This window comes from Jaculus jaculus, chromosome 5, assembly GCF_020740685.1.
Source record: "Jaculus jaculus isolate mJacJac1 chromosome 5, mJacJac1.mat.Y.cur, whole genome shotgun sequence".
In the NCBI taxonomy this organism is placed as follows: Eukaryota; Metazoa; Chordata; class Mammalia; order Rodentia; family Dipodidae; genus Jaculus; species Jaculus jaculus.
The window spans coordinates 29,198,000-29,270,088 of record NC_059106.1 but is presented as its reverse complement, the minus strand read 5'-3'; the positions used below and the strand labels follow the sequence as shown (position 1 = coordinate 29,270,088).

The window sequence follows — 72,089 nt, the reverse complement described above, 5'->3', positions numbered from 1 at the left end:
GGTTTGGTTCAGATGTCCCCATAAACTTAGGTGTTTTGAATGGTAGGTCCCCAGCTGATGGCAATTTGGGAATTAAAGCCTCCTGGAGGCCTGGAGGCCTGGAGACAATGTATTGTTGGGGACAGGTATATGGGTGTTGTAGCCAGCTTCCTCTTGCCAGTCCTTGGCACACTGTCCTGCTGATGTTGTCCACCTGATGTTGGCCAGGTGGTGACACCCAGCCTCTGTTCATGCTATTGTTTTCCCTGCCATCATGGAGCGTCTGCTCGAGTCTGTAAACCAAAATAAGCTTTTTTCCCCCAAAAGCATGGTTGGGTGTTTTCTGCCAGCAATGTGAACCTGACTGCAACAGGTGGACAATATAACTTCTAGTATGAGGGTGAAGACCTGTGCACCTTTGAAAGGTTGCCAAGAGAGCTCTAGAGTCCCAGGGCTGGAGATAATGCAGTCTGCTAGTCACTGGCCACAGAAGCAGGAAATGTGCCTAGCTGAGATGGAAGGGAGGAAGGAAGAAGTAAAGAGGAAAGAAAGAAGGAAAGAGAAAGAGAATATGAGACAGAGAGAAAGAGAAAAAGAGAGAGAAGGAAAGAGAACTCTTCCTTGTTTTAACATTCTGTTTGGTCCCCCAGATGGTGCTACCCACATTGAGGGCAGGTATTTCCCAGTCACTTTGTTGACTTACCTCCTGATTTTTCTCATAAACACCTTCAAAGACACACCTCAGAAGTGTGTTTCATCCATTCTCTAGCAATCCCTCAAGCTAGTCAAATTGACACCTGTAATTAATTGTCATTAATGCTCAGTACACGATGGAATGAGATCATAGCTCACCTCTAATGCACTGTATAACCTTAGACAATTCTTTGGTCCATTCCTCTGAGTTTTCTACTTGCTCAGCATGGCTGTACAAGATTTTTATGCCTCTCAGTGGCTGGAGCTTCTGATCTTGTCCATCTCAACAGCCACCTTGTGTAGATTCCAATCACCCGTAGCCTTACTGAGCAGGACAGTTGGGCAGAGGTCTGGAATCATTATATGAATAGTTTATTCTTTTTGTTTGAGTTTAAAGTCTACACTCTCGAGGGTGGATCACAAAATACTTTGGATATTGCAGTAGTGCCAATTTTGGGAGAGTCTTACCCAATTTTTCATTTTTTCTCATTGATTTTTTTTGAGAATATTTGAAAAAGTACTTGGTACAAGAAAAGTGTTAGATAACAATTGATTTGTAACCAGCTAGTATGTACCAAAGAGTCCTATTTTGGGAGTTTAGCCCTCTGCTAAGTGTATGGAGCAAAGGGTGTGATGGTTGATATGGATCTAGAATTGTCTAGGAGATGAAAGCTCTGGGAATACCTGTGAGGGGATTTCTAGGCTATGTTAACTGAAGTTAGAAGACTCAACCTAACTGTGGTGGCACCATTTTACGGGCTGCAGAGGGAGAAGTTGCCCCTGGACTGACTAAAAAGAAGAGAGCGGAACACCAGCATTCACCCCTGATTCCTGACCATGGATACAGCGCGGGCAGCTGCCTCATGTTCCTGTCGCTATGATTTCCCTGCCGTGATGGATGGTACCCCTGAAGTTGCTTTTTCTTAAAAACATATTTATTTTCAAGCAGAGAAAAAGAGGGAAAGAGATAAAAAAGATATGCTAGGGTGTCTAGAAACTGCAAAGAACTCTAGGTGCATGTGCTACTTTATGCATCTGGCTCTAGGTAGGTGCAGAGAAATCAAGCCCAGGTTGTTAGGCTTTGTAGGCAAGCTTCTTAACTGCTGAGCCATTACAGTATTTTGTCATGTATGGGGTAGGGACCCATGAGGCTTCACCCCTACCTCAGGAGCTACCAGCAATTCATGGTTTCTGGGGTGAGAGGAAATATTTTCTTTTTTTTTAAAATTATTTATTTATTTATTTGAGAGTGACAGACACAGAGAGAAAACCAGATAGAGGGAGAGAGAGAGAGAATGGGCACGCCAGGGCTTCCAGCCTCTGCAAACGAACTCCAGACGCGTGCGCCCTCTTGTGCATCTGGCTAACGTGGGACCTGGGGAACCGAGCCTCGAACCGGGGTCCTTAGGCTTCACAGGCAAGCACTTAACCATCTCTCCAGCCCGGAAATATTTTCTTTAATGGTATAGTTAAAGGTAAATTGTCCATGCTATGATAAATAACCCCTCTCCTATGAACATGCTATCAACCCTAATTAAACTCAGTGTGTCTTTAAAAAAAGACATGCAAGTAATGGGACTAGTTGGGACTATAGGATTCAGTGGGAACGGGAGGGGGACAAGAGAAGGTAATGAGGAATGGATGTAACCAAAAATACATACATGTCTGAAATCAAAACTTAATTAAGAATAATCTTTACCTTAATGCATCATAATGTGATATAGACACAATACTTAGAGAGATGTGTATATGCACATGTTTACATGTACATAAAAGGCAAATTTGAATCTTTTGATTAGCGATGCAGCTGCACATATTTTCCTGCTAGAACCATTTTTCAATAGCATGTGATTAATAGTGGCTAGAATAAACAAGTTAGAGAACTTCCTTCAACCTCCCTAGGGGGTAATTGCAGCTAGCTGCCAAGAATTCTAATTCAACTCATCTGCTTCAAATCTCTAGCCATTTTTATTTTGAAAATTAAACATGTCAGATAGGAATAAGCCCCCTTCATATAAACAATACAAAACTCTCTCTGACAGCAATGGAAAAATACTTATGACACAAGGCTCTATCTCTTTTAAGCACCTTGCATCCCATGGCATTGGCATATTCTGGGGTTTCATGAAAAAGGAAGGGGCGGTCGTTACTATCCATTCTCAGACCTACAAAGAAGATTGCCTCTTGTATTCTTCAAGCCATAAAAGTCAACTGTAAGACACTGTTGCAGTCTGGTTCACATTGCTGGCAGAAATCACCCAACCAAGAACATCTTGTGGGGAAACAAAGGGTTTATTTTAGCTTATAGACTCTAGGGGAAGCTCTAGGATGGCAGGGGAAAATGATGTCGTGAGCAGAGGGTGGACATTACCTTCTGGCCAACATTAAGTGGACAATAGCAACAGGAAAGTGTGCCAACCACTAGCAAGGGAAAACTGGCTATAATACCCATAACCCCTCCCCCAACAATACACTGACCAGGATGCTTTAATTCCCAAATCTCCAACAGCTGGGAACCTAGCATTCAGAACACTTAAGTTTATGGGGGACACCTGAATCAAACCACCAGACACCAAAAGGTTCCTTTTAATTGCAAGTCCATCTCTGTGCACAGTATTGCATGGGTGCTGAATATTTCAAAGATGAGATGCTCACTATATTATAGGTGGCAGCATCACTCAGGAACAGGGAGTGTACTGATGGTAGTACGTAAGTGTGCTGTATCACACAGGTGCTCAATAATGCTCAGGTAAAGGAAGTACCCTGGGACCAGTATTGCTCAGGTTCAAGAAGTGTCCTGGTACCCATCTTGGCCACATACAGGGAGTGCCTTGGAGCCAGTATCACACAGGTGTAGGAAGTGCCCTGGACCAGTTATTGCTCAGGTGCTGGAAGTGCCCAGAAGTCAGTATTTCTCAGGTGCTTAGCACTGTACAGGTACCCATTATCTCACGTGTGTCTGGTATAGAATTGAGGTTAGCATAGCAGAAATGTGGGTATTGTGTAGGTGTATATGAAGCCTTTTCTCTGTAGAATCTCCAGACCCCTTTCTTCCTCTTACAGCAAATCCAAAAGAGTAGATATCAGTTCCCCATTGGTCCCTTTTATGATATTTAACACCCTCTTGTGTATTTGCCTGGTTTCAGTACAGCTTTTTTCCCTTTTTTTTAGTTCATGTACTGGCCTAGCATTCTGACATGAGAAGGGAGACAGAGCTGAGACTCCACACAGCAATCACTTGTATTCTCTTCCCTCCTGAGTCTGTCTGCTTCTGCACGACACAGCCATGCCTCATCACCGCTCTGCTCACCCACCTCCAGATTCTTGTGCTGCAAGTTGTTCTGGACAGGGAAGTAAGCAATGTATGTGGCAAGGAGGTTGGTGACAACTGACCCTGAAGAAGGAAACTTGAGCTGTGGAATTTTTGCCTTTCTCAGTTTTGAAAATTTGGGTGGAATGGCCTTCCCTTGGCATCTCCGTGTCATTTTTGGCAGGCCTGATATAGCTCTCTTGAATCCTTTGCTTCAATCTTCCCTTTGGGAGTCTAGTCTAGTGTGCTTTTCCCCAGAGAAGCCACTGGTGCATCTGGATGATCCTGAAGAATTTGGTTCATTTCATAAAGATTTCAGTTATAGAGATTGATAGACAGTCTTCCTTTATTGTTCATCTGTTCTCTTTCCTTGAGACAGATTCTCTCACTGAACCTGGAGCTATATATATCTATAGGTTGTACTCTTTTATTTATTTTTTAATATTTATTTGAAAGATACACACACACACATATATATATGGAGAGAGAGAGAGAGAGAGAGAGAGAGAGAGAGAGAGAGAGAGAAAGAGAGAAAGAATGGGATTGCCAGTGCCTCCAGCCATTGTAAGCTAACTCCAGATGCATGTGTCACATTGTGCATTCGGCTTAGGTGGGCTTTGGGGAATCAAACTTGGGTTCTTTGGCTTTGCAGGCAAGCACTTTAACCACTAAGCCATCTCTCCAGTCCCATACTCTTTTATCCCCTTGTCTCTGCTCCCATTATCCTGGGAGGCCTTCCTCAGTGGGGTTATGGTATTTATTATTCACTGTGGTATCATGAAGGCCTTAGTCAGTCCTTATGGGGTAGAGGGAGGAGAGGGGGCCCATGTCTCAGGGTATTCCAACCCACTCTGTGGTCATACAATCTTTCTGTTCCTTCATCCACAATGTTCCTGGAGCTATGGAAGGTCTGTGGACAGTCTGATTTAGTGCTGAGTTCTTTGTAGCCTCTGGATTTCTGCTTTGATGGTTTGTGATTGATCACCATGTCTGTCACCATCACCCTGAAGTTGGATGTCAGGCAGCAGTAACAGCATTATTCATGTCACCACTTCCTCTGCAATTTTACCGGGCCCCTGGCAGATGTGGTAACATTGACACATCCCATAGTGGGCAATTGGCTGTTGCTATCTTCTTGTCTTATTAGTGGATCTTGGTTCTCCATTTTCTCTGTCATCTGTGAGATTAAACAGATTCCCCAACTAAGAGTGAGAGTGGCTTGGGCTAAAGGGAGTATAGAAAGAGTTATTTGAAATATTTTTTTGGTGTGAAAACCCACTCTTCTTCTCTCTGAAGTGTATATGTATCCTGACCATAGGATTCGGACTTGGTTTCCAGTACAAGATATGAGTTCTCTTCTGTTGAGAGGGCCTCATGTCCAATCAGAGAACGGTTGGCTACACACACAGGCTGTGTGCCAATATTGCACAAGTGTGCACTCCTTGTCTGGCTGGTTGATATTGTAGTGTGCAGGGTCCTGTGCACACTCATGCTGTTGGGGATTGTTGTCCTCTGGAGGCTCCTATCAGGTTTTCCAACACGATGAGGGCTAGCCAGCAGGGAGAGACCCCTGTGTTTTTCATTAGATTGGCTGACTAGCAAGCCCCAGACATCCTCTTGTGTATATTTGCCACAGCATTGATACCATAGGCATGAACTATCATGCCTAGTTTTTAATATTAATATTTTGATATTTAATTTTTTAAAATATTGATGCTATCCTCATGCCTGCATTGAAAGCACTGCTCCCCACTGAACAATCTCACCATTCCCTTCAGCATATACCTTCTAATTCACTTTTAACATTGGCTGCCAAAGTGACTTGCAAATCTGCCCATGACTCACCCCTCCACAGTGCTTTGATGCCCCTAGAATGATGTTCAAAACTCACAGCCTGGAGAGGCAGCTCCTGGTAGCGTGGTTCTCGACAACCTCTCTGCAAGCCCCATACTTGGTCACTTCCATGTATGCCTCATGTCCTAGGGAGAATAGCTCAATTACAGTTTCCAGCTGCAGCTCCACTTCTTTGCATTTGTGTCCCCTCCCACTTGGGTAATTTCTACAAACCAGATGGGCCCTCCAAGAATCTTCCTCTCTGGCTATTAGCACATCATCTTCTGTGGTGATTGTTCTCTGGAGCCAACCTGCCTGCCATACGGTGTCAGCTCAAGCTATGATTGTGGAATGAATGAAGGGGCTTCACTGCATAGAAAGTGAAGTCGGGGGTTTGCAATCTTTTGGTCATAACATTACCACTGTCATATTACAGGAAAAGTCTGGGCTGGGGGGGGTGGCTCAGTGGGGAATGCGCGTTACATGACAGCATGAGGATCCCTGTTCTGATCTGTAATATCCACGTGTAAATCAGACATGGCAGTGCACACCTGTATTCCAGCAGCAGGGATATAGGAATCTGGGGTGTCTTTGAGAGCATAAGAGGTTTCTTCCTTCATGGGTGGATTCTAGAAGAACACTGGTCACACCAAGTTCTCAAGAGTCATTTGCCTTCTGGATTCTTATCTTTATAATTTTTAAGAATTGAAATTGGCACACCAGAGGGTAAAGTTTAGAGGAATTTTATTATGGGGAGAGCTTAGAGCTTAGCAGCAAGAGAGATCAGGGAAGGATCAAGTGCAGAGCTCATGCTCAAGAAGAAGGCAGGTAGGGGTTCAAAGAAAATGGGGAAATAACACTCTGAGACCGAGGCTGGGGTCTCTTATGGAAGTGGGGACTAAACTGCTCAGTCTAGCCATGACACCAGGCATCTGGGGTCAGGTGAAAAAACAATTATTTCCAGAATCTTGATCTTCCAGGAAGGGCCATGTTGGCTGGTGATTATCTCTCCTAAGAAAAGAGAACTCCTCTAGGTAGGCGAGAAGAGATAAGACAAAGCCAGACCCTTCTGATGTTTTCCATTCCAGCAAAGTGGCACGACCTATATTCTCTCCCCACAAGCCCAGACATTCCTTGCTTCTACTATTAGGGGCCTGTTATCCCTAAACTGCCTCACTAGGAAGGCAGGGGCAGGTGGATCCTAGGGCTTGCTGGAAAGCTTTGTGTAGCCAAATTGGTGAGTCAGGCTCAGTGAGAAACTGTCTCAAAAATAAGGTGGAGAGCAACTGAGGAAGAAGACACCCCAAATCTGCCTTTGACATTTGCACATACACATGGAAATGCGCACGCGCGCACGCACACACACACACACACACACAGAGACACACACACACAGAGAGAGAGAGAGAGAGAGAGAGAGAGGGACCTCTGAACTAAACGGTTCTCCTGTGGACGAGGGCACTGATGACCATGGACATCAGCAGGCAGCAGGATCTTGAGAGGGTTGCTATAAAAATCTTTTGTTTAGCACTTAACCTGGAGAGAAAAGAATAATTTTAACCAATCAAAAAATAAAAGTTGGCCCAAATATTCAGTTCAAAGCTGAAGATCGGGAGCTCTGCATATGTTAAGTATAAACCCTTCTTTAAATGGTGGTAAGAGACATCTCTCTGTCACAAGGTGATGTCTGGAACAGGGGCTGGCAGATCCTTCTCGACATTATTGGTAGGCTCTGGATTTATGTATACACCAGGGGCCGACTTTCTCCCAGCTGTGTGATTCTCTGTGTTCCTGTGAAAGGAAGGCAATCCAAACAACCAAAGTGGCAGCTATCTCCTGCATACATTACGAAGAGAATAGATACCATGTTCTACTTTATCCTGTATGGCTTAAAAGCAGATATTTTGATTCTCTGTTGGGAAGGTTGGGATACTTTAAAGGACTACAAGCCCAGTGACTTATGGCACTGTAGGGCTTATTGTATGCACTCTGGTGTTCACTCACAGCTATTAGACCCTCACCAGGTATCAGGCACTGTATAAGGCAATGCCTACTTTGTTGCAAAGCAATTCTTCATGGGTCTCTTATATATTTATACATATATTTTACATCTGGTAAGTGAGACAAATAGTGTCCCTAGTTCTGGACTGTCATTGTGTGAGTGTGCTATGGACACATGTATATGCATTTGTGTATATATGTGTGTGTGTGTGTGTGTGTGTGTGATACATGTGGAGGCTGGTGGAAAACCCTAGGTATTATCTTCAGAACATCACCCACCTCTTTTTGAGACAGAATCTTTTATTGGCCTGGAGCTCACTTAAGAGGCTAAGGCTGGTCAGCCAGAGAGCCCCAGGGATCTACCTGCCAGTCTTCATCTTGCCAGCACTGGTATTGCAGGTGCATGCCACCATGTCTAGCATTTTTATGCGGGTACTGGGGAACTGAACTCATGTCCTTAAGTTTACAAGGGAAAAACATTACCTACTGAGCCACCTCCTGAGTCCTGGACTATCATTTTATTTTAGTTTTTACTTTTAGAGTGAGAGAGAGAGAGGAAGAGAGAGAGAGAGAGAGAAAGAGAGAGAGAGGGAATTGGTATGCCAGGGCCGCAGCCACAACAATCAAACTCCAGATGCTTGTGCCACCTAGTGGGCATGTGCAACCTCATGCTTGCCTCACCTTTGTGTGTCTGGCTTACCTGGGATATGGAAAGTTGAACATGGGTCCTTAGGCTTCACAGGCAAATGCCTTAACAGCTAAGCCATCTCTCCAGCCCTGCATTACCTTTTATATGAAGCAGTCACACATTTGCATATCAAGCATATTTGTGCAGAAAGCAGAGGAAGTGCCTCCTCTCAGCAAAGGACAAGCATGCTTCCATCCTGTTGCACAGAGGGTTCTAGATTTCTCAGTTCCAGATTTCTTTGCTGCAGATCAACCCATTATGGGGGCAAGCATTGTCTGGGTCAGTCCACACCAGCCACATGGAACTTAGGGACCTTGGATGCAAATATGCTGATGTTCTACTCTTTCCTGAGTTGAGAGTCACTCCACTGTCTCTGACCAAGGAGACTCTGTCTTCTATCAATATCCATGCAACTGTCACTGGCTGGCTTGCTTATCTGAAAGCAGATAAAATCTCAGACTGTTCACAATTCTTGATACATGTACCTTTATGAAAATAAATGTGCACATCACCTTCAGGTTCCAACACTTTGAGTTTCATATTGCTGGTGAGAAGCCCAGAGTGTGGTGGAATTGGTCAGAGCCTCAGGTGAGACTTTTGTCTAATTCTGGAGATTCCAGAGCTATTCTCCTGCTGTAGCATCATGTTGGCATGTTCAGCTGTAAATTTTTAAATGACTGTAGTTCTATTCGTGGCATTGGGCCAGTTGAAATCTTTTTGGCCCTAAGGCAACCCTGCTGCTATAATGATAAAATGTTCAGGCAAGGAATAGAAAATAACTGAGCAGCATAAATAAGATAAAACTGTCAGGAGTTCCTTCCATTGAAACAAGAAGCAAACATTCTTCTCTAGTATTTACGTAGTGATTGGCTCCCAGCCCTGACCTACTGCCCCTATCTTCTGAGAAGGTGAAGCTCACACCCCACCAGGCAGGATAGGCTGAGTCATGTGGAATCTAGACTCAACAATGGGGTCGTGGGAGCAGCTGAGCTCCTGGGCGGGGATGTCTCCAGCTCTGGGAGTAGGGTGTGAGCCATGCTCAGTCTTCACAAGCTCTTTTTTATGAGGGGGGTGGGGGAGAGAGAAAAAAATTGGCATGCCAGAGCATCTAGCCACTGCAATTGAACTTTCATTGGCCTGGAGATCCCTCTCATGCCACCTTGTTCACATGCATCACCTTGTGCATCTGGCTCACATGGGATCTGAGGAGTTGAACCTGGGACCTTAGGCTTCACAGGCAAGTGCCTTAACAGTTAAACCATCTCTCCAAACCTACAAGCCCTTTTATAAATAAATCAGTTAAGGTGTGTGTATGTGTGGAGGTCAGAGGACAACCTCTGCTGTCCATCTCAGGGAAGCTGCCCACCTCTTTCAAGGCAAAGTCTCTTATTGAACCTGGAGCCCACCAATGGGGGTAGGCTGGCCAGTGAGCTCTTGCCAGTGTATGCTGCCATGCTCAGATGGTTTTTAAAACTTGGGTTCTAGGGATTAAACTCAGGCCCTCATGGTGGAAAGGCAAGCACTGTAGTGATGGAGCCATCTTCCCCGCCCACCCACTTTGTGAATTTCCACCATCCACTTTCATCTTGTGTTGTTTGATCATTGCCTTGTCTTTATGGTAGAAACTGGCCTGTTCCCTTCAGTGGCACCTGCTTGCCATGTGATAAACTCCAAATTTCCTAGCTTGGGGCCCTTCTTGGTCCAGTTTTCACCTACTGTTCAGCTGACCCCTACCCCTTTCTCTGTGAGGCCTTAAAGTCCCTCCCTCTTCCCAGGAGCAGCTGACCCCTCCCTCCTCAGTTTTCATTTATCTGCAACACTTTCAGCACTGGTAACACTTTAGGACTGTGTATATTTGCATACATTTGCATGCTTATTTTGTCTTCTAAGTCTCAGATCCCTGAAGGCAGGAACTATTATCTTCATCTGTAATCCCCACACTTACATGGCTACCTAGTAAATGTTTGTGGATGCTCCTTTTACCATTCTCCAAACATGCACAATCTATGAGTTTGAAATTTCTTCACTCAATACAGATGGCCCCTGACTTTGACTCAGGAGTTTTTGCCTTTGTGGCGGTGTGAAAATGTACTCCTATAATCACACTGCTTTTCACTGTCAATACAACACTTAATAAATTACACAAGATGGTCAGTACTTTATGATAATTTGGGCTTTGGGTTAAATGAATTTGCCCAGTCCTACAAAACCATTTTGGGTGGCAGTACTGGGAATTCAACCTAGGGCTTCACTCATGCTAGGCAATCATTCTATCATTAGACTATGCACCCAGCCATTTTGTCCAACTCTAATGGGCAAAATACATCTGTTCTGAGGACCCGTAAGATCAGGTAGGCTGAACTGTGTTTGAAGCTAAGCATATAAAATGCATTTTGTACTTAATGGTCTTTTAATTTTATGATAGGTTTACAGGGACAAGCATGGGTAGGTCAAGGAGCAGCTGTGCTCTGTGGGATAACCATGTGTCTAGGAAGAGCAAGTCATCTAAGAAGGGCTGGCATAACTGCTTTATCATGATGTCATCTAGTGGATCATTTTCCTGTGTGTGTGTGTGTGTGTGTTGTGCACATATATGTGTGTGAAGGAGAGGCTGACATTGGATGTTTTCTTCAAGTTCTCTCCATTGTTTTTTTGAGACAAGGTTTTTAACTGAACTTGAACCTCACAGATTTAGTTAGAGTAGCTGGCCAGCAAACCCCAGGGATCCGCCTGTCTCTGACTCCCCAGTGTTGGGATTATAGGTGTGTGTCACCACGCTTCTTATGTGGGTGCTGGGAATCCAAACTCAGGCCCTCAGAAAGCACTTTACCCAGTGAGCTATCTCCCAAGCCCATTTTCCTTCCCTAATCATGGCCTGGGGTATCCTCCTGGGATCTTGAGGCATGAACGAGAGTAGTTAGACAATACAGCGTTCTGTCTTTGCTTTACTGTCTTCGAAGGTCAGGCCTGCCAGCCCATGTGAGGGCCTTCACCCTCCCAAAGAGGTGTCTGGCTCCAGGGCCGCTCTCAACGGGGGTGGGAATGGTGTCATGAGGCAGATGCAAGACAGCAGAGACCAAGAGCCCTGGTGCTGCTGCTCTGTCTTCTGCGGGGCTCTGGTTGGTCACCCTCAACCTGCCAAAGGAAGGAACATTAGGCAGGCCTGAGTACTGATGTTCTCTTTCCCATTTGGAACAGCCTCCAACAGCACTTAACCTTCTGAGCCTCGCCCTCTGCGGATATCAGGGGTTGAAGGAATGCTCACCTGCCAGGGTTCCCATGAAGGTTTAATGCCCTCTTGTGCAAAAGGTTTCCTCCAGTGCGTTCAAAGTCTCTCTGCATCCAGCCTCCCACCCTACCCCACCCCCGCCTTTCTATCTTCCAGCTCCGCTTTGTGCTTCTGCCACCGCGCCTTCCTCGTCATGAAATTTCCCCTTAAAGCTGTAAGCTGAAAATCAACTCTTTGCTTCCTTAAGTTAGTCCTGGTCAGGAACTTGTTTACAACAATGAGAAAATAACTTTTATGGGGGATATTAGTCATTTGCCCACCTCTGTGTGTGTGTGTGTATGTGTGTGTGTGTGTGTGTGTGTGTGTGTCTGTGTGTGTGCACTCTATTACTTTACTCTTTGCTGTGACTAAATATGTGACAAAAAGTCGTGAACCTTTTTTTTTTTTACTTACATTTCTAGGGGATACTGTCCAACATGGTCTGAAAGACACAGTCGAAGCAGCAAGAGGCAGCTGGTCACATTGCATATACCATCAGGGAGCAGTGAGAGTGAACATAAGGTGGGACCAGGCTATATAACCTCAGGGTCTGCTCCTAGTGACCAACTTCCTCCAGCAAGGCTGAACCTCCTAAAAGTCACACAACTTTCCTTTACAGTGCCACCAGCTAAAGATCAAGCATTCAACAACACATGAGCCTGTGGAGGACATTTTGCATTTGAAGCACACCATGTACATTACATCAGTTCACTTTACTCTTTGGCATGCCTTCTGGCTTCACTAGAAAACTCCCTCCTTCGTGGCATTTGGACTGGTCTGCCTCTAATGACCCTGTATCACCATTACTGCTGCTGGGCCTAATTTAGACTGGGATGTTTTACTTGTTTTCCAGCCAATAGGCAGTCAAGAAGATGAAAATGAGAAGGGCGGGTGAAAGATAGTTATCTAGTTGGCAAGCCACTTCTCAGAGACTGCAGGCATCACAGATGACTCCTGAGACATATAAGGGAGGCTAGAGCTTCTTGGAGGCCCAGAGGACTCTGGGATCAGCCTCTCACCATGGAGTTTTTCCAAAGCAGACCAGTCTGTGTGAGGCTCAGGTGTCCCCTCTGTGCCCACAGAACTACCTTCAATGCTGATATCCTTGACAAGGCCCCAAGCCAGAGTCCTCTCCAAAGCCAGCAGTGATGGGAGTTATGGAAATATGCTCAGTTGGTAAAGTGCTTGTCTTGTAGGCACAAGGACCTGAGTTCCCCAGAACCTACTTTTAAAAGCTGGGCATGGTGAGCTGGGTGTGGTGGTGCACACTTTTAATCCCAGTACTCTGGAGGCAGAGGTAGGAGGATTATTATGAGTTCAAAGCCACCCTGAGACTACATAGTGAATTCCAGGTCAGCTTGGGCTAGAGTGAAATCCTACCTTAAAAAAACAAAACAAAACAAAACAAAACAGCAAAAAAGCTGGGCATGGTGGAACTTGCTTGTACTCCCAGGGCTGGGGAGGTGGAGACAGGCAGATACCTGCAGCAAATTGGTCAGCCAGCCTATTCTACTTGATGAGTTTCAGGCTGAGGACAGACTCTATGTCCAAAGAAGTGGACATTGTTTCTGAGAAAAGCTATCTTAGGTCAACTGTTCTTCATACACATGTACATGCACGTATACACACACACACACACACACACACACAGGAAGTGATGTCAGTACAGGAAGAAATCTTAGAAGTAATTGAATGCTTCCTAAACATGTTCCCAGGATCACTTTATCCATGAGTGAATTTGTCAGAGGATTCTGTGAAGATCTGAAGTCTCTTTTAAGCCGACTGGCAAATGTTATCTTTTCTGATCCCCACTCAAGAGCCTCAGCCTACCTATGACTTCTAGATGCCATGAAGCCTTATCCTGTTCTATTTTATTTTAATTTTTTTGAGGCAAGCCCAACAGACTGGCCTTTTTTCATGAGAGAGGAAAAGATGGAGGGAGGAAAGTAAAAAGGAAGGGAGAAAGAGAGAGGAAGAGAATTAGCATGCCAAGGCCTACAGCCATTGTAATTGAATATGTGTGCCACCTTGTACACCTGTGCAACATTCTTCAGGTGTCACTTTGTGTGACTGGCTTATGTGTGACCTGGGAGCCAAACATGAGTCCTTGGGCTTTGCAGGCAAGTGCCCTAACCGTGAAACCATCTCTTCAGCCCCCTTTAAAAAAATATTTTATCATTATTTATTTATTTGACAGAGAAAGAGGGAGAGAGAGAGAGAAAGAGGAAGAAAGAATGGACATACCCAGGTCTTCAGCCACTGCAAACAAACTCCAGATGCATGTGCCCCCTTGTGCATCCGGCTACTGTGGATCCTGGGGAATCAAACCTGGGTTCTTTGGCTTTGCAGGCAAAATGCCTTAACTGCTAAGCCATCCTTCCAGCCCCTTACCCTGTTTTTAATGCTGCTTAATTATACAAATTTCTTAATTTATTTGCACACGGAATGCCTTGTTTGCTGGCATTTTCTCTAGTTATTTTACTAGGCTATGGTTCTGTACTGTGCTCTGGGGAGTAGGCAAATTCAGTAGCCACCTTCACCACGGCTGTTTTCTGTTTCAATTATCTATAGTAAACTGTTATCCTATAACAACACATGAGAGATTCCAGAAACAAACAATTCATAGTTTTAAGAAACCTTTATTGCTGTTTATGGTTATAATGATACTATTTTACTTTGAGCTATTGCTGTTCATTTCTCCCTGTGCTTCATGTATGCATTAGACTTCAGCACAGGCATGGGCGTCTAGGAAGAGCAGAGCGCACTGGACTGGCACTGCCTCTGGTGTCGAGCGTCGGCGGGGGTTAGGAATGGGCCCTTCTTAAGTAACGGGTAGTGAATGCAGCCAGCTTTTCTCTTCATAGATGACAAGGTGGAGGGACAAGAAGAGGGGTGTCCAAGGAACAGTATCACATCTGACCAACCTCTTGCCATCATCAGTTCTCTGCTTCTCTCCCCACAGCATCCCTGAGGGCTTCCTTTGTCAGGTGACTGTTTATGACTTAACCTACCATGGAGCCTCATGGGGGACATTTTTGCTGACTCCAAGGTAAAGACATTGCATTGCAGTTGAGAGGCTCCTGAGAGGACCCTGAACCCAGGGTGTAGTCATTAAACTCAGAGCTGCTGGTCTCTCAGTGATGTCGAGCTGGTGGGAATTGTAAGACTCTCCTGGAAGAGGATGGTTACTGTGCTCGTTTCCCCTCTGTTATTCATTCTATTTTTATTTATTTATTTTTAAATTTTTTTGTTTTTATTTATTTATTTGAGAGTGACAGGCAGAGAAAGAGAGAAAGAGAGAGAGAGAGAGAGAGAGAGGGAAAAGAATGGGTGTACCAGGGCCTCCAGCCACTGAAAGCTAACTCCAGACATGTGTGCCCCCTTGTGCATCTGGCTAATGTGGGTCCTGGGGAATCAAGTCCCTAGGTTTCACAGGCAAGCACTTAACCACTAAGCCATCTCTCCAGCCCTCTATTTTATTTATTTATTTATTTGACAGAGAAAGAGGGAGAGAGAGAGTGGGGGGGGGGGAGAGGGAGAGAGAAGGTGAGCCAGGGCCTCCAGCCACTGCAAACGAACTCCAAATGCATGTACCCCCTTGTGCATCTGGCTAACATGGGTCCTGGGGAATTGAACCTGGGTCTTTTGGCTTTGCAGGTAAACACCTTAACTGCTAAGCCATCCCTCCTGCCCCATTTTATTTTATTTTATTATTATTATTTTTAATTTAATTTTTATTAACATTTTCCATGATTATAAAAAAAAAATCCCATGGTAATACCCTCCCTCCCATTTTATTTTTTAATTGTTTTTTTTCTGTGTGTGTATGTTCATGTGTGGGTGGGTACATGCATGTTTGTGTGTGGAGCGCAGAGGAAAAATAACTTGGGGTGTCAACCCCAGGAATGCTGTCCATGTTGTGAGACAAGGTCTCTCACTGACCTGAAGCTCACCTATTTGACTAGCCTAGGTAGCCAGTGAGCTTCAATAAGCCTCCAGTTTCCACCTTCTCAGTGCTGAGATTAGAGGTGCTTGACACCATGGCTGGCACTTTACATGGGTTCTGGGGATTGAACTCAGGTCCTCATGCTCATGAGGCAAGCACTTTACCATGGAGCCACCTCCCCAGATCCCTATTATTCATTATAAATTAGTTACTTCCCAGGAGGTTTTCAGAAGCTACATGAGGAACACTGTGTGTGCCACTGGACCACAGTGAGGGTTGAGTGTCTGACACCTCTGTTCTTGTCCTCGGTGCTGTGAGTTAGAAAGCACAGGTACCACTGTCAGTGTCATTTCCACTTGAAGGATGCCAATATGTGGTCCAGAGAGCTCAAGGGTCCCAAGAACGAGGAGCCGGAACCCAAAATTAGGGTTGGGGCTCTGTAGTCTATGTTGTAACCACAGGTTGTCACTGTCACTGGGCCTACACACAGATGGGGTTCACTCATAACTGCTTAGAAAGTCAACCTTACCTCTATTACTTTGATTCAGAAAATCAATGCTTTAGTCAGTTCTCTGACCACTGGGGCAATGTGTGTGCAGAGGTACATTTCTTCCTTATGTATGTTTCATGCAGATGGTACCAGTGTGGGGAAAGAATGCGGTTCAGTCCCAGCCTTAGGCACACAGATTCTGCCAGATGACACAAAATTGCACTGCAGAAAAGTCAGCACTGGGTGGCATTTACTGTTCCCTAGACAATTGTGGTAGTGCCATTTGTCACGGAATGCTCAGTTACATTTCAAATTTATTTTTAATCATTCTGAGCTGGATCGATGGGAGACAAAGGTGACTTTTAGCTCTGGCACCTGTTGTTCCCCCCAAATGTCAAGGATTGACATTTGATGCCGTTACCCCCAGTCATTTGTCTTACTTCCTTTCATACCCACTCCCAGGCCCACCCACCCCTCTTACACGGGACTTTCACGTTGGTTCATTGACACCTGCATTGTCCAGGGAGACCTGTGCCCAGGTGTTCTCTCTTCCTGGCAGAACCAAGGCTTTCTTCTCAGTGGCCATTAAGTCCCTGCAGCTGGGAGGAGCCACCTGTACACGTTGAGACCTCCTGTCTGCATCTTCTCCCTGGCAGGCACCCAGCACACTGCGTTCTTGGGAGGACTGGTGCCTCTTAAGGGTTTCCTCAGTGCTGGGGACAGTGGTAGATGTGAGCTCACTATTTCTCCTAAAGTCAGAGGCGGCTTGCAGGAGGGTGAGGCGTGTTGTCCATCAGATAAAGTATTCCTTCCTGCTGTCACCAGCATCCTGGAGGGCGGGGTCGCTCTGTAGGGCCGCATCTGCACTCTCAGCAAACTCCGTGCCCTTGGCCTCGTTGGTGTGGTAGGTACCCTTGTGCCGGTACAGGTAGCGGAGCATGATGAGGAGGAGACATACGAGGATCAGGGCCACCACGGCGATCACTGCTGCACGAAGGAAGCAGGGCATAGGTCAATCTGGGGTCTTGGGACCTGAGGCAATGGGTGGCACCTACACAGGTCATGCCAGGAAAGACACGCTGCTATAAATGACACCAAGACCAGACAGGTTGGCTCCTTTCTGGCCTGTCGTGTTTCTCCCGGTCTGGATGTACTCCCTGCTTCTGCGTGCTTATCTCGCCTCTGTTCTCTCCTTCTCCTCTCTGCATCCCAGCTAGAACAGCCTCCCCTCGGGAGGTGCTCCTGTCTTCAGAAGAAGAAGATTCACAAGGATTATTTCACATGACCAGTTTTAGTACATGTGCGGGTTCAAAATTGGGGAGTTCCTGGAATGCAGAAAATTTCGTTTCTTTACACAATCCTAATTTATGGATTTCTGTGTCCAAACTAGGAAAGTCCTAGAAAACTGGGAAGAATTGGTTATTCTCCACATACTCCAGCAGGAGGATAAGGCCAGGGCTATAAGCTATGCTTGGGAAAGGGTGGCGGGGGAGAGGGATACAGTTTGGAGAGCTGCCTCTCCCCCAGCTGACATCAGCTCTTGGGAGCTGGAGAACTCCCAGGTGTGGCAGGAGAATGCGGACTTGGCCAAGCAGAGGATACAATGCTCAGGCCAATGTCAAGGGTGTGTTGGGACTCAGGATTCAGGGAAGTGAGGCAGGAGGTAGGACAGCAGAGGTCAAGTCATTCAACAGTGCCTGTGAAGGAGAAACTTAGAAGGGTTCAAGGGCAGCAGTCCTATAGGGGGTATTTCAAGTTTGGGTATTTGTTTTAAGTTGCAGAATAAGCCTGTCTCTTTACTTGGAATACAGGTTTATTGTAGAGGCTGTTGGGAAATACAGGGGAAGCTAAATTGTTCCCAAATCCTATTTTTATAGATGAATTTCCTAAATGTCCTACTGTCCTCTGGGAGATACTTGTGTCTGTTAATAACACACACACACACACGCACACACACATTTGGTTTTTCAAGGTAGGGTCTTGCTGTAGCTTAGGCTGACCTGGAATTCACTATGTAGTCTCAGGCTGGCCCTAACTCACAGTGAGCCTCCTACCTCCAGCTTTTCAGTGCTGGGATTAAAGGTGTGCATCACCACACCCTGCTTTTAATAATATTGTCTGAGAAAAAAAAAATCAAGGGCTTGAGTGAGCAGAATGAGGGTTAGTGAAATTGAACAGAGTAAGAGACATCTCCCAAATGGGGAGCCATCTGCCTAGGGTCCAACAGGAAGCAAGGGAAAATCAAATTTCTTTTAGGATGGAGATGTGAGGCTGAGAAGGGACTAGTATGAGATTAGAGAAACACTGAGGTCCTGGCAAGATTGGGTCAGTCCATCTATCCATTCACCACCACCCCAAATCTGTTCTATACAAGTAGTTCTCTTTCTAGCCTGAGTTCTTGGGTCTGGAGAAGAGGTGCATCTGGACAGGTGTTCCCTTATCTTCACTCCCCACCTATTCCACCAGACACCATGCAGGACATGTCCAGGACTGGACTATTTCCTCTCACCCTAAATAGCCCCTTTGAGTGATTAGCAAGATAACTCAGTCAGTAAAGTGCTTGCCTCTGAAGCATGATGACCTGAGTTTGATTCCCAATATCCATGTAAAATGCCAGGTCTCATGAGGTGTGCTTTTAATACCAGGGCCAGGGCTTGCTGGTCCACTAGTCTAGCCTAATTACTGAGCTCCAGGCCAATGAAAGTCCCTGTCTCAAAGGAGGTAGATGGTGCTCCTGAGGATGCCACCTCAAATGTCTTCTGGTCTCCACATGCTTGAGCATTCATGTACACACACACACACACACACACACACACACACACACACACACACATCATGATAAAAACAAGCCATCCTCTTAGGGAGGGAATCACCAGGCAAGGCTACCCCTCCCTTCACCTGGAGCCTCACTCTGGTTCTGTCCCGGACCTTTCCTAGCTGCTAGTAGGTATCAGCTCACCTGCAATGATGGCAATGTCCTTAATGTTGTTGGATGTCCCTGGGTCAGGCTCTGTGGACAAAAGAGAAGACACTGTGATGAGAAAGGTTCCCTATACTCAGCGACAACTCTGCTAGCCTGCAGGCTCTATACATCTGGAAGCAGCTCTGTGAGTGGCCCAGACAGACAGAAAAGGTACAGCACATATAGAAGGTACCAACCCAGCTCTTCCTGACCACTGAACCATGCTAGAGAATGCCCAGTAAATCCTAGTGCACCCGCGAACCACATAAGCTCACTGGCTGCACCCCAGCATAGAGCTCCATTCCCATACCTGCTAGGTGTTCAACAGGTATCTGGGGTTGAGGCATGCACACTGTGTTTTACACACACCATGGTAGGCGTTTTGTTCATGTCAGGTATGAATTTGTTATTTTCTTGCTGCTGTCACCTTGTGTGGCATTCAGAGCTACCCTATGAGGTGTTTGGCATCACCAGCCTATTTCACAGGTAGGAATGCACAGGCTCAGAGATGTGACATGTCTGTGATCAAACAGCTTATCTGGTGATGGTGAGAATTCACGATCACTTTTACATCTGGGGTGTGCTTTAGTGGTCTCTTTTTCTCTCTTGTTTCTCAGTCCCTCCCTGAGCAAAAGGACTCCGATTTTTGCATTAGCCTCCCTGCCGTGCTATCCATGTTACTGAAGATAATTACTGGGCAGGTTTTTCTACAGCTTGAGGTCTGGCCAGAAGGAATCTCTCTTAGTGGTACTTCCAGCTGCTGCACAGTCTCCTCTCCTCTGGGAGACAGGGGAGAAGAAGGATTTGTTAGACCATGGAAATAGCAGCATTAACACAGAAATGCCATGTTCCTATTACCAGAATAGTTCATGTTAAATCATGGAAGGATGTTCCACTCCAGCCATTTCTGCTCAGATAATCACCACAATTATAGCACGATGAGGCTGTTCTCCCAGGGCAGCTGCCACATACCTCTGCCTGATAAGATATTGGCCAGGGAGGGCAGTGAGTGGGGTTTACAGTCCCTAGGCAGCAGGAGAGACAAGTTAGTGAGGAGGGGTCTGCCTTGAAACCCAGTGTGTATATGTGTGTATGTGTGTGTGTGTGGGAAAAAACTCAGGCATCAACACCCAGGGGCAGTGCAGGAGATACTGGAGCTAGGTAGGGATGAGGACTCCACATTCACTTTCAAGCAGTTATACAGTCAGACCCGAAGCACAAAGCAGGAAATCCAAGGAGGTGCCGGACTCTGATCCAGCCTGGACAAGGGCAGCCTGTCATTGAATATGGAGCTCACAGTAGATGCTGGATAAATATCCACCCAAGGCAAGAATAAATATGTGGACGTATGAGTGAATAGATCTAGCAGCTGGAGATCTGTGTCATTTATAAGGAATAAAGGGGCTGGAAAGATGGCTCAGCTGTTAAGAGACTTGCCTGCAAAGCCTAATGACCTGGACCCTAGTATTCACATAAAATCAGATGCACAAAGTGGCGCATACATTTGGAATTTGTTTGAAGCAGGTGGAGGCCATGGCATGCCCATCCTCATTCTCTCTCTCTTCCCCCTCTCTTTCTCTGCTTGCAAATAAATAATTAAAAAATATAAAGAATACAAATTTATTCAGCTCATGATTTTAGAGGCTCTGAAGTCCAAGAACACAGTGCTGGCACCTGGTGATGGCCTTCTTGCTGCATCATAAAACACCTCGGCATCACATGGCAAGACAGTATGCTAGAGAGCTCCATCTTCTAGCCAGTCCCTCAATAACTGACTAAGTCACTGATTCATGAGTGGATTAATCCATTCTTGAGGGCTCTGCTCTCATGATCCAAGCACCTCTTAAAGATCCTGCCACTCAATCACTATGAACATTTGGGTCTGGGGAGTACCTTTCCGACACAGGAAACTTAGTGGGGAAACATTCAAACCACAGTGGCTAGGAAGCTCCATTCCCCCTTGCACGGCCCTTTTCCCAAGCTCCTGGTCCATCCTACACTTCTGCCTTAGGGATTGTGAGAGAGTTCCCACTTCTTCTTTCTCACTTTCCACCTGGTCCAGAAAGGGAGGAAATTTTCAGCCACAGGGATGAGGATATGAGATGTGAGTTCCTTAGAGCTGGTAGTGAGCAGGCATCAATACAAGAATATTCACATGTCCTTGGAGGAGGACAATCTAGGCTTAAAATTAAGAAGGGGAATGAAGGTTTGTCATGGAAGTCCTTGGGTAGTTGTAGTGATGACACAATGACACACCCTGACGACAACAAAACTATTCTAGCTAGCCGGCTTGCCCTAGGTTTCCCCTCAACTCCACCTCCCAAGGGGTGGGATTATAATCCCATTTGGCCTTTGCCTGGGTGCTGGAGATTTAAATGTCAGTCCTCACACTTGTAGTAAATGTTTTGTCCAGTGAGTCATCTTCCCAGCCCTCAAACCCATGTTCTCTGATATTCTCCAGGAAGGCTTCCTAGAAGACATGATCCCAACCCAGCCTGCTGAAATGGTGGTGGCAATCCTGGCAGAGGAAGGCAGGAAGGGGGATGGGGCAGAGAGGGGCTTGGAAGGAAGGTCTGCAGGTTTGGGAGTGAAGAGAAGCTTCTGGGTGGGGCAGGAGGGAGTTTCTCAATGAGGATGTCTGGCCACTGTGGCAGAGGCTGTCTCCAAGCAGCTGGAAGATGCGTGCTTTGGGGTTTGCTTCACTCACTCACTCACTCACTTACTCACTCACTCACTCGCTCACTCACACTCACCCAAGACCAGTCTTCCAACCTGTGCAGGATGTACAGATGCACTCATGTGGACTCCAGGGCACATTTCACTGGTTTAGCCACATTCTAGTTAGAACATGCCTGGCAGCCCCCAGATCAAAATGATGGCCCTAAATACCTCATAAATCACCTTATAAACAATAATCCCAATACCAGGACTTCCCAAATGCTGAACAAGGTAGTGAAACTATCCTGACTGCCCCACGACAAATGACCCTATCACACAGTCCTCTTCTGACCAGGATCCTGTCTTCCCTGCTGCTACTGCTCAGAAGTACGGAATAGCTTTGCAGGCTGCCCACCATCCATAAAACATCCCCACAAAGCAAGGGGCTCCCGTGAGCCTGCAAAGCCAGGTGGCCAGGAAGACAGTCTTCTCAGTCCTGGGGAAGACAGTCTTGCGTCAGCACAGTGTGGAGGAGGCAGACCGAAGGCTCCAAAGGCCACTTCTGAAAGGGCGTCCTTTCGTGTGTACTCCCTGGAGTCTTGTTGGGGAATTTTCACACATCTAGGCATTTGCTTCAGGATGTGCTCCCAGGAGGAAAATGTGCAATCAGGGCCAAGATGCCATAGCTCACTACTCAGGTGATGGCCTTCTAACCTTTCTCTGCTATTATCTCTGTATCCTTTCAAGAAAGACTTTCACCAGAGCCTCATGTATGTATGTGTATGTGCTTGTGTATGTGTGTGTATATGTATGCATGAGTGTGCCCAGGTGTGTGGAAGCCAAAGGACAATCTTGAGTATCATTCCTCAGGTGACATTCACTTTTACTAAGATATGGTTTCTAACTGACCTGGAACTCACCTGATAGGCTAGACTGGTTGGCCAATGAGATCAGGGGTGCTCCTCTATTGCTACCTCCTCGGCACTAGGGATCACAAGTGAACTCCAGTGTTTTTTTTTTTTTTTTTTTTTTTTTTATGAGGTAGGGTCTCTCTTTGGTCCAGGCTGACCTGGAATTAACTGTGTAGTCTCAGGGTGGCCTCAAACTCATGGAAATCACCTACCTCTGCCTTCCGAGTGCTGGGATTAAAGGCGTGTGCCACCACGCCCAGCTGCTTTTTTTTTTTTTTTTTTAATGTGGATTCTGTGAATCAAACACAGGTTCTCATTCTTGAATGGAATGCATTTTACCTGAGCTCTCTCTCCAGACCCAGAACCTCATTTAAAAAAAAATGTAAATACTTTATTTATTTGACAAAGAAAGAGAGAGAGGGAGAGAGAGAGAAAATGAATGGCATGCCAGGGCCTCCAGCCATTGCAAATAAACTCTAGACACGTGTGCCCCCTTGTGCATCTGGCTAATGTAGCTTCTGGGGAATTGAACCTGGGTCCTTTGGCTTTGCAGGCAAGTGCCTTAATCGCTAAACCATCCCTCCAGTCCCAGAACCTCATTTTTATACCATAGTCAAATCTGTTCATCTGAGATGCAGGATCTAACTAAGAACAGGAAGACTTTGTGGCCATTCTGGTGACAGTACAAAATGGGATAATCTCTCCTAAATTCAGGGCAGCAGGGAAGAAGCAAGTGTGGATTGGGAAAGATGAAGCCAAGGCTGTCATGTGTGCATTGGGGTTCTCCTTCACGGAGGAGACTGTACTAACTGTGGACTGCGTGGAAAAGGCAGTGTATTAAGAAGGTGGTGGTGAAGGACTGGGGAAACAGCTCAGTGGGAAAAGTATTTGCTGTGTAGGACTGACAACCTGAGCTCGTGTCCCCAGACCCATCTAAAACCAGGCAGCTAGTATGAACATCTGTAACCCCATCATGTCTACAGAGAAGTGAGGTGGAGGAGGGAGTGCTTTGAAGCTTGCAGGACAGCCACCCTATGAACAAGAGACCCTGACTCAAAACAAAGTGGGAGTGAAGACTGACACTTGAGATTGCCTTATGAGTTACGCATGCACGTGTGCAAAGGAAGGCAGAGAACATTCTTCTGCAGTCATGGTGTGCAGTGAAGAGGAAGCCATTGCATTTCCCAGACCTCCCTCACCTAACAGTTGTTGTCTAGCCTAGGATTTTTAGGAAAATCAAATTCAAAAGAAGCAGGAGGGAAGGGAAGAAGAGATTCCAGTTCAGCTTTCACGTCAGGCTTTCAGGGAGGATTATGGGAGTGGAAACCTGCTGTGAGGGTTAGATCAACATCTGGCTGTTTGGGCTTGGTGGGAAAAGGGTGGCTGGTATCATCAGACAAGTGAATAGAGAAAGGGACTTGAGACAACGTCAAGGCCACCAAGCAGGTGCTTGGTGTACTTGTTCTTATTATGAAGAGGGGAAAAAAATCTACCCATGGGACACAGTTGGTGTGGCTTTAGCATGTGAGGAGCGAAGAGCCAGCTAATTATCAGATTTGTGCCTGTCTACCAAGTTGACTGATGGTTGCAGTGAAAGGGAATAACGTTATTGGGAGGAGGAGAAGTGGAAGGCAGTGAACCTGACAGTGTCAGCATCCAGTGCCAGGTTCTGGAGAACCCATGCCTCCTGGACATAGTCCATTCCTGACCTTACAGAGAGTCAAATCCGCCACTGAACATGTCTGTCTTCACACCCTCCTCTGCATCCCAGTACACTTGCTTCAGCATTTTCCCAAGGGTAAGGACACCCCATCGTGGGTTGGTCTGCTTGCTGCTGGTTTGGGGTCTTTTTGCATCTTTTCTCCACAAGTGGAGCTAATGGGAAAGCCTCTATCCACATGGAAAACAGACTTCCTTATGGCGAACTGTCAACTAGGGACCTTTCTGATTTCCAGCCTCTGAGTAGATAGATGTACATCGTGTACCTGACAAAAACCAGTGTTTTGCCTCATGTGGGTCCCCAGTGCAGAATATACCTCCTGTTTATCTTGCGAGAACCAGCAGAAGATGTGAACATGGTGGCAACATGAGAATTTGCTGGGTTATGCACAGTTGGGGAACAGGTTAATGCTTTCACTATCTACTAAGCACAAAAGCCAGTGCCTAAGGAGGGAAAGGAATTAAATACTCTTGATTCTTGGTCCCCTTCTTCAAATGACACCTTATCTTTTCTTCTCATTTACTTTGGAATGTGGTAGCCATGTGTGTGTCTGTGTATAGGCATACGTGATGCATGTGTGCATGCCAGAGGTCAGCCTCACGTGTTCTCCTCAGGAACACTGTCCATCTCTTTTTGAAATTGGATCTGGCATTGATCTGGAGCTCATCAATTAGGCTAGACTGGTTAGCCTGTGATCTCCAGGGACTCTCCTTTGTCTGCCTGCTCAATGCTCAGATTACAGACATGTACTGCCCTGCCTGGCATCTTTAAAGTAAATACTGAGGTTAAGACTGAGGTCCTCATATTTGTGAGGCAAGTACTTTACCTACTGAGCAGTCTCCCCTGCCCTTATATTACCTTTCTTGGGATAGGATCACATCTATGGGGTGAAGCAAAACTTCTGAGTCAGTTAATGTCACCTCCTTGAGTCTTCTTTCCTTTTCTGCAAAGCAGAGTTAGCAGACCCCTGTACAGTAGGTGACAGTGGGGCTGAGGGGTAAGACACTGGCCCTCAAACTTGGGTGTGCATGCATAACTTCCACTGGGGAACCTGTGAGCCCACAGATCACTGGATTGTCTCTGTTAGTTACTTTTTCTTTGTTTTGACCAAATACCCAACAAGAAGCAGCTTAAGGAGGAAGGTTTTCTTTTGGCTTTCGGTTCCAGCAGATATAATCCGTTGTGGTAGGCAAATCACGGCCCCTAAAGTAGGAGGCTGGCTGGCTGCATGGCATCCCTGCTTAGGAGGCAGAGTAAACAGGAGGTGGGCTGGACTACAAAGCCTTAAGGCCTCTTCCAAGTAGGACTTCACTTCCCAAAGGTGAGACAGCCTTCCCCGGCAGTACCAGCAATCAGAGACCACGTGTTCCAACACTCGAGCTTATGGAGGACACCAGCGCTTCCTCACCCTGAGATTCTGGGTGGTCAGTTGGCCTGTGGTCATGCTGGCATTTCTACCTTACTCTCAGGTAATGCTAATGCTGTTGTTCGGGAGCCTTGCTCTGAGGACCACTGAGCTCATGACTGTGAAACTGGTCTACAGATCACAGGACATAGTTCACATGTTAGCTATTACACCCCATCCTTGGCCAGAGGGTGGTGGGAGGCCCCAGTAAATCAAACTAGGAGCCATGACAGACACCCCTTTTACCAGCAAATAAGAAATCACAATCACAGCACCATAAGCCACATCTTTGACTAGTGTCTCCCCTCCTGTAGGAGCCAGCTGATGTCATTGAAGACTTAGTAGAATTGAAAGCTGGGAATCTGTCCACCTCTGCCTGTCCGCATGGCCGGTACTGGGGGTGGGAGCTCTTGTGCTTGGCTTTGGGAGATTCACACACCCTTCTGCCTGAAGCCTCGTGAGACCACAGTTGTTTTTTAACTTTCCCTGAGGAGACCTGAACAAACATCTATACACTTTAAATAGTGCAACATACCAAAGTGATTATAGGGCTGGAGGGATGGCTTAGTGGTTAAGGCCTTTGTCTGCAAAGCCAAAGGACCCTGGTTCGATTTCCCAGGAATCACGTAAGCCAGATGCACAAGGTGGCACATGTGTCTGGAGTTCATTTGCAGTGGCTCGAGGCCCTGGTGCACCTGTTCTCTCTGTCTGTCTGTCCCTCTCTCTCTCAAATAGATAAAAACTTAAAAAAAATAAAAATTCAAAGTGACGATTGTAACTTAATGAGCCAGTGAATTTACTGGGTATGGATGGATAGCATGTGTGAGGGCTTATCAGCAGTATCCCAAGTGGCAGCTGCATCATTGAAAAGTCCACACCAGCATGGCTGGTGATGCACAAAATCTTCATCCTTGGAGCTTCCTGCGTATCTTATAGATAGCTTCGTTTCACAGTGTCTCTTACCCATAAAGTGTTACTCCTTATATAATCTTGGTGAGGGGCCTTGTGAATCTTGCTAGTTTCAGGAATTTCCTAAGGCTACTTCCTGCCCCTTGTGAGTTTCATTTACTTTCTGAGCTTTATCGAGCCACCCTCCAGGGTCGATGTTTCAGTCGAGAGGAAAGTGCTGCCTGGTAGCAATGCTCTCGGCCTTGTTCTCTGGAGAATAAGCAGACCCTATGCTGAACAGCCCTGGCATCCTCATGTATGCTAAGTGACTACAGTGAGATGAGCAAAAGGAAAAATGGTCACCACTGATTACTTGAAGGACCACTAGGCTGTGCTGGTGCAGTGGGAAAGTACTTCTCCCAAGGAAGGTCTCTGGTGACACCCAGATGACAAAGGATGTCCACAGATCATGTGAGGAACCAGGCAGTGTCTGTGTAACTATCAGCATGGGCCTTCCTAACTCGGAGCACCAGGGCTGCAGCCTGGGGCACATCTTCTGTAGCCCCGTCCAGGCACCTGTTTGAGGAGAGTGAAGGTGCTCAGGAAGGCATAATGTACTTCCAGAGTCTCCACCTGTCCAGCCCACAGCTCTGGAAGGTCAGCACATGAGGCGGAAATGGTGTGTGCAGGAGTGGATGTTCGGTCAGCGGCTCAGCTCTGACATTGCTTCTCATGGTCTTTGCAGTGTCATTTTTTATGTTTTTACATTCAAATGTGGTAGCACTACAATGTATGCTTAGGGAATTGTGTCACAGTATGGTTTAAAAAAAATTAGAGGACTGGGGAGATATCCCAGTCAGTAAAGTGCTTGTCTTGTAAGTGGGAGGACCTGGGTCTGAGCTCCAGAAACCAAGTTAAAAAATGTGGGGTGTAGTGGTACATACTTGTAATTACAGCACTGGAAATACAGGTACGAGTGGATCCCTGGGCTTGTTGGTCAGCTAGTGTAGACTAACTAGTGAGCTCCACACCAATTAAAGTGGGCAGAGTTTCTGAAGAATGACACCCAAGGAATGACACCACATGCATGTGCACACCTGTTCACAACTTTCACATACCTATGCACACACATGAATATATACAAACATGCATATACATGAACACACATGCCTTGAGTTAAAACAATCAAAGAAAAGGTACAATCAATATGTTCCACATTAAGGAGTTGGTTATGGTGGTCACGAGACACCCCTATGATAGAATATCAAGCAGATTCTGAATGACACAGGTAAATTCCTAGTGACCTGAGGAAGTGCTTATGGTGTGATGTTATGTAAAAGGAGCAGGTCCCTATAAACAGAAATGGTGTGAAACATTCTAGAAAAGAGTCTTAGCCATCTGAGAAAGGCAGTGCATGGCTGCCTTGGAAGGAAGAGGTGCCTATGCTCTGGCTTTGATGGGGCTTTGAGGAGGAAGAATTCATATTTCAAAGTGACTGGGAGAAGCATGGGCATCCCAGTCTAGAGATGCATCTTTGTCTATAGATTCAAACATGGAAGAGAGAAGTGGCCACTGTAAGTGGATAACCTGGTACCCACTGTATCCTCATGGGGAGTTAGCTGGATACCCAGGGCTAGGATCCTATGAGGTGCGCTAATGAGGCTGAGGTTAGGTTGTGGTCTCCTTGTGCAGGCTGGAAAGGTGTGTAGGTATTATGGGTACGTGTGCCCGAGGGAAGTAAGCAATATAGACAGCCACACAAAGAGGTGTGGTCACAGGCTGCAGGATTGCGGTGTCTGGATGGCAAGGTTGTCCGTTCCAAAGCCCTGTGCTTCTTACACATACCTGAATGTTCTGTTATTCCCTCAGCTGCCTCCTTCCATATCGATCAGGTCTAGGACCAGACCCTTTTGTTATCCAAGGACTAAAGTCACAGTTGTGAGGGAGGCTAGACATGGTCTGCAAAGCTGGCAGCCCATTCTTACCCTACACCTTCGTCTGGAGTGACAGGCCAACTATGTTTGGTTGGATGACTGTGTGTCCTTCAGCTGAAGGTCCAAGTTCCACTGCTGACCTTTCAGAAGTTCTCAGAGTTCTCATTACAGTACAAGCCTGCTACGTTGCATTTGACTCTGCTTCCTGGGTGAGAATGTGGGGGCTGTGCTGGAAGGAAACCACCCAGGAGACATTGGCTCTGTACCAGTCATGAAGACTCTCTGTTTTCCAACTTGTGCTCATTCTTCAAATTCACATTGGTGTCACCTCTTCCAAGAAACACTTCCTGGTTTCTGCATAAGGATTGCATGCTCCTTCCTCTGTTGAACATGCCATTTAACAGAGTTCATGCCATGCAGTAAATATTTTCAGCTTTGCGGGCCACACACAGTTTTGACCGCATCTCTACGACACAGAGATAAGCTGATGTACTACTCTGTGTTCCTGTGTGTGCTCATGAATGCTTCTATCTGCTCACATGTGTGATTCAAGTTCATAGCAGCTGCCCCTGCACCTCCGAGTCATACAGATGTCCCTGCTCTCCAAGTGGGTCATGTGTGCTCATCTTTAACTCTCCTCTGGAGGATTTAATTTACTTAAGAAACCACATAATTGCATTTTATGCACAATTAGGCACCTTATTACATGACTAGATGTCCTCAAATGGGTTGCATGTGTAAATAATGATGATTTAGTTAGCCACGCTCTGTTACTGGTTTCCAGGAGACTCATCTGCCTGTGCACAGGATGGGGAAAGTGCTCTTGCTTCCTTCATGGGCAACAGCAGAGGCCACGTGTACAACAAGCAGGCCAGCGGGGCATGAGGAGATGGGCCCCTCTTCTGCCATCTCCATTTAAACAGTGCCTTTTTCTTTTAGCATGTATAAGGGTGTGGTGTGCCTGTGTGCATGTGTGTGTTTAGAGACCAGAAGTTAACATCAGCGTCTTGATTGATTGCTCTCTGTCTTACTGATTGTGGAAACATCTCTCATTTATGCCCAGAGCTGGCAGATTTGGCAACTCTAGCTTGCCAGCTTGCCCAAGGATCTTTTGCATCTCTAGCACTGGGATTATTGGTGGGCTGACACACCCACCCAGAATTTACACTGGCACCAGGGATCCTAACTTTGATTCTCACACTTGCACAGCAAGCACTTTATCCACTGAGCCATCTCCCCAACCCCATGAAGGGCTTCTTCACGGGGAGCTGAGTTTCCACAGCCCAAGGCAGCCAAGCTCCCACAGGTTCACTGATCAAGGGAGACAAGTGGTCTGAGACAACAGGGCGTAGGGTTGAGGGTGAGAAGGAAGGTGGTGGACTGGTAGAAGGTCCTAGAAGGAGAGGACACATGGGGAAACAGGAAGTGGGCCTCGGATCCTCTCCTTCCCTTGATGCTTTCCCCCACTCCTGTGTCTGGATGGCTCTCAGAGAGCTTCAGGGCTGCAGGACTGGCACTGCCATGCAGTGTGCTGGAGACTGTGACCAGCTGAGCTGCCTGCAGGTTGTGCAGTGCGCTCCAGAGATGCATCTTCCGTGACTCGTCACCTATGCCGGGTGGGCTTTTCAGTGATGCCTTTGAATCCTCCATGCTACTGTAAGCAACCCCTCACCCTGCTCTGTAAGTAACCCCCATAAACTCACCAGTTTACCCAAACTGGTTTTGGTGCAACTGTACTCTGGTGTGTTGTCTTAGCCCTAGCTGTGGTGAACAGACGTGTGCTTGAGTCTCCCCAGGAAAAAATGTTTCTCATGTCACCTATGACAGAACATCTTGGATGGCTCCCAGGGGGTGATGCCAAGCCCAGGACAGCTCTTACTATACTCATATGCTTAAAACTGGTGTCTTTATCTGTACATGTGGACACAACACACACACACACACGCGCACACACACACACACACACACACACACACACACGCACGCACGCACGCACACAGCCTCAGGGGCCAGAAGCCTGACCTGTGCTAGGAGGGTGGGGTAGCAGGAGGCTCAGAGGCCGGTTCCTGTGGCTGGGGTGGCTGGCAGGACACATTGTGCTTAGTTATCTTCTGGAACAGTGGACTTCCTGAGTGCTTCCCAATGTGCTGTTTGCCCTCCTTCATACTCCCAATTCCTGTCTTCTGGGTATTAAGACAGGAAAAGCACATTGGTGAGTCACCAGTTTGCTTCCTCATTTGTATCTGGGATGGAACCAGGAAACTGCCTGGCCCTAGTTCCATCCCTCTGCTGTCTTTCCTTTGTGCCTGGGGAGGAAAAGCCATTTCTCTCCACCATCCGTGGCCCAGTACTCTTCCAATCTCTTCCTCCCACTGTTTTTCTAGCTGATGGAAACACTCCCTAATGCATCTCAACCCACCACTCTGTCTCTATCTTCTCAGTCCCTGTCCAGGTCTTGTGATTTATATTTGTCCCACATTAATCTTTAAAATCAAAGGAGCCATAAATATGTACATAACTCTTCCTTCTGGCAGCTGAAATCCCATGACACAAATGAATTGCCATCTAAATGAAGTGTTACTTTAAAGAAAGTGATAAATGCCCTGGAGACTAATCAAGAAGCCACAAACTTAGACTGGGTTTCACATCAGGAGTTTGTAGGTGATGTGGATGAAGTCTAATCCCTGGCTCATATCTTATGACCAACAAGAATGGGCAAGCTGACACAGATGTGTGGCTTTAATACTGCGTATGCAAACAGGGTGCTTTGTGTTTCACTTCTCACTGGAGGGTCTCAGCTCTCCAAAAGTGGGTTTGAACCCTAACACATAATCTTTGAGTAATCATAACACAATCTACTCTTCTGTCAGACAAGTGCACTGATTTCTTTACTGACAGAAGATGTTGCTTAATTAAACCAAGTAACAGGATGAACTCAGTTATCCAAGAAAACTACTGGGATCAAACCTATTTGAGCAATCAGACTAGGAATTTCTCACTATGCCAGATGATCTAAGAAGTGGTTTCAGATACTTGTATCCTTTCAAACACAGATGTTTTCATACTGAAATAAATGCAGGGTTGTTTTTATTTTATATTTTTAAGAACTACCTTTTGTTTTGAGAATTGTAAAACCTGAGGTTTTAGGAGGAAAAGAAAGAATATGAGTGACTAAACACAGTAAATAACATGAACTTATTATCTTCCCTTTCATTTCCTTATCTTATTACTTGTTCCACCATTTCTGTCGTGCTTGACATTACTGGTTGTATCACTTTATTTTTCAGCTGCTTAGGTGAGTGGTGGACAGTGAAAGTTCCAAAAGGCCAGGTTAAGTAACTTGAGTCTCATTACATGGGCATCTAGCATATGCTGTAGGTGAGAAACCATAGAAAAGGGGATTTTTTTTTTAAGAGATGTTGAAGTTGGACATGGGCCGAAGAAGTGCTTGTAGTTTAAAAGAACACTTGGAAGCTACTGAGAAAAGATCAGGTGTCAACCAAGAGAAGCCAAAAGTGGTGAGGGTGGGCAGTGATAGAGCAAGGCTGAAAGAAGGCAAACCTTGAAACTGCTGACAGACCAGGGTCCAAGGGTTGGGAGTTCTGGTGGGACTGTGATTAGAAGTGGATAAATTTCCATGTGGAAGAGAAGGGAGGGAGATTGTGAATAATAATTTGTTCTATATTTATATACATATAATTATGGAATTCCCAGCTACATTCTTTTAAGTACTAAAAATGAAGAAGCCTTTACAATTTTCAAATTTGCATAAAAATATGTTACTAAGAATGGAGTTGTAACTCAGTGGTAGCCTAGCATTTGTGAGGCTCCAGGTTCCATCCCTAGTACCACACACACACACACACACACACACACACACATACACACACACACAAACGTGTTGTGATAGGCATCTATGAGATGAGTTGAAAATATAAATAAGAATGGAGTTTGGGGGCTGGAGAGATGGCTCAGTGTTTAATGCACTTGCCTGCTAACTCTAATGACCCAGGTTCGATTCCCTATTACCCATGTAAAGTTAGCTGCACAAGTGACACATGCATCTGGAGCTCATTTGCAGCAAATGGAGGCCCTGGCATGCCCATTCTCTCTCTCTCTCTGTATCCATCTTTCTCCCTTTCTCTTTCTGTCTGTTTACAAATAAATACATACAAAATTTTTTTTTTTTAAAAAGAATGGAGTTTGGAAGTGTTCTTCTGAGACTGGTTTCTGGGTACTGGGTACAGAAGGTGTTCTATCATCCTGAAAGGCTCTGAACTGGAGACCAGGCTTAGGATTAGTGCAAGGCTCACACTTGGAGACTGTCACAACAGTGTCACCCAGTACCCTTTCAAAAACACCCATGTCAGTCTGAGGTTGTAGAACACATTTAGTGTATGAGTCCCTGGGTTCAATTCCTAGCAGTTCCAAAACAAAATAAAAGTAAAACACCCACGCCAAGGTTATATCCTACTAGGGTTTCTGCATAAAACTGAAAGCATACCTGTTAAATTTCAACCCTGGATAAAGAACTAGATGTTTTCGTATATGTCCCAAATATTACCTGCCAGCTCCATAGCTATTCAGCCCTTCAGCTGAACTAATAGGATGTGCTTGAAACTCCCATCAGAGAAGCTCCTAAGTTCACGTAGTGTTTGAGTGTGCTGTGGACAAGATGATGTGCTTGGGAGGGGGAATAAGCCCCTCCCCAGTGGGTACTCCAGGAGAGGGAAAAATAGCCTGGGGACCAGCCAACCTGGAAAGAATGTATGAGCTGGAGAATGGGGAACAGCACTGTGGAATTCTGTCATTCAGACCCTACAATGTCATTGCACTCATGAATTCACAGCAGCTATGGTGGCCTGTGCAAGACTTGTACATGATGGAGCCAGTCGACGTTCTGTCATGGATATGGGAAGGGCTTGTGAGGCTTCACTCCTCCCTGAGAAATTAACGGCAGTTAATGGTTGCTAGGGGCGGGGAAGTCACTCTCTTCTATGATGTGGGCACTGGTTAAGTGGTAGGAAGAAGTAGTACAGTGGTACTGGGTGGGGATAAGGAGGGTAATGTGAGGTGCATATGATCAAAATGCAATATATATAAATGTTAAAGAACAAATAAAAAAGAAAAACAAAAGCCTAGATTCCAACATGACCACCTCTTAGGAGCAAAACCTTCACGCCTTATCTGTAGGAGTCTCAGTGTCTCAGCAGTAGAAAGAGGACAGCAGCACTAACCTGATGAGACATCCAATGGGCTCAAACTTCAAGCATGATCCCATGGTCCTGTGGGGGGACTTACTCTACTGTTCCCCGTGGGGCCTCCCCTGCAGCTGTGGTGTGTAGAACAGTCAAGAGGTCTTCCGAATCTCGGTCTCCTATTTCTGAGTACTGTGGCCCTGGGGATAGGTTCCACGCAGCAGCTGGTGGGCGGCTGGCTCAGGTCCACTTTATCAGTACCAGGTGTCCAGTACAGGGCCTTCATGGCCACTGAAATTGTTCGATAAGAGGCTCAGTTACCATAGAAGGCTTATCTGAGGTAGGTCTGGGTGGAGGAGCTGCCTCCATCAGATTGGCTAGGGAGGGAGGGTAGAGATCCTCCAAGGAAATATAAAGTCCTGCATTCTCACATAGCCATGCCCATTGCCTGTCCCTGAAACTGCACTCTGTGCTCTGCTAGTGCAGATTGGATGGAGGTGGCTGTCCCATTTCTTATTCAGAGATAGCGTCCCCTTATGATAAGGTAACAAAGCTTCACCTGCATTCTTACTCAGGAGGTAGCTGGAGGAGACATCCATGAGGCTGAACCCTGATGGTGGTGACAGCTAGATCTCCACAACACTGTGCATGGATGTGAGCACAGATAAGTACGTGCAGATCTATGCATGCATGTGTTTGTATGAAGCCATCTGCACCTTAATATTATGTTGCCTAAATCACACAATATCCCAGAGAAGGATGCCACTATGTGCCTGAGGTCAGACTGTGAGGCATGCAGGATATGAAACATATCTGAATTCCAGGCTCAGCTCTGCAATTTGCTGCTGTGGCCTGGGACAGTTACTCTACAGTGCCAGTGCAACCTGCAACCCATGGGGTGCATCATCCCAGGAGTGCCTTGAATGTGGCACAATACATTTGTAAGTGGCAATATCACGTGTTGATGTCAAAAGACTAGATACTTCTGTGGCTCTACGCCTTTGCAACGCCATGTTTTCAGGCATACTCAGGATACCATGTTGCACGAGAAGCTGTGTGAGCCAGCTTTCTGTCCCTATCACAAAACCAGGTAGAGGAAAGACTTATCGTAGCTCATAGTTGTGGCAGATTTGATCCATGATCTTTTGGGCTGCTGTGTTGTGCCCGTAATGAGCCAGTATAGAGGGTCAAGAGTGCATGGACAGTGTGCCCACAGGGTGTGAGTGAGCTCAGTGAATACCAACTTCTTTCCCAGTGGCTCTGTTCTCCTGTGTCCCAGACTATGATGAAGAGAAGGGGATATATATTTGTAGTGTTGTGAAACTATTTCCTCTGAATTGCCGGATTGAAACATTTCCTCCTGGAGAGAGGAGGAAGACTCCTCATAAGACTCAGAAGGTAAACAGAAGGCAAATAGAAGGCCTTGGGAGTAAATAAAGTTTACAAGGCCTAAGAAGTTCCTGAAAGTTACAAGGATCCCTCTGCAAGATTATAAAAGCAGTAAGCAGTCCCTGGGGAAAGGAGACTCTATGGCTGGCCCGGCTGCCTGCAAGTTGTTCTGGGAGCTGCAGGGGGTTCGGTTTATAGGAGTTGTTACCATCAGTGGGCTCGTATGCTAGGCAGCTGCCTCTGAGTCATCCTTACTCCTGTAAGTAACCCCAGTAAGATCTCAGTGCACTAGGCTAAACTTGAGGGGGACTAGTCCTTTGGTTTTCATCAGGGCTCTATGTGGGACTGTTGCACTGCAAATCCTAATTGACACATTCCCTATTGGGGGAGGAAGGAAGGTCAGGAGACTCGGGAAGTCAACAAGTATGGGGAAAATGTTGCAAGACCGTACCCTAAGGTTATACAAAGGGGAAACAACTGCTTAGGGAGAGACTTTCTGGCCAGCTCACTGTCTGCAGGTTGTACAGTGAGGTCCAGAGACAGCTTCAGTGAGTCCTCACCTAGGCTGGGTGGGCTTTCAGCAAGGCGGCTGCCTTTGGGTCTTCATGCTTGGTCACCCCGAGGCTGGGGAAAAATGATGCATCCTGACACAAGAAACTCCTTGAAGTGACCACGGGGACGCCATCATCCAGGATGGGAGGAGAACTCTCAGTGGTGCATCTGTTTTGGGGGCTTCACATTCCTGTAAATAACCCCTTACTCTGCTCTGTAAGTAATCCCAATAAACTCATCAGTTCACCAAACCGGTCTTGGTACAATTGTGCTTTGGTCTGCCATTTGAGCCCTAGCTGGGGTTCGTGTCACCCCAGGAGAAAAGCTTCCAGTGACAGGGGTGAGTGAATAGACTCTCTTCCTAGGAAAAGTCACACAACATAGACAGCCGTTCCAATCATGGGCTGACTTCCGATGGCCAGACTGCAAAGACTTTTAAGAGAAGACGACAGGCCTATGGGTCAGGAGTCTGTCACTTCAGAACCCCCCCGGGTGCACCACCTGGGGTCACATCATTGCGGGAGGAAAAGAACACAGGGGAAGCTGGTGGGTCTGTGGTCAAGGGCCTTGCTCACCCTTGTAACAGCAGAGCACAGTCAGTGAGAAGGCCTGGGAATGTGGGGGGGGTGTGGAGGAAACCGACTCTCCACCAGCTGGCCTGTGTGTCTTCTCGGGTAAGTCACACGGATTCGTACCTGACCCAGGTACAGGAATCTCGGGTGGAACTTGAACTGCGTGAGCCAGAACTGCTCTTTCCACTTCTCTGATCTGGAGACAACCTGAATTTCTGGGCTTTGTTCATTTATTTTCAAGGGGGGAGGGTTGGAAACATAGGGGAGAGAGAGAGAGAGAGAGAGAGAGAGAGAGAGAGAGAGAGAGAGAGGGAGAGAGAGAGCGCCTGAGTGTATGGACACACTAGGGCTTCTTGCAGCTGTGCTCCAAATGAACTCTAGCTAGATGTATGTCCAATTTTGTGCAAGTGGCTTTATGTGGGTACTGGGGAACTGAACCCTGTCTAATAGGATTTTCAAGTAAGCACCTTTTTTGGGTGGTTTTTGAGGTAGGGTCTCTAGCTCAGGCTGACCTGGAACTCACTATGTAGTCTCAGGGTGGCCTTGAACTCAGGGTGATCCTCCTACCTCTGCCTCCCAAATGCTGGGATTAAAGGCTTGCGCCACAACGCCCGGCTTTCAAGTAAGCACTTTTTTTTTTTTTTTTTTAAATTTGAGAGCGAGAGACACAGAGAGAAAGACAGGTAGAGGGAGAGAGAGAGAGAATGGGCGCACCAGGGCTTCCAGCCTGTGCAAACGAACTCCAGACGCGTGCGCCCCCTTATGCATCTGGCTAACGTGGGACCTGGGGAACCGAGCCTTGAACCAGGGTCCTTAGGCTTCACAGGCAAGCGCTTAACCGCTACGCCATCTCTCCAGCCCTCAAGTAAGCACTTTTAAACACTGCAACCTCTCCAGCCCCTTGGCTGTGCTTTGATCATGTCAGAGAACACTGCAAGTCTAAGTATGTTGGGAGGCCTTCTTCTCCATCTAGATGCCAGCTTGGACCCACGAACCATGGGCCAAGACCACCCTTCTGTACACCCTTTAATAATTGTCTTCCATATCCACTGCTTATCAGTGCCTCCATTCTGAGGGAGGGAGGTACTGCTCTGGGCCCTTTGCTGGGCTGTGCCCCGGGTGGGACCTGCTCCTGTGTTTCAGACTTGTTCCTCAAAGGCCTGCATGCTCTGTGGGCAGCAGGTGCCAGGGTCCAGGGCTGTGTTTGCACTCATTCCCCACATAGCCAAGATGTAACCAGCAATTTCAGATGGGATCTGAAAGCTGGCCTGTGTGTGCACATGTGTGTGAGTGCACATGCATATACCTACAAACTGGGCACTTGGTCAAAGTCCTCTTGGCTCCTCATGTCAGCATTCTGGGAGTTTTCAACCCATCCTTTCTTCCTTCCCAGCTCCTACCATGTACCACAGTGATGCAGCCACTCTGAACTCTGAAGTAAAGTAGCCATGCCCATCTACAGCAGCATGTCTCTGTCTCCCCCCACCCCCACCAACAAGCTGGTTCACAGACCAAAACCTTCCCCATCCCTGCCTCCTGCTTCTGTGGGCATGATGGAAAGTATCTCCCATTCAATCCCTCTGCTGCCCAGGACCCAGGACAGAGCAGGAAATGAAGGCCAGTCTTCTCCTGCCATGGGGCCCCAAGACCACTTGAGTTTTGGCCTTGGATCCTATCTAGTGTCTTCCTGACTTGCCCCATCTCCTTCCAGTTCCTCTGTGGCTCCTGGCATGTATGCTGGATCACATGGTGTGAAACTTGCCCCCTCCGCAAGAAACCTTTAAGAGCCATCTTGCTTTGTTCATTGGAACCAACGCCTTTCTCTGGCTTTGTAATCCTATCATGTTCTTCCATTGCATAATAATCCTCCCTCTCAGTAGCCTCTCCCTTGAAAGAAATCCATCTGAGCATCTCTCTAATGGATTGGCACAGAATCTTGCTTTCAAAAATCTTACACACACTGCATTAAAATATTTGTTCTCAACTCCTTGCTAGAGCACTAGCTGAGCACAGCCTCTCCTGCAGAGTCGTGGGTTGCTAAGCAAGGACTTACAGGCTCTCAGACTCAGGGGTGGTGGAATTCCAAATGCTCTCACAGGTGCCAGGAGGTGGTTCCAGTATTGGCTCCCTGCCACGTCATGTGTCTGTCTTAGTCTCCTCATTACCTCCCCCCCAGCCACACTGGCCCTCAGCCCACTTATGCTTCTTCCTCAGGCTGGCTGTGCACTGTGGTGGTGTTCGTTGTCTGTTACGTCTCTCAGATACCCCCACCCCATATTTGGCTCTTTTGCATCTTCCAGGGTCTTTCTCTAGCATGATCTCCCTAGTGTTTTCTCACTTGGTCATACTCTTCAAAGTGGCACCTTTTCTCTCTCCACTGACCCCATATTCCTTCTTGGACTGATTGTCCTCCTTAACTCGGAGTACCATCAGATAGACTGAGCCTTCTACCTGGGTGTCTGTTTGTCCTTCTTAGGAGATCAGCTCCCCTGTGGGGTTACTTCTGGTTTGTTTCTTGTCACATCCCCAGACCCTGACACACAGTTGGTGCTCAACACTCCTAAGTGGAATGTGATTTCTGGACCATAACTTGTTGGTGCCAATGCTGGAGGCAAAGAGGAAAACTGGGGAGAAGCCTGAATAGACGACCTGCTCTCCATTCCGGAGCCAATCCTCTGCCCTCTGGACGTAGCTCACTCCCTTCATCTGCTGGTAGTTAACCTTAAGGCCATCCATTTTAGATGTGTAGGTAACACCTCTGGGGTTGGAAGGATAACTCAGTTGGTAAAGTGCTTTCTGTGCAACCTGAGGTCTCAAGTTTGATATCCAGAACCCATGTAAAACAAACAGGGTATGGTAGCACGTGCCTGTAATCCCAGCACTGGAGAGAAGACAGGCAGATCCCTGGGGCTCACTGGCTAGCCAGCCTACTTATCAAGCTGCAGGCTAATGACAGACCCTGTCTTTACAAAGGTGGAGGGACGACACCCAAATTTGTACTCTGCTGCTGCATGCATATGCACGTAGGAACTCATGGGTTCATGCACACATGTGTGTGCACACCAAGTGTTGGTCAGGATGGTGCCAGTCATGAGATCTGATGACATGTGCACAGATTGCTAAAGACTTCCTGAACTCCACTGGCCTAGCCCCATGCCTCAGCCTTTTTGCAAAGCCTGGTCCCACCAGCCATCACGTCACCCTGGAACACTCATGAGGTGATAACGACGCAGCCATTAACTGGGGAAAGCAGAAGTCAAAGTGGTGAGACTGGTAACCCAAGGCCACCCTCTAGGTAGCATCCTGCTGTAGCAAGGGGTCCCCAGTGGGAACTGCTGTCTCAGAAAGGGTTTCTATGCATTGGGGGGCATGAAGAGAATTTGTCTGTCTTCTAGAAGAAACATTTTTGGAGGCCATCAGAACTTCACAGGACAGGAGGCAGGACAGTGGAATCCAGCCTTTTATCCACAGCCCTAGAGAATTCTTCCTGTTCCTATGAGCCCTGGAGGCCAGGAGAGGTAGATGTGGTCAGGAACTCAGACTGCTGTGACTCCAACATGGAGCAAACTCAGACTTAGATGTTTATCAAAAGTACCACCCTGGGGCCGAGGAGATGGCTTTTTTGGTAGAGTGCTTGCTGTGTACACACGAGGAGCTGACTTCAGATCCCTTCCCACATAAAATACCAAGCATGGTGGTGAGTGCTTGTGGTGCCAGTACTGGAGAGGCGGAGACAGGAGGATGTCTAGGGTTTACTAGCTAGAGAGTCTAGCTGAATTGGTTGAGTTTCAGGGTGAGTGAGAGACCTTTACTCAAAGAATAAAGTGGGAAGAGACTGAGGAAGACCCTTGATGTTAAACTCTAGTCTCCATAGGCATTCACACAAATATGCATGCACACTTACATGCACACTTGTGCATGCCCACATGTATAAACACACACACACACACACACACACACACACACACACACACACACATACACATCACATATGCAAAAAATTAAAAAAAATTAAAAGCACCATTCTGAGCACAGAGGAAGGAAAGGGCAGTGACTAGATTAAATTGAAACCAAAAGCCTCCACAGAAATCAATACCGCTATGAAGGCTCCGAAGGGTACGTGAGCTGTCAGAGCAGCTACAGAACACCATGGACATCACCAGCAAGCTCAAAGATGCATTTTCACTTTCCCTAGCACTGTTTGCTTTCTCACTGGGTACCAAACATCATGTCACTCAAATGAATGCTTAAAAATAGCACATTCCAAAAGGGGTTTCAGAGGATATGAGATTCTTAAATGGGAAATGACCCAGGGGTAATCAGCAAAGTCTGATATAAATAAATGTACTTAGTGTATTCAAATGAACTTTCTTTCAGTCTCTTGTGAATGCAAACTCTGTTCTCCCAGAAACTCCTCATTTCCTGCACAGAGGAGAGCTGGTATTATGGAGGAGTTCAAAGATGGCCTGGGGGTTGAGCCAACTGGGTTCAGATCCCAGCACTCCCTCACAGGGCTGTCCTGTGTCACGACAATGGGGACAACATATAAAGCACCCACACACAGCAACAAGATGATGGACAACATTTGCTCTCGGCTAAGAAGGCCAGACCGCCCCTGCCAGAGGGACGACTACTGAGTAGTTTACTTCCTTGTTTACAGCCTTCCAACCTACCTCAGCTTAAGTCATTCCCCAAGTTCCAGCATTCACAGCAATCACTACTGAACACTGCTTCCTTCGTCAAATACAAGTGTTTTTTTTTTTTTTTTTTTTTTTTGGTGTGTGTGCATGTGTATATGAGCATATGCATGTGTTGGCCTGTATGTGTAAAGGCCAGATGTCTACCCTGGAGTCATTCCTTGGTAATGCCTCAAACCTCTTTGTGAGACAGGGTTTCTCACTAAGACCTGGAGCTTGCCCAGGGGGTTAGACAGGCTGGCCAGTAAGTGCCAGGGCCTATCTCTGCCTCCCCATCTCTGTGATCACAGGTGGGTGCCACCATACTCAGCTCTTGCATGTGGTTTGCAGAGATGGACTCAGGTCCTTATGCTTGTGCAGGAAGCTCTTTACCATCTGAGTGATCACCACAGCTCCCGAACACAAGGTCCTAACCAGTTAAAAGTATTACTTGTATAGAAATTCACTATCTTTAGTGAGGCCACACTCATCCAAATTTCTCGAAATTAACAGTGCCCATCCCCTTTAGCCTTTCCTGATCTCACCGTCTGTTGGAGAATCTGTTTTTCTTTTTCAGAAAGCAGTGAGAACTGAGAACAACCGAAATCTATCAACAAGAACAGATAGCTAACTAAGTGTCAGCAGATGAACAACCCCTAGCATAGCAGCTAGTGCCAAGGAGAAACCCCAGGGGAGACGGGAGATGAGCAAGAGTGCTGTGCTCACGGTGCTCCTGACAACCAGAACCAGCATGATGGAGACAGACACGGAGGACACTCGAAATGTACCAAAGAGAAAATCCAGAAGCAGCTGAGAGCTGAACACTAAGGCAGACTAACAGCACACCCACCTGGGCTTGGGGAATTTGGAGCAAGAGAGGGTGGAAAGAATGCAAGAGCCACAGGGTGGGAAGGATTGTCCAGAGGCACAGCCCTCCCCCACAATGACTGACTGCTGCTCTCACAACCCATAACCCACAACCCCATGGTGAATTCCAGCAACCCCACTAAGGAGGGCCCTCGGTGGAGTGGGGGCAGGGAGGAGGGAAATGATGGCACCAACATGATGTATCTATACAAAGTTTCAACTTAAAAAAAAATTCACTATATTTTATTACAAGGCCAGTTTAGATGACGGAAAATATATTATTAGAAGCTATCCTGTAAATATTTAGATATCAGGCAAAATTATTAGGCAGTTTGATCTGAAAGCTGCATTTGTGTGATAAGATATCCTTCACTAGAACTGGGTGCTTTTTATTGCTACCATGTTTTGTTCCTTGCTGCCCCAAGAGCTCCCGAATACTTTGGGGATAGGAATGGGATCTTGCATTACATTTATCTTTTAGTTTTTAAGACCATGGCAATGTGGGCCACCCACAGCCCTTCATGTTCCAACGGTGGGACCAGTAACATGCAAGCTGATTATCAAATACTTGTAGGCGAACTGCTTTCATCACAGAATTTTCCATCCGATTTCTTTTCCAACTTTCCAGATTTTCTTCATGGGGTCTGAAACCTAGGATTGCTGAGGTTTGAATTTTTTCATGGGATTAATTGGCAAAATGATACACGGCTGTGTGAACATTGTAGTCTGGCGATAGGTAAGCATTTAGTTATACTGAGAGGATTGTATAACTCTGTGTGGCAAAAATACCTAATCTATTAGAAAGTTCTTCTGATATCCAAGCCCAGAGTATCTTTACTGACAGAGAAAATAATGATTTTTGCCTCTAAACTCATGGCCCTTTTACTGAGAGTCATGGAGTCACCAGGTAGGACTTGCCACCCTGGTTTCTGGATGGGGCCATCACAAGGTCCCCCAGAGTCTGGTCCCCAGCCTTTCCACTTCCCATTCAGCTGTCTGAGATGGACTTCTGTCTCTTGAAATTTCCACATATCAACTAACAGTTAATTCCTTGGAACTGTCACTAGAGCTCAATAAAAATAACAGTAATTGTAATGGAGCTTTCTTTATCGTTACACCACCACTTTAGTGCGACTTAGGGTGGGGATCTCGGATGGGCAGTCACTTATTTTGAAGTTTCAGTGACATGGGGTCCTCATTTAAGAGAAAGCCAGCTCTTTTAGATGTGTCTGAACTAGGTAAGGCTGTGCCAGGTGTCCCTGAGTGATACAGACTTGTTTTATTCTCTAATGTTCTTTGGCCCTGCCTCGCTAAGTACGTTAACATCAAATCCTTTGATTTCCTGTGAAGAGACTACTCTGGATTAAAATCACTATGCATCAGACTTGATTATTGTGTTCTGACCTGAATTCACTACAGAGCTCATGGTTTTTCTTACCTGCTTTCCCAGGGGTCCCTGTAGCTTTGGGACCTATAAAAGGATTCCAGATCATGTGATAAAGAAGGATGAGTGTGAGAGTCATACCCAGAAAGTGACGCAAGACTCTAAGCACTGGTGTTTGGATCTGGACAAAGATAACTTGTCAAAGAGATGCCTTCTCTGTTGAGTGTGCTTACTTTTTATTTTTTGTGTAATGTGTCTGTGTAAAGGTAGGTACAGGTATATGCAGGTGTACATGCATGTGTGTGTTCCCAAGCATGCGCAGGCCAGAGGACAACTTCAAATGTCACCTGTATGAACGCACCCACCTTTTGAGACAAGGTTTGTACATCCTTGTGTTAGTTCTGCTTGGTCACTTGGCTTCTACCCTCTCTTTACCTGGAGGAAGGAGAGTGGCCCATTGCGAGTGAAGAGAGGAGGCAGCATGGGAGGTGCCTGGCGAAGCACAGTCACGTGGTGGCTGTGGTCCTGTGGCTTGTAATTTTAACACCACACAAAGCTGCTAGGCCTGGAGTAGTTCTGGGATAGAGGTATTCCAGGAATTAGTGGGGGCATTATTCTCTCCTGGTGCCCTTGCAGTAACCCTGCCTGGCAGCCTACTACTTCCTTCTGGGAGTAGGCTCAGTGAGTTGGAGTTACTGGCAGGATTCATACAGCCCCAAGCTGCCCTTGCGTGCCCCCACAGCTGCTGGCCACAGGTGGGCCAGTCAGGGAGCACAGATGGCCAGAGGGAGGGGGGACAAAGAACGGCTTTTCTACATTGGACCTGACAGCACAGGCCTGTCATCCCAGCTCCTTGGGAAGTTGAGGCAGGGGGATTACATTCAAGACCTGCCAGGGCTACTGAGTGAGTTTGAATCAGCCTGGGCTACTTAATGAGGCCTTGTCTCAAAATAAAAAGTTCCAAAAGAGCACAGGGTATGTACCTCAGTAGAAGAGCCTCTGCCCAGCATGTGTGAACCTAGGTGAACCTTAGTACCACAAAAATGAAAAACAAAAAGAAAGAGAGAGAGAGAAGCATGCCTTTCCTTCTGAGGATGGATGAGTGGACTCTGGTTGGTCTGGAGCCAAGCTAAAGAGCCAGGCCTCCCAGCATGGCAAATAAGAGAGTCCTGGAGAGAAGAAATCACTGGCTTAAAGGCTGCAATGTTAACATACAGGGAGGCTCTGAAGAAGTGGCCATTCTGAACAATATCAATAACTTTGATATAGCTAGCATCTTGAGGATTAAACTAGGGACCATGTGTATGTATATGTATACATGTGTATATGTTTGGATATGAGTATGTATGTACATGCATGTGTGACTATGTATAGAGTGTATGTGTGTAATTCATGTATGTATATGTACATGCATATATTGAATGCATGTATGGAATATGGATACACATATATGAGTATGTATGGTGAGGTGTGGGCCCTTGCCAGGTATCACATGGTCTACCTTTGTCCACCTGGCCAAGACTCGAGCTTTGGGCTCTGCTTTCTTACACTGGACTAGCTTTGCATGATGGTACAACCTTCTAGCCTGTCCGGCGTAGCTCTCCAGACACCTCTCTGTCCAAATCTCCCCTGAGCTACTTTCCAGTTGTCACCTGTGTGTGTCATGAGCCACTGTCTTCCCTACAGAGAAGCTTACATATCCGGTCTATAACGAACACCATTGATTCTGGAACTCTACTTCTCAAACTTTTAAATGAAGCCCAATTTCATGGTTTAAGAGGCACAAAGAATAAGAATAATGAGGAAAAATAGAGACAGATGAGGAAAGAGAGAAGAGAAGAGAGGGGAGGGTATGGGAAGGTAGAAGGATAGGGAACAGAAGAGAAAAAAGAGGAGAGAGGGGGCATGGCAGGCAACCCAGTCTTCTGGACACAGGATGACTTCCATGGGTCTAGGCAGTTTGCCTTTATGGGTCCTTGTTCTCTGACAAATATTTTATAGTATGCTTATGGTTGCATTTAGATAAAGACTTTGCCCTTAAAGGATGAGCTTCTTCCTTCTGATTTTGCAAGTCATGAAGGCTTGTTTACAAGCTTTTATAAGCATCATGGACCCTGATCCTTGGCCTTAAGGGTGGGAAGGCATGGGAGTGTACCTCCTCCACACCCCTTAGTGCAGAAGAGAAGAGGAACAGGGAGCTCTCTGCAAAGCCCCGTGACACCTCTCTGGTTTCAGTATCATCACATGCAAAACGGAGATAAAAATACCTCCCTTGAGGCTGCTCAGGGGTGAAATGAGATAATGTATGCTACATGCAGCCAGAGTTTCTCTGACTTGGGTCAGGGATTCAGTCAGAGGAAGAGGGGTCAGGAGAGGTATAGAGTTGGTGAAAAAGGAAAGGAGATTATGAAATAGAAAAAAAAAGAGAATACTTATGGTCTTTAGCTGTAGCCAATATTAATTTTCCTAAAATGAGAGGTTCTGTAGAAGTTGAAGGAAGGTCATTCAAAGGACACATTAGCCCCAGGCTGGGATCCAAGGAAACAGGGTCTGGCTACCCTCTCAGGGCCCCTCAGGGGCCTGTGGTATGGGCTGAAGAGGCAAGAAGGCGGCTCCTGGACAGAAGGAAGCCAAAGCCGAGCTGTCAACTACTCGAGGGAACAGAGAGAGGCCGCTTAAGAAGATGCTGATAGACAGAAAGCAGGAGAAGACTCCACCTCACACAGGCTAGGGGCCGAGGGAAGGCCAGGGGTGGGGCTGAGCTGACAGGAGCTTAGAGTCACTCAGGGCTACGGAGGGGCCGGGTCTGAGCACAGCAGTGAAGAGGGAGCTATCGCTGGGAGAGATGGCCACCTTACCATGCTGACTAAGGAGAACAGGAAAGGGTGTGTTAGCAGGCAGCTCATGGCTTTGAGGGAGTGGCATGCTATGGCAGCAGGCCTTTCCTTGCTCTGGGCTTTGCAGAAACTGGGCAGACTGTCTGTCTGCTGCCCTAGGAAACAGTTTTCAATAGCAAATGGTCAAACAGAGGCAAAGTTGGGGAATCAAGGTGGGGAGTGGGTGGTGAGGAGTGGGCTGGCATTCTTTCACCATGGACTCAAGCACTACCCAGTCACTAGCAGTAGTTAAATAGTAGTGGTTAAATAGTGTCCTGTAGAGGACACTAGACTATGAGACCTTATTTGAGCTTAAGAATAGGAGGTAGTTGATCCTCAGAACATGCCTGTGATCTGGAGATGATTATCATCTCCTGAATAGGATCACGAGTGCCTGTAGAATTTGAGACCTGACGGCAAGATAATCGGTGACAGCAGAGCCTGAGCAACTGTGCTGACTGCACCAGCCACATAAAGAAGCCCCGCAACTTTCAACTTTCCTGGGGGCTCCGGGGATTTTGTGGAAGAGGGGGCGGGAAGACTGTAAGAGCCACAGGTTGGGAGGGCATACCCAGAGGCATCGTTGCTCCCAACAATGACTGACTGCTGGTCTCACAACACATAACCCACAGCCCCATGGGGAATACCAGCAACCCCACTGAGGAGTGTCCTCAGAGGCCTGGGGGTAGGGAGGAGGGAAATGATGCTACTAACACATGATGTGTCCATACAAAGTATATTCTAAATTTAAAAAAGTATGAAAAAGAAAAAAAAAAAAGACTGAAGGGGAGCCTGAACTCGAGGCCCCTAACATGGCTGCACAGCAAGCAGCTCACGTGAGGGAGTATTTCACAGCAAGCAGGTTGTGCTGCCCAGTAAACACGGAAGCCACTGACTGGCGCCCAGCACGAAAGACATGGTTGTTCTCTCAGGCTTGGCTCTGACAAACCATGGTTTCCTTCCCGTACGACTCTGCCAAGAACACGGCTGCCATGTCAGCTGCTGGAGAAATGTGCTGATCCTCCAGTCTGGAGTCCCAGGGGGAGGAACGGGAGAGCTGGGGTCCTGGGCCAGCTGGAAGCTCTCTGCACTCTAGCCCCTCATAAACACACACAGGGCCTGCAGAAGGGAATGAGGGAGTTCTGGCTGGGGATAGCTCTCCGTGAGGATGTGTCAGACAGTGCCACCCATTAAAATGGAGATAAGGACCTGGGCCAACATGTGTCAGGGTGGAATTAGATACCGCAGACTGTACTGCCCAGGGCTTACCCCACGTGGGTGCCCTGAAATTGGAAACTCATTCCCCTAGTCCTGGAAAGGAATCAGCAATGGGCCTGTGGAACCTCAAATCATATATGACCACAGTGGTTTATCTGTAGAAGATGAGATGTGTGTGGTTTCAATGGGGAAGCAGATAAGCAGAAATAAGAGAGACTATGTGAAAGGGCCACTAAGAGTTGTGAATGCGAGGCTGGCTCCACTGGGGAAGTGCTTACTGGGCAGGCTGGAGGACCCGAGTTTGGATCCCCAGCACCCCTGTCAATCCTGAGCAGGGCAATGTGCACCTATAACCCTAGTGCTTGAGAGGGAGAAACAGAAGGCTCCTTGGGGTATGCTAGCTAGACCAGCTGTAACAGTGAGTTCTGAGTTCAGCAAAAGCCTGTCTCAGTAGATAAGGTGGGGCTGGAGAGATGGCTTAGTGGTTAAGCGCTTGCCTGTGAAGCCTAAGGACCCCGGTTCAAGGCTGGATTCCCCAGGACCCACGTTAGCCAGATGCACAAGGGGGCGCACGCATCTGGAGTTCGTTTGCAGAGGCTGGAAGCCCTGGCGCGCCCATTCTCTCTTTCTCCCTCTATCTGTCTTTCTCTCTGTGTCTGTTGCTTTCAAATAAATAAATAAAAAATTTAAAAAAATAGGTAAGGTGGAGAACAATTGAGGAAGACCCTGACATAGGTCTCTGATCTCCATGCATACATGTGCCCATGCATATACACATGAATTCCCCACACATACAAACATGCATGTCCATGCAAGCTATGAATGAAACATGACGGTGGTGAGGATGTAGTGTTATTGGGGCAGTAGAAAGAACAGAGACCTTAAGGCTAGGGGTTGGGGTGGTAACAGGTTCTCTCCCCAGCTCAGGGGCTCTCTGTGGCTTGGAAGTAGTCATGTGCAGGGCTCCCCAGCATCTGGGAGAGTGTGTGGAGGTGGTGTGTGAGGCTCTGTTCATCCCCACCTTCCCCGCATGGAATCCGGAGGCTTGCTCTGGGGTTCCAGCCAGCAGGCAGGAAAGAGGCCCTTGTCTGTTCCTGCCACAGGCTAAGAATTTCTGTACAGAAACACTGTTCTTGAAGAATGTATTAAAATTTAAATTTATAAAACTGATGGCCGTGGCCAGCACTCCCTCAGAAGGTCAGATTATATAATGATATAGTGCAGGGGTGTCTGACCTTTTGACTTCTCAGTCGCAGAGGACAAAGAATTGTCTTGGCCAAGGAACTCTCATGCCAAACTGGGAGGGTTCTAGGGACAGAGTGGGAGGAGATAGGAGTGTTACTCTGTGCTTCGGAAAGAGGTGATTCCCGGGGCCTCCTTGCTCTGCCTTAGCATGTATTTTGGTTTGATTCCTTGTGTTTAAATTTCATATTTACTGTCCTCTCAGCATATGCTAAGTTCTGACCTAGAAACTGTTGTGGATGACTTTTCAAAGGTAGCTCTGGCCTTTAGAAGAGGCTTTTGGTCTTGGAATGGTGCCTGCTCTTAGCATGTGGGCTTTAGTGTGGTCTATGGGATCATCACCTGCCTCTATAGGTGCGTCTGTATGTGTGTGCACATGTACACATATTCACATGTGTGTATCCACATAGTCATGTGTATGTGTGTGTGACAGCATCTGTACGAACATGGAAGTCGGAGACCAGCCTCAGGTCAGTGCTCGCCTTCTACCTCATTTGAGGCAGGATCTTTTGTTGACATGCGGCAGGCAGCTTACTGACAGCCATCTCAGCATAGGCACATTGGGGCTACAGACTCTAGAGTGAGACCCCAGCTTTACATGGAATCTGGGTTTCCAAACTCAGGTATTTATATCTGCATGGCAAAGACTTTATTTTCTGAACCATCTCCCTCATCCCCTTCACCTGTTTATAAGTGGCTTACTTCATGCTTCTGAGTGCCAGGCTTCAAGCAAGAGGGCAAAATTCCAGGGGAACTATAGAGTGGTTTAGGACGTTGAGACCTTGAGAAGCAAACACACATAGAAAGTTGTCATGCTGACAAAGTGCCCCTGGGTTTGAATGGGTTGTTTCTAGGGTTGGGAAACATTCTGTGAGGCAGGGCTTTATAAACTAGGCCTTGATAGACAAGCAGGTATGTGAGGGGTGAGGGGTTATCGATCCAGCCAATGGTCTGATGCACATTCTTGTGAAGGATGGATCTAGAAAGGCAGACAGCACAGGCAGGTGCACGAGGGCCCTTAAGGGAATGCTGTGGGCAGGGTGCAGGGTGGTGTGTCTGAGTTCAGGGAAGGGAGACAGTAACAGTGGGTGGCTGTGGATCAGGGTTGTGCCAACAGGCTTGGCTGAGAAGCTATGGGATGTCTGGCAGGTTCCAAGTGTTACTGTCACAGGTAGCCCCTCTTTGTGACTGGCTCTGAGGTCCTTGTCCAGGTACAGCTCCTGCAGTGGGACAAATGCCTCACTTTGCATATGCCCACTGCCAACAGGCCTCCCCATGGCCTGATGTCTGATCAAGTAGACCTTGGCTAGCTGGCTGTAGGGTCTCAAAGCCACAGCCTGGCTTTGCCCTCAAAAAGGTGGAACTCTGAGCCAGGCATCTCCCCAGTCTTCAGGTTTTCCTCTGCCAAACTCCCAGTGCTCCAGGTATGCCGAGGTTTCCTAGGTCTACCCAGGGCCTGACCTACAAGCACTGTTTGTGTTGTTAAATTATCAAATGTGAGAAACCACAGCCAGCCATCTGCAAGCGAGACACGTGAGAATACCCACATCCTCAGGCCAGGTTTACTTTGCTCAACTCCGTTAGCAACACCACCTTCCGATACCACCTGCGCAAGGCACCAAGCTTGCTTGCTCCTGTTCCCCAAGAGGCTCCTGTGAAGTAGCTTGTTATTCTCCTCAGCTGAGGGGACAACTGAGGCTCAGAGATATTGCAATCCTCTTCCACAGCTAGTGAGTACTCAGGCCTGATGCCACTCTTGGGTAGATGGACAAATGGACAGATGGACAGACCTCTGGAAAGCACTTCCTAAGAATGAGATACAATGTCTTATAAAAGCCTGAAAACATGCTCGGCCTTACTTGGAATCAGAGAGGCACATGCTAAAGTGGCACTGTTTCCTGCCCGTCAGTGTGGCCAAGATGATAGAGGCGAGTGTAAGTGAGCGTGTGGGGGAGCTACTGCAGTCACAAGTGGTTGTCAGAGTGGAGCAGAAACTGCGGTGGCATTACATAGGTAACTCCTGACCATTTACCCATATTTTATTTTTTAATTTTTTTAAGCAGGGTCTCACTTTAGCCTCAGCTGACTTGGAACTCACGCTGTAGCCTAGGCTGGCCTTGAATTCATGTAATCATCCTACCTCAGCCTCCCAAGTGTTGGGATTAAAAGCATTCATCACCATGCCATCTTCTACCAACATTTTTAACACACACAATCTCTGTCTCAAAGATTTAACTTTTAGGGTGGAGGAATTTATCTTAAAAGCTTATAATCAGGTAAAACTAAACTGGTGGGCTGGGGAGATGGCTCAAAAGGTAAAGTGCTTGTTGCGAAAGTGCCAGGCTTTGAGTTTGGGTCCCCAGCATCCATGTCAATGCTGGGAGGGTGCTGGTGGAGGCAGACACAGGATCCCTAGGGTAAGCTGGACTAGCCGAGTGGGGGCGTTCTGGGTTCAACTGAGAGAGCCTGTCTCAATAAATAACATGTAGAGAAATGAAGACACCTGACTTCAACATCTGGCCTTCAGATGCATGCATACCTCCAACACACATGTGCCCACAGATGTGAAAACATATTCACACATACATACCACATGAGCAAAACCCCAAAATTCCTCAACTTGCAAAAATGGTCATGACAGGGCTCAGCTATCCAGAGGTAAACCCAAGTGGCTTCCCCGATCTGCTCATTGTGGAAGAGCTTACCCACTCGCATGGAAAACACAGAAGCTCTCTTGCTCCTTAGACTTCAGCTTCCCAGGGTGTTTTCAAGTTCCCAGAAATCTTGCCTAACCAAAAGCACCTTGGGATAAGTCCAGCTGCTGACTATGCCAGGCCCATCATATGCCTAATGTTACCAGTATCTAGGGTGACTGCACAAGGCCGGACATGGAATTTCATTTGGCACTCTGGGCAGTCCTCTGTGCTTCTGTCAGAGGCGGCAAATTCTATATAAAGGTGTCAAACCTGGCGAGCCTTCACTGATCGGTGACCCCATCCAAGGGCAAGGCACTGGACTGCTTACTCACTGGGAATAACTGTGGCACTCGGGCCTAGCAGAGTCTTTGAGCCCAGCTTGGCAAGGCAGGCCTGGTGGTGAGAAGCAGATCCTCTGCTCTGACCTCTGGTTCTGTGAAGCAGCTACAGCTGCGTAATGGAGACAGGATATAGCCACATCCTGTCTGAGTAGCAAGAAACAGGGGCTGAGGATTCTCCCACAGCAGGTATCCTGCCATAAATCATGTTACCAGGGCAATCTGGAGAGATTCAACTAAAGGCTGCAACCTCATTAGTTCCACAAGGGAGGTCCTTTGCAGCCATTGGTCAGGGTCTGAAATGGGGGTGGGTGGGGAGAGTAGACCCTCTTCAGACCCAGGCATGGCTGCAGCCTGCACTTCCTCAGAGCCTCAAAGTGAAAGGAGAGGTTAGGGAGCTGGCTCAGTGAGTAAAGTGCTTGCCACATAACTATGCGGCCATGAGTTTGGATGCCCCAACAGCCACATAAAAACCACCAGGTTTGGTGGCATGTTCCGGTAATCCCAGCACTAGGGAGGTGGAGACAAGGCAGCTGGTTAGCTTGTATAATTGCTGAGGGACCTGGCCTCATAAAAAAGGAGGAGAAGGCTGGGCATGGTGGCATACGCCTTTAATCCCAGCACTTGGGAGGCAGAGGTAAGAGGATTGATGTGAGTTTGAGGACTCCCTGAGACTACATAGTGATTTCCAATGAAACCCTACCTTGCAAAACAAAACAAAACAAAACAAAACAAAACAAAACAAAACAAAACAAAACAAAACAAAACAAAACAAAACAAAACAAAACAAAAAAAGAGGAGAAGCAATAGGGGGAGACACACGCACACAAACTCAAGTGTCCATGTGCCCATATAGACATGGACATACAAACACACATGTGCACCATGCAAATCACATGCCCCCAAAATAATGTGAAATGAGTATAGCCACTGTCTTCTGCTTATTTAACCCAGACCCTAGACATGTATGCACACAGATGAGCCAAGTCAGATACACTTAATGCTCTCATGCCAGGAACTCAGGCAGCCACACTCGGGTAAAAGTTAACATAAAGGTGCTCCACATAAAAAAAAATATATATTTGATTGATTTGCGTAGAGAGAGAGAAAGAGAAATAATAGGCACACCAGGGCCTCTTGCCACTGCAAACGAAGTCTAGATGCATGTGCCACTTTGTGCATCTGACTTTATGTGGGTACTAGGGAATGGAACGCAGGGCAAAGCACCTTTAGCCACTAAGCCATCTCTCCAGCCCAAAAGGTGCTCCACTTTCATGAGCACCTGATACCTATCAGTTTTTATGCTGAGTCAGTTATATGCACTTCATTCTTAAAAACCACTGAAAATTGTGCGATTATGACTCATTTTTTTGTAGATGCTGAAACTGGAGCTGAGAGAGGTTCACTTGCTCATCATTGGCACACAAGATTCTGACATGCACAACAATACCCTTGGCACCCCCCCCCCCCCAGTACGTTGGTGTGCCCACATAGGCACTGACCACACACCAGCAAATGTAAGCTACTTTCCCCCACTCATGCCCAGGTCAGAGCCGGGCGAGTCCTTCACCACGTGCATTCCTAGGACTTACTATGAGAGTGGCGTCTTCACTGACCTATCATTACCATGTTAATAATTTATCATTGTGAGCTCTGAATATTTCCTCTCCGACAGGCTGTAGTCATCAGACTTGAGCAGAGCAAGGGATAAAAGGGCTAAATAATCGCTTTCTTTGAAAAATAAAACTTTTGATTGCGAAAGCCCAACTGCAGAGGAGGGCGGGAGAGGGCCCTGCAATGTTCTTGGCAGCCACAAGGAATCCCATCACTAATGGCTTCTTGTCCCCAAGAAAAGATGTCACGGATTTTAAAAAGCACCCAGTTCTTTTTAACACCCCCTCAAAAAAAAGGGTCAAGGCCAGCGGATCCCTGCGAAGTCTGCCAGTCCCAGCGCCCGGAGCCCCAGGAGCCCGCGCGCCCGAGGGCGGAAGGAGCCCGGGAGTTTCTTGGAGTTCGCCCAGCATCCCGGGGGCACGGCGGGCGGGCCGGAGCGAACTTGCGAGGCGATCAGCTGAGTGACGGGCCGCTCGCTCCCCGGCCGTTGCCAGAGTTCTTCCGCGGGGGACACACACGCTGGCCCCAGACCCTTCCCAAGCTCCACACAAAGAAACAGAAAGCGAGCGGATGCGCCCAGGCCCGAGGGCGGGTCGCCTCTCCCGGCGCGGCCCGGGGACCGGGGACCGTCCCGTCCCCGGCAGTACTCACCATGGGGCGCAGGCGGCGACGTGCCGTTGAGGCCGCTCATCGCTCCTCGGGGCTGGGCGCCTGCAGCGGCCGAACCAAGGCGGCGGCGAAACCGGGCGGCGGCGGGGGTCTCCGGACTCCTGACCCAGTCCCCTAAGAGCAGCCGCACTTGGGTCCCGCTGCAGGGCGCCTCCAGCCGAGGGGAGGGGCTCCCGCCAAGATAGGCACACTTCTGTTAATTCTTTTTTTCTTCTACAACTTGGCCTTGGGGTTTCCACCCTTTTTTTTTTTTTTTAAAGCACACGCACCCGCCCACTTCTGAACTCTTCTTTGCGCTCCAACTTTTGCGCGTAAGGCTCAGAGTTTTCTGGGTTTCTGTTTGCATCTGCAACTAGCAGATACGGAGGTTGTGGTTGGAATCGCCCCCCATCTACTCCCTCCACCCCGCCCTGTGTGCACTGAAAAACTCCCAGATGTGACCCGGTGGCCTGGCTGGGCACTGTCCAAAAAGGGACAGACGTTTCAAGCATGGCTGGCTGCTCTAGTGCTTGAGCTGTGTAGCCTCAGCCAGCAACCTAGCAGCCTAGACTTAAAAAAAGTAATTAAAATGACCATTGCACTTACTTTTTGGGGTCCCATGCCATATTTGAATACATACATAGGCTGTGTACTGTTGGGGCAATTAACATATTTAGCATTTCCTCCTCCTACACTTCTTTATAATTGGGAGCTTCCAGCTCATCTTTTCTAAACTCTCCCTCTCTCTCACCCCTCTGAGAGAGAGAGGGGGGGCGGGGGAGGGAGGGAGAGAGAGAGAGGGAGAGATCGTCACTCTATTGTGCTGCGGAACACTGGAAGTAACGTTTATTTGCCTGTGGTTTTACTTTTTAAATTTTTTTACTTCTGGAGTTTTCAAATACAATTTGTTTTTGATCACCATTTCCCCTTGCCCCCTTCCTCCCCAGCCTCCTCTCCCTGGTAATTTACCTCCTGTTTATATGTCACACACATTCTTTTGGACATCCTTCCCTGCCGCCTCCAGCTCATCTCTTTACATTCACTTTTATTGTTCTAAGTAGGTTTCATCCACGTTTGCACCCCCATATGTACATATGTACAGATACTAGATGCTATCAGAAAAAAAAAAATGAGGTTTTAGTCTTCCTAGTCTACGTTACTTCATATAGTATGGTTCTTTTCAGATCCATCCATTTTTCCTGCAAATTTTGTATTTTCGTGCTCCGTTGTGTATATGCACCACATGTTCATCATCCCTTCATCCGTCTCAGGCTACTACAGAGATACTTACCTATCCATGTCTATTGTAGCTCTTTTTACAAAAATAACTAAGAATTGCCTGTGTTTTAGTGTCACTTATCCAACCTCATTTTATTTGTCTCCCCCCTTCCTAATCATAGTAATTACAACTGAATGACTTTTCTACTTTAAGATAGAAATTTGTCTTTCTGGGTCTGGGCTTAGTTTATTCAATATAATGTTCAGCACTTCCATCCATTTTGTCGCACATGACAGTTTTCCATTCTTTTTAGGGTTGAGAAATAAATATTATTATTAAAGGAAGAATATTGCATACATACAACATACATTTTACTCATCCATTCATCCATCAACAAACTCCTAGGTTGATTCCACATACTGGCTATTATGAGCAGTGATGAAATAAACACCAGGGTGTATTACGCCGCTTTCATTTTCTTTAGCTGTGCATGTGAAGGTGAGAAGCTGCATCCCATGGAAGCTCTGTTCTTAGTTCTTAGGCAGCCTGTATACTGTTTTCCATGGTGCTTGGATTAGTTTCTAGTTTCTCTAAAGTGTGTACAAGAGCCCTTTGTCCAATCTCCTTGTCTGCATTCACTACCTTTTGCTTTTTGAAATAATAGTTATTCTGAGTAAGGCGAGATGACATGCCTTTTAGTTTTGATTTAATTTTCCTCTTGGCTAGTGAGGTTGAACATTTTTATTTATTAATTTGCAAGTGGGGGGGGAGGAAAGAGAAAGCGAGCATGAGAGAGAGGGAGAATCAATCAGCGCATCAGGGCCTCCTGCCACCACAAACAAATTCCAGATACATGCACCACTTTGTGCATCTGGCTTTACAGTACTGGGAATTCAAACCTAGGGCACCAGGTTTTGCAAGCAAGCACGTTTAATTGTGGAACCATCTCTGTAGCCCCAGGTTGAGCATTTTAAAAACATGCTTATATAAAATATACCTATTGCCCATTTGTATTTCCTCCTTTGAACAAGGTCAGATCTTTTGACCACATTTTTAATGTTTTCCTGATTGTGGCTGAGTGTTTTGAGTCACTTATATATTCTGGATATTAAGCTTTATCATATAGTGTGATCATTAACATGGAGTGTGAACTTGATGGGATCTAGAATCACCTTGGATTTAAACCTCTGGTCATGTCTGTGAGAGAGTTTCCTTCCACTCCACACACTGTCTTTCCATCCTGCCTTGCTGAGCAGAAGATCCTCAGATTGACAGGACCCCACATGTCAAGATTTGCTTCCTGGGTTTTTTTTTTTTTCTGGTTGTTATTGAGTTTACATTGGTCCATTCTCTCCTTGGTATGTGTTATAGCAATAGAAATGCATACTCTGTGCCATTATGTATTGAAAGCATGTAACTTGTTTTGATTTTACAGGACTCGCTCTTAAGAGACAATCTTGAATCTCAGATGAGACTTGGGATTTTGAAACAATCTTGAAGTTGGTAAAGACTATGGGCACCTCTGACGCTGAGCTGAATACAGTTTACAATGTGAGAAGGTTATGCGGCTATTGGGGGCCAGAGGAAATGTGGTAGTTTGAATGTATGTTCCCCAACAGACTCAGGTGTTTTATTAAAGCTTGTAGCTTGGAATTCCAGCCACCTGGCTAGAAGAGGCGTCACTGCAGGTCAATCCTGGAGTACAGACCTCAGGTGTGTTTGGGGGCAGATATGATTTATAACCCAAAGGTATGCAGAGCAGTCAGCTCTGGCGTTTTTGCTGCCAGTTTTGTGCTTGCATGTGGTGCTGGCGTTTGGTGGTTTATCTCTGCTTGGATCTGTGAAAGGGGGCCAGCCTCTTCCACCGTTATGGAACTTTCCCTAGACCTATAAACTTAAAATAAACCCCTTCCTCCCATAAGCTGTGGCTGGTTTGGATGTTCATCGCAGCAATGTGGAGCTGACTACAGCTATTGGTATTTCATAATTTCCATTAGAGAGATTTTTTTTCACTTCCTGAGTTAATTTTCCCCCCTAGATATTTGGGTAGTGATTTTAAATGGGATTTCTTTCAAAATCCTTACTGGCATATAAGAATGAAACTGATTTTTGTATAAAGATTTTGTAACACCTTTACTGAATTTATCAGTTTAACATTCTTTTGTGGGGTCTTTAGGTCTTACTAGAAGGATGTGGACACACAAGGATAATTTAACTTCCTCTCTTCTGATCTGTATGTGAGTTATTTTCATCTACTGAGCATTTACTTCCTTGGATTTACAGAGCCATGATGAATAAGAGTGGTGGATATGGACATCATAGTTTTAATTCAGTCTTAAGGAAAATACCTTCCTTACAATCTTGAAGGGAATTGGAGGACATAATGTTCAGAAAGAGAGAGAGAATGAGAGAGAGATAGAGAGAGAGAGAGATAGATAGATAGATAGATAGATAGAGAAATGCCAACCAGAAATATGATACTCAACAAATCTACTTTCAGTAATAACAGAGGTATACATTCTAAGATAAGCAGAAATTGGAAACCCATCACTAGTCTGGGCTTGATTCCCCAGTACCCACACAAAACCAAATGCACAAAGTGGCTCTTGCATCTGCAGTTTGTTTGCATGAGGAGGAGGTCCTGACATGCTCTCTCTCTCTCTCTCTCTCTCTTAAATAAATAAAAAATATTTCAAAAAAAAGAAAAAACAAGGAAACCCAGAAGGGAAAGAAAGGTGACCTCTATCATAAAAACATGCAAAAGTATTAAAACCCACCTGAGAAATGTCTATAGAACAAAGAGAAGCATATCATCACAAGGATAACAGTGAGGGAAAAGGAGACAAAACCTTGAATATAAATCAATTCAATCCCCTATTTAAATGATATTGAATGATTGAACGGACTGCAAAAAACAAGACTCAATATTATGTTGCCTTTAAGAAAGTGACATCATACAGGAAGGCACATAAATAAATGAAAAAGTTATTCTATAAAAATAGAAACACAAGGGGAATAGGGATAGCTATTCTCTTATCAAGTAAAATAGATATTAAGTCAAAAACTGTAAACAAACAGTATCACTGTATACTAATTAAGGGGTCCATTGAATAAGAAGTCATAACGGTAAATGTATATCAACCTAGTGCATGAACACTAAAGTTTACAGAGCCAACTTCACTAGACTTAAGTAGGGATTCCAGCCTTAGTAGTTAAGTACTTCAACCCCCACTTTCCTGAGTACACAGATCATCCAGACCAAAAAAAAAAAAAAAAAAAAAAAAAAAAAGCAAAGAAACATCAATGTAAAACTGCTACAGACCAAATGGACCTGTCATGTATAGAACATCTCATGGCATGAGAGAGCAGCTGAACTATCCATTTGCATTTCATCAGCCCATGGAACACTGTAAAGGATAGACCATGTGTTAGCATACAAAGTTAGTTTGTACAAAGAAGAAAAAAAAGAACTCATATTATGAACTTCCTGTGAAATCTTGTAACGCAAGTAGAAATCAACACTAGAACCTTTACAAATTGCATGGGTTGCTAGGAGGGTGGCTCAGTGGGTAGAAAGCTCTCCACTAAAGCCTTGAGTATGCAGATACGGAACCCCACATCTCATTGAAGAAGCTGGAAGCTGTGGTGGGCTTCTGTAATCATAGCACATTGAGGTGAGATGGGAGGTAGACACAGGACAATTTCCCAGAACCTTGTGGATCAGCTAGCCTTACAGCAAACACAACACTATACAGCAACAAGGAGAAACCCTGTCTCAAAGGAGGTGAAAGGTAAAGACCGGCCCCCCAAAGTTGTCCTGTGACCTCCATGTGTGCACCACAGTACATGCACACCCACACTTATACTCATGAACACACACACACCCCAACAAGAAATTGGAAGATATCTGAAAACTAAACATCATGTTATTGGGTGAACTATAGGTCATCAAGCAAAAAAAAAAAAAAGGAAATTAAAAACTTTCTTGAAACAAATGAAAATAGAAATATCACATACCAAAACTCACACAGCATAGCAAAAACAGCACTGAGAATGAAAGTCATAAAAATAAGTGCCTACATTTTAAAAAAGAGAAAGATTTTAAGGAAACAGCCTAATAATGCTTCTCAGGAAACTAGAAAAGCAAAAATAACCCATGAATTGAAACATCACCCCTGAAAAGCCACCAAGGCGAGGATTCTTCAAGGCATAAATGTCCTACAGCTTTCATATGTGGCCTTCATTATGTTGAGGTGCTTTCTATACCTAATGTGTTCAGTATTTTGTTCATGTTGTTATTCAATTCTTTTTTCCAATGCTAGAACCAATTAGGAAAGAGTGAAGATTAGTGGACAAGAGCCACGGGCCATGTGGTTTGTTATTACCACCTTTGTCTGAAGTTTTCAGACACAGTAGTTTGTGGAAAATTCACTGTACTCATAGGATTAAAATTTCAATATGGATTGATGCTTTCGTTTTGTTTTACTTTGTTTTTCGAGGTATGGTCTCACTCTCACCCAGATTGACCTGAAATTCACTTTGTAGTCTCAGGCTGACATTTGTAGAAGTGAACAAGTGACTCTGCCTCCAATGAGGTGGAAGGCAAGGTCCAATACTTCTCGTTGTCCTCTGACCTTCACACATGGACTTACACTCATACACAAGAACATAGATCACATACACATAAAATAATTTATTTTTTTTTCAAAAAAGAAGGTAACAATATGAAAAATCAGATGATAGTAGTCTGACAGTAAGCCTCAGAAATACGAGTGTGTTTTAGCCTGTAGGCATTGCTCATTTTAAAGTGAGAAAACTGAAATTGGCAGTGGCAAGACCTTGCCAAGTTAGTCCAGCCAGGACTGGGACTCAGATATTGAGACTGCTCTGTGGCATGCAGCCTGTGAGGCTGCGGCGAGCTGCTGAGCCTCTGCCTAAGCATGGAGAATGCATTATATTTTCCTTCCTTCGGGGCTTCCCTCACCATGACTCCCTTGTCCTACAAGAGCAATCACTCAATGTTGGATCCTTCTTGTGAGGGGGCTTGGAGCCCTTCTGTCAAAGACGCTCTCTCCTGGATGTAACAGGTATTACTGGAGCACAGTTGGTAGCTTTCTAGCACTGTGTAGATGGATGCAAGAGGATCAATTCAAAGTCATCCTCAGCTGCATAACAAGTTTGAGACAATCCTGGGTTATATAGTCTTATGTTGGTTCAGTTTTTCCTTTCCATGCCTCCCCTTTGTAATGGGAATGTTTACTCTATGTCATATAATTTAAAAAAAAATACAGGCCAAGATATCTCTTCAGAAGAGACTTTGGAAAAGTATTAGGAGTGTTACATATTATGGAGAAGTTTGAAGTCACTCTAGATGCATTTTACATCATGAGATGCCATGGAGTCTATGGGAACCAAGGAAAAAATGTGGTTTGAATGTGAAATACCCTCTTAAACTCATCTGCTTGGTTCCCAGCTGATGGCACTGTCTGGGGAGGTTATGGAATTCTAAGGAATTGGAGTCTTGCTAAAGGAAGTGAGTCACTGGGGGTCATGTGAAATTTTATAGCTTAGTCCTACTTCCTGCTTGTTTTCTGCTTCCTGGCTGCAATTGGCCAGCTGTTTCATGCTTTGGCCACCAGGCCTCTCTTACCATGAAATTTCCCCTTGGAACTGTAAGAATAACTAATACCAGTGTGGGTCAAGCTGCCTGCAAGGTTTTGAATATAGATATGGTTTCTTGGAGAACTTTAGTTCACAAAGGTTTGCTTGGGATGGAGGCAGAGTCTCCCTGCCTCTGGGTACCAATGTCATGCAAACAATAGGAAATTGATCTTAAAGGCAAAAAATGCAAATATCTCCAAGAATATTGAAAAAATGTAAGAATGCCAAGGCTGCTTGAAGGGGAAAGGAAACCTCCTCTGTTCGCTGGGATTTTGGGGCTTCCAGACTGCTTGGTATTTCCTACAAAAGCAGAGATCCCACTGTGCAGAAATAATAATCTCTCCATCAGCTTCTTTATGCTGGAGATGCTGATTAAAGACCCCTTTATAATAATCAGCCTGGTCTTTCATTTTATTTTTAAATATTTTATTGGTTTATTTGAAAGGTTAGAGAGAGAGAGAGAGGGAGAGAGAGGAGAGAGAATGAGAATGTATGGGTGCACCAGGGCCTCTTGTCACTGCAAAGAAACTCCAGATGCATGTGACACTTTGTGCATCTGGCTTATGTGTGTACTGGGGAATCAGGCCTGGGTCCTGAGGCTTCGCAGGCACGTGTCTTTACCACCAGGCCATCTACTCAGCCCTCTCCAGCCTACTTGCCTACTGTTTTTTTCTTTTTGGTGTTTCAAGGTAGGGTCTCACTGTAGTCCAGGATGACCTGAAATTCACTATGTAGTTTCAGGGTGGCCTTGAGCTCACTGGGATCCTCCTGCCTCTGCCTCCCATGTTCAGGGATTAAAAGTGTGTGTTGCCATGCCCTGCCCCAGCCTGCTTTCAAACTTTATTGTACAATTATGTACAACCATGTCACATGTAAGAAAAAATGTCCAAATGCCAAAAAAGCAAAACTAAGCTCAGTAGGAGAAACAGATAAGAAAAAAATGTAAAGGAATAAAATAGAACTCTAATATACTTAAAGACAAAGTGAATAATGAAAAAAAAATAGAATAAGTGAGTGAAATGCAAATTTTAGGCATCTAGAGTTAAAGTCAAAGCATTATTCCTAGTCCAAGAGCGAAGCAAGAGAGGAAAGAGGAGCTAAAACAGGAGGTGCAATGAACTGAATATATCCATGATAAAGGAGGTGTGACATAAGGAAGGAAACCATATAGAAGAGTTATGCCTTGAGGGGTATCCATTCCAGGACCATTATAACCTCACTACATGTATATCAAAATTTATAGATGCTCAAGTCCCTTATATAAGACAGTACAGTGTTTATATATAATCTATCCACATATTTTTATATCTTGAAGCCATTTGCATTAATTATAGTATCTAATTCAGTGTACATGTCTTGTAAACAGGTGGCACACTATATTTTATCTAGAATAATGGCAAGAAAATAGGTATGTACATGTTCAATATATGTGCAGTTTTTTTCTAATATTTTAAATCTGATGTAGTTGAATCTACAAAAACTATAAAAGTAAAGCATGGTCTACATATGGAGCTAACTAAAAGATGGTAGTTAGCTCTTAGGATAATCCAGTGACCTGAACATTGGAGGCATTTTCTGCTGGTTTAATGAATGTATGAGAGAGGAGTCACTGTTGGTTGAATTCTGGATTTTAAGAATATATGGGGAAATGAGCAAACAGGCAAATGTGCCAAACTGGACATAAGTCACCCAATGACCAATGGTTTTTGACAACACTACACCTGTAGTGTCCAGGCAGCAGAGGTGGAAGGAGGAGAGGATCCACTGAGAAGGGAGGAGAGAGGAGGATGTGATTCTCAGTTCCTGTAGGGAATAGGACCCCATCTGAGTGCTAACCTGCCACTATTCTTTCTCCAAGTTGATTGCACCTCCAGAGGGAGGATATTCAGTATTCAAAAGTGAGCACATGGACAGTTTAGAGTTGGCAGTACTGTGGCCATATGAAGGGGCTCATATCCAAGGCCATGCTATGGGAGCTGTCCCATGATGCTTGGCATGCGTGGTCTCTCTTCATTCTAGTGGGTCATGGAGTCATCTTGGGTCTCACTTGTCTCGATGCTCAGATGATGGAATTCCAACAGCCTGCCACTGCTGTGAAACAAAAGTAGCTTGTGGAGTCAATAGACATTGTCTGAAATTATTTAAAAAGCTAAGATAATAAAGACATTATCTAGATCGAGGGTGAAAGAGGCCTTGCAGAGGATCTGTGGGTGTATGTGGTGGGAGAGTTTACTGTGACAACAAAGGCCCTTTATTCTATTATAACTGTTTTTATTTTTAAAGAAAAGTTGTAAACTACAAGAGAAGCATACACAGCACATCAGCTGGTTGAGAAAATGGGCTTGACTTAGCATGATGAAATTTAGCAGCAATTAATATGTCTTTATTTGGTTTTCTCCCAAAAGTACATGGGCAATGTCACAGAGACAGATGTCCGCTCAGCTGTTCTGTGTGAAATCCAACCACATGGCAGAAGTGTGTCTGTGTACTGAGCTCTAACATCTTGATAGACTGACACAGTCTCACACCCCTTCCAGAACTAATTCTATCTAGGGCACTAATTAGATATATTAACCCATCATTTCTCATCTGGATATTAATACACATAATATTTTTCATTTAAAACAAAAGGTAACATTGACATGTAGGTCAAAGAAAGCAGCATTTATTTGGAAAACAGAGTGCTTTACCCACTGATCCAGCTTCCCAACCCTGAAGTCGGATTTGAAAAAAAAAAAAAGTTATAGATGCAGAGAGATTTACACAGAAATAGGGCTGTATAATCCAGAACACCAGTGTTCTGGACGTGGAGAATCAGGAGTAATGGTCGATAGACTTCTGTCAAGGTTCTCTTCCATGGGATCTTGTGGATTATGACTGAAGTCAGCAGGCATGAAGAAAGGTACTGGAATGCGCCAGAAGGTGATACATGGGCAACTTGGGGGAAAATGACCAATATCTGTCCAATCAACTTATGGTCTAACCTACTTAACAGCAAATTACCTGTTGTGATGCTCATAGAAGTGCAATAGTGGCACACCACCATGGTGGGAAACCAACTGCTCTTGATTTGGCTAACTCATCCGCTCAGTGGAATGGGACCCATAGCTGGAGCTGGTAAACATGTCAGAACCATATCCGAACATGAGCCCACTCTCTATTACCAAGCTACCACCAGTCGTGGGCTACAAGAGGGCCTACACCTATTAAATTCCCTATTAAAACAATAATGGTTATCCCATTTATCTGCTCCTAACTTTACTCTCTGTCAGATAATCTGCTTCTCTTTTTCAGATAGGCACAGAACCTAAGGAGAGAACCACCCCATCATACCTCAAAAAGGCCCCAACTGAAACTAAGAATAACTGGTGAAACAAGCAAGGGTGCTGTTTTCTTGGTAAACCTGGTATCAGCATAAGGGTAAAGGAGATTGACACAGAGAAAAATCAACTCTTACCAAATCAGATATCCGGAGACACAGAGGTTCCCAACATCTCGTCACTGAAGCAGACCCAAAATGAACCCAACACGGCTCAGGGAAATTTTAAGGAACAGGGGTCAGAAAGAATGTCAGAGCCACACATTGGGTCATGGTAGGCAGAGACATTTCCTCCTACCAGTAACTGTGGGCTAACTCCACACTGCATGACCCATATACCTCAACAAGGAGGGGGCGCGGGGAGGGGGTAGGACATGGAGGAGGCTAACAATTGTACTGAGTGTATTCAATGAGTACAAAACTAATTAATTTAAAAAAAAAAAGAAAGGTACTGGGCAAGAGCATGAAGCCATGCAGGCCAGTTCTTTCTAACGTGAAGTTAGGAGACTGAGTAGATTGTACTCACACCTACTAAAGGTCAAAGCACAGAATGTCCCAATGGTCTTGGCTGGGCATTTACAGACAATATAACATCTGTGAACTGAGACTGCCGTGGATAAGTCATCAACCAGAACAAGGTTTCTTTTTTTTTTTTTTTCTTTTTCTTTGCTTATTCTAAATATGTTATCTGTTTTATTTGAGAGAGAGAGAGAGTATGGGTGTAACAGGACTTCTTGCCACTGTAAACAAACTTGACATGTATGCCACTTTGTGCATTTGGCTTTACCTGGATACCAGGGAATCAAGAACTTGGCTCAGCAGGCTTTTCAAGCTAGCAGCTTTCTTTTTTTTTTTTTTTTTTTTTTTTTACGGGGGGTGGTTGTTGAGATAGGGTCTTACTCTAGCCCATACTGATCTGGAATTCACCATATAGTTCCAGGCTGGCTTTGAGCTCATGGTGATCCTCCTACCTGTGCCTCCCAAGCGTTGCAATTAAAGATGTGCACCACTATGCCTGGTGTCTCTATTTCTCTTTTTGACTATAGTTTGGAAATGTGAAACATCATGCGCAAGTCCTACCTTCCTTTTTCCCATACAAGGGTGACTTTTAGACAAATTTAACTTTATTCACTTTCCTTTTCATCTAAGCAAGAATATGGATTTTCTAGTTTTTTGAATATTGTGTGATTGGAATATCATGTATATTGTTTGAAGTTTGGCTATGTTCACTTAACTTAGGAGATCAATATGTTTTGTTCATATTTATTGTTGTTAAGTAATCCAATATATGACTATATTTGAGCTAGCTTAATAAGTTCTAAAATTCCTTCATGATAAAAGTCTTGAGGATGCTTGACATAGAATGTTTCTCAACATAATAAAGACTATGACAAATTTATAGCCAACATTATACTAAATGGGCAAAACTTGAAACATTTCCATTAAAATCAGGAACAAGAAAAGTGTGTTCACTTTCTTCACTTTTATTCAATACAGTACTAGAAGTTTTAGCTAGAACATCAAAAAAGAGACACAAATAAAAGGAACACAAATAGGCTAATAAATCAAATTATTTTATTTTCAGATGACTTGATACTATATATAAGAGATCATAAAGACTATACCAGGAAACCATTCTGAGCTGATAAATACTTTCAACAAAGTAGCAAGATACCAAATTAACACATAGAAATCAGTGGTGTCCCAGTAACCAACATGCTGAGGATAAAATCGAGGAAAGACTCCCACTCACAATTTTCTCAAAAAATACCTTGAAATAAAACTAAGAAAGTGAAGACCTTTACAATGAAAACTTTAAAACTAACTCAAGAGGAAAATTAATGAAGACTGTAGGGAATAGAAAGACATCCTATTTCATGGATTAGAAGACCCAATATTTGCACAATTGCTAAAATGCCAATCTTAATAAAAGCAGTTGACAGATTTAATGCTAGCCACATCAAAATTCTAATGGCATTCTTCACTGAAATAGAAACAAACATCCCCTCAAACCTCAGATAGCCAAAATAACTATCAAAAGTAAGGCTAGAGGTGTAACCATGCCTGATGTTAAGGTGCATTACAGAGCCATAGTAACACAAAAAGGATAGTACTGTAAAGAAAAAAAAAACATGTAGATCAATGGAACAGAACAGAGGATCCATATATAGGTAGGTACAGTATTTGAGTTTTGATAAAACTGTCAACAATATGCAGTGAACAAAAGACAGCCTGTTCAACAACTGATGCTGAGAAAACTGGATATCTATATGTAGAAGAATGAAAGTAGATCCATGCACAAGAATCAACTTCAAATGGATCAAAGATCTTAACATTGAACTTGAAACTTTGAGGGTGCTAGAAGAAAGTGCAGATGAAACATTTCAATATATAGGCATAGCCAAGGACTTTTTGACTAGAACTCCAGTTGCCTAGGAAATAAGACCACTAATCAACAAATGGGATTTTGTGAAATAAAAAGCTTTTGTACAGGAAATGACACTGTAAATCAAGCAAAGAGGTAGCCTACAGTTTGGGGAAAAATCTTTGACAGCTATATATCTGACAGAGGATTAATATCTAGAATATATAAAGAACTCAAAAAATGAAATAAATCAAACAACCAAATAAAAGAACTGGCTATAGAACTGAAGGGTGTTCTTAAAGAACAAATACAAATGGCCAATAAGTACTTTAAAAAATGTTCTACACCCTCAGCCATCAGGGACATGCAAATTAAAATTATCGTAAGAGTCTATCTTATTACTGTCAAAAAGACTATCATCAAATCTAATGGCAACAAATTCTGGCAGGTTGTGAGGAAAGAAGTTTTCTTCATTGTTGGTCAAAATGTAAACTGGTGAGTCATTATAGAAATCATGCGGAGGTTTCTGAGATAGCGAAAAATAAAACTACCATGTGACTCAGTTATATCACTCCTGGGCATACACCCTAAAGACTGTCCACTTTACTATAGAGATACAGTCTCATCAGTGTTTGTTGCTGCTCTACCCACAATAGCTAGAAGTGGAACCGGCCTGGATGGCCACTAACTGATGAATTCATAACAAAGATGTGGTGTATATACACAGGGGAGTTTTATTCATCTGTAAAAAATTGAAATTATGAAAGTTGTATGGAAATGAAAGGATCTGGAAAAGATTAAATGCCACATGTTCTCTCTAATATGCAGATCCTAGCTTTAAATTTTTACATTTGTATGTGAGTTGGAGTAAGAGTCAGTAGTAGAGTCCAGGAAGCTAGAAAGGTGAGAAAGGTAAGAGAGAGGAGGGCTTAAAGAAGGGAATAGTAGAAAAGTAAGTAGAAGTGAGGAATACTGGGAGTGCAATGGCGACGTGGACCCAGGAAGGTGGGTGGAGGGAAAGAGGGTGAGGAGATTAATCTAAAATAAACCATATGTAAATTTACTTCTTTGTTATTTAATATATATGAATACATACATACATACATGTGTGTGTGTGTGTGTGTTTTGTGTGTGTGTGTGTGTAAGAGACAGAGAGAAAGAATGGAAAGGAGTACTCTGGAGGGAGTATAAATACTGTGTCCAGAAGCCCAAGGTCCACTCAATAAATATATCACTGCTATCAAAAGATCTTGTGTATGTGCAGGTAGCCTGGTGTTCAGATATTTGTTTGCATTTCTGTTGGAGATCCAGTCATGTTTCACCTATCAGTATTTTGGTCAATGGCAGACCACATATGTGGTTGTTGTTCTGTATGATAATAATGGAGCTGAACATTTTCTACCACTTACAGACTTTGTAGTTACCATAGTGTCATCATACAGCACACGGTTCACCTGTTTGTAGCAAGGCTGGTGTAAACATGGGCTTACTGTATATGTAAAAGTATAGCACATCAGGTTTCCATGTTTTGTTGTAACCTGCCTACCTTATGTTTCCACCCATGTATATTTTTTGTGTGTGTTTGATAAGTTTAGGCTTTATGTTGAAGCTATGATGCAATCAGATATTTTTTGTCTTTAATTTGTACATACCACTTGCTGAATAAAGTCAACAGTAATAGTTGTTGTGGCAGAGAGCTTGCCTAGCAGTCACAAAGTCCTAAGTCCAATTCCCAGCACTGAAGATGATGATGATGATGGTCACTGTGGCATTCTCTTCTCCAGTTTCACTCCTTTCCTGATTGCAGGACCAGATTACAGAGTCATAGCTATGGAGGGCCATATGCCATGCTGAATCTTAGCACTCATCAGAAGGTGGACATGGTGCCTGGTACAAAGAAACGTTTCCACTGGGCAGGGTTCCCATCGGTTGGGTATGAACATGGAGTGAATGAAGGTGAGATTATGCTTCCTCCTTTGTAGGACTAAACTCTTCTAAAAGTTTGTTAATTTTCACTTTTTTATTCTTTGTTATGGACACACTTAGTATGTAAACAACATATGTTGTTACAATCCTTTCCCGCATCTCTGCCCCTTTTCTGAAAGAGCCCTCCTCCTTGGGGATGCTGGTTATCCTCGTGGGGATTGTGGGTCGCGCATTGTGGGGGCAGAAGTCAGTTATGGGGAAGAGGCAGTGTCTCTGTGCATAATGTCCCAGCTTTTGGCTCTAACAATCTTTCTGTCCTTTCTGCAAATTTCCCTGAACCCAGTGTTTTAGGTCTACTTCAGTGATGGGCTCTTGGGAGCCTCTGTGTCACTGGATCTCTGATTTGGTAGTAGTTGAGTGTCCTCTGTGTCTATCTCCTTTATCCCTGTGCTGATATCAGGTTCATGGAGAAAGCAGCTCTCTTGCTCATTTCCCCAATTTCTGTATGGTTCCAGCTGGGGCCTCCTGAAGTGTGATGGACTGATTCTCTTCCTAGGTTCTGCATCCATCTGAAAAAGAGGAGCAGATTCTCCAATGGAGAGTGAAGTCAGCACCAGTTAAATGGGATAACTGTTGTTAGTTTAGAGAGAATTTAATAGGTGTAGGCTTTCTTGTAGCCCAAGACTATCCACCCATGTATTTTAAAAAGTATCTTGATTTATGATTTTCTCTGTTTGGTTGCTATAACACTTCATTAACCTGTTACCACATTGGAGCATGGTATTTGGGATAATTTGATTTTGTGGTCCTCAGCTTTTAGTCACACATATTTGGCTTTTAAAATCAAACTATTTCTTATTCCCTTTAAGGGAAGAGTTGAGGTTTTGAGTTGACAAGCCCAAGTACTGAAAGGCGATGCAGTGAGCTCCTGAGCAATCAGCTGAGCTGAGAGAAAGGGGCTTTGATATGTTTTTAACCATGATGTACTTTAAGACTAGACTTGTTGTTATCCTCCTTTTTTTCCTCTTATTATTATTATTTTTCCTGTTCTTATCCCTTTGATATGTAGCTTTCTTTTAGGTAATGTGGGCATAGCAACTTTCACCTTACTGATTTGTGGTAAGGAATAAATATAGTATATACAAAGTAGCTGGGATATAGTGGGCACTTAATAAATAAATATTAAATATTTAGTTAGTATAATTACTTATTGAGTCATCCCCCATGCATATAAGTTCTGGGGAACAGTGAGGAAGCAGTAGAGTTGTGAGTGTTAAGTGATGCATGAGCCTCCATGATAGTTTGTTTTATTATTCCCTGCTGAGCTCAGTGATTGTCCTGCCCCAATTCCTTGGGACTTACTGTGGCCAGAGGCGTGTGGATAGATGAACCCCATGCAGCATCCCAGCAGAGGCTTGGAATGTTCTGTGGGCTTTGGCTTGGCTTCCTCCTTCAGCCCTCCTTCACACAGGAATAACTTGGAATGACACACCCAGGTGCTTCTGCTTCTTTAGCCCTTGGAAGTACATATGGCTCTTACTATACTGTCCTGATTCCACTCTGCCTGCCTCAAAAATTGCTGGTAATGACAATCTAAGACATACTGGAACTTTATTGTGTTTGGCAGCCATAAAAATAATGAACATGAAGTTGATTTTATTTTCAGATAAGAACAAATATGACAGTGGACCGATGATCTAATTTTTGTCTCCCAGGGTGTATTTTCTCTGAAGTATAAAACTGTAAGTTCAAAAGGTCATTCTGCTTTGCAAAGAGAAAATGCAATAAAAGGAAAGAGAATATTTTGAATCAGTTTTCTTTCTGATGGTACAGTATAGCTTAAAGGGTGGAAACTTGCACAAATATTGACTCGTGTGTGTGTGTGTGTGTATTCAAGTTTGTATATGTGTGCATGTAAATGTAGAAGCCAGAAGACAGACTTTGCTGTTAGCCTCAGGTGTGCTATCTACCGTCTTTGAGAAGGGTTTCTCACTGGCAAAAACTCACCATTGAGGCTTCATTAGCTGGCTAGTGAGCTCCAGGGGTCCACCCATGTCTGGCTCCTCAGCACTGGGATTATATGCACTTATCACCCAGCATGTTATACGGGTACTGGAGATCATACTCAACTCCTCACACTTCTGGGGTAAGTAATTTACCAACTAAGTTATCTTCGTAGCCTGTAAACTGAATCCTCAAGGAGGGGGTAAGTTAGATCTGCTTATTGAAATAATTGCAGAACACTCAACTGTAGACACCATCTGCATCTAGCATCTATGAACATAGAAGAAGGATAATATCACTTGTGAAATATTTTGTTCAACTTCCATCCAGCTGCCCAATTATCTATCCACCCACTAGTCTAATAGTCATTTACTCAGTAGCTAGCCACTGGTTGCCTAGGGTTCACGATGTGAGGGACACAGAGGTGAATGAGATACATAGTTACATTTAAGAACACAGTTGAGCAGTAGAGATAATGGCTTAGGAGATAATGGATTCCCAGGTGGATGCTATCTAGTTGTCTGGCCAGGGCTCTTGCTCCTATAGACCAGAGCAAGATAAAACAGTCTGGTGTCCCCTTAGAGGCAAAGACATCACTTGACACAAGAGTGTGCACACAGGTGGTGGGTGAAACTATTTGGCAAGGAGGTAGAACATCTCAGGTTATCAAACTGAATGCCATCGGTTAGCCCAGGCCTGTTACCTTTTCCATCTGGCTTCACGTCATATATCTCTGGTTCACCCAGGCACGGCTTTCAGATTTATGCTCATCCTCTTAACACTGTGTCTAGTTTATATCCAACTTTATCTTACAAAACATTTCTCTCTGTAAACTAGTATTTGAGACAATAGTGAGTATTCTATGGTTTATGAATATAGTCTATTCTTCTAAGCTTTAGGTGCATTCCTTAACTGCCACTTAAATTGGGCTGCATTTCTTGTTTCTATGTCGTCATAAGAATTAATAAGGCAGTTCATGCAAAGCACTAAAAATGGTGTCTGGCAAATAATGGACGCTCAGTGAATGTCAGCTAGTGGAGCTTTATGAACTTTAGTGAAAATTCCTGAATAGCAGTCTTAGAATGTGGTTGCTGGTCAAAGGGTAGATAATTTTGAAATATAAATAGGCTACCATTGAAGTGGTGATTTTCATTTCCACTTGCACAGGAAATAGACGTCTCAATGTTATTAGCACAGGTCAATGATAAGGTAATTCGTAAAATTCTCATGTGTAAGAAGCAGCACTTTAAAACTATTTAAGTTCAGGCTGGAGATATGGCTTAGCATTTGAGTGCAGGGTGGGTGTTGGTGTTCATGGAAGACCATGTCTGTGTGGAGGTCAGGTGTTGACGCTGATTATTCTCATCAGTTGCTCTCCATTTACTTTTGGATACAGGGTCTGTCATTGAACCTGGAGGTCACAGATTAAGGTGGACTAGGTAGACAGTGAGTAGAATGACAGGCGCATGTCACCACACCAGTCATTTTATATGGAGCTAGGGATCCAACCTCATGGCCTCATACTTGTGCAACAAATGTTTTAACCCACTGCACCATCACTTTAGCCCCCATGAGATAGATTTGACTATACTGAGTTGTTGATTAAATTGAAAGAATGTACTTATTTCTTTTTAAAAAT

The 72,089-nt window shown here is 45.3% G+C and overlaps 1 protein-coding gene across 2 annotated transcripts; it reads right to left on the bottom strand.

The window, feature by feature from the left end:
• Positions 1-16,509: 16,509 nt before the first annotated feature.
• Positions 16,510-54,395, bottom strand: Gypc (glycophorin C (Gerbich blood group)). Of its 2 annotated transcripts, none has more exons than XM_045149933.1 (3): positions 53,960-54,395; positions 19,168-19,218; positions 16,510-17,192 (listed from the first exon to the last, which is right to left on the bottom strand). In XM_045149933.1, the coding sequence occupies exons 1-3, from the start codon at positions 53,997-53,999 to the stop codon at positions 17,002-17,004; spliced, it is 282 nt and encodes a 93-aa protein (XP_045005868.1). In that variant the 5' UTR covers positions 54,000-54,395; the 3' UTR covers positions 16,510-17,001. The 2 variants fall into 2 exon arrangements, with proteins under 2 accessions (XP_045005868.1, XP_045005867.1); XM_045149932.1 differs by having other exon boundaries at positions 16,510-17,195; positions 53,960-54,392.
• Positions 54,396-72,089: the final 17,694 nt, after the last annotated feature.

Bases quoted from the DNA above. Each gene is read 5' to 3' on its own strand.
- Gypc (XM_045149932.1), bottom strand. From the start codon at position 53,999: ATGAGCGGCCTCAACGGCACGTCGCCGCCTGCGCCCCATG. The intron at 19,219-53,959 runs GTGAGTACTGCC...TTTTGTCCACAG, and splicing joins GTCGCCGCCTGCGCCCCATG to AGCCTGACCCAGGGACATCC. The intron at 17,196-19,167 runs GTGAGCTGATAC...TCCTTCGTGCAG, and splicing joins GGACATTGCCATCATTGCAG to CAGTGATCGCCGTGGTGGCC.